This window comes from Lissotriton vulgaris, chromosome 3_1 (assembly GCF_964263255.1).
Source record: "Lissotriton vulgaris chromosome 3_1, aLisVul1.2, whole genome shotgun sequence".
NCBI classification, from domain to species: Eukaryota; Metazoa; Chordata; class Amphibia; order Caudata; family Salamandridae; genus Lissotriton; species Lissotriton vulgaris.
This window is the reverse complement of record NC_141689.1, coordinates 1,836,776,766-1,836,848,854: the sequence shown is the minus strand read 5'-3', so window position 1 is coordinate 1,836,848,854 and position 72,089 is coordinate 1,836,776,766.

The window sequence follows — 72,089 nt, the reverse complement described above, 5'->3', positions numbered from 1 at the left end:
TTTCAGAAAGTCGTTTTCTATAATTTGAAGCTCATCTGCAGACACATAGCCCCAGACTCCAGCCCCGTATGTAGCCACGCTCATGCATTTAGCTTGGTAGATCTTCAAAATCACAGTAGGGGCAGGCTTGCCCAGTTTCCTAGAGAATGAAGTCAATGCTGATGTTGTGCGTTGAAACTGCAATTTTTTGCTGGATATGGCAGGTTTCCAGGACAGATGTTTATCAATAAGAATACCTAGGTAAGGGTAGGTGTTGGCAGTTTCTAACCTGGTCTTCTCGATAAAGAGAGATTTACATGTTTGGGCTCTCTTGACAATATTCATAACGAAAGTCTTGGACTTATTAACTTTGAGACCAAGAGAAAGCATGAATTGGCAGTATTTATCTAGTTGAGTCTGAAGTTGATTAGGTGTCCTTGCTAGAATGACTGAATCGTCTGCATACAGTAATGCAGGGATTGGGCGGGAGCTTATGCAGGGGAGATCTTTGCTATCAGCTAGCATCGCTTGCTCCAGTCCATTAGTATAGATGTTAAATAGGAATGGAGCAAGGACGCATCCCTGCCTTACGCCTTTTTCGATGTTAAAGGATTCAGTAAGCTCCCCTTTAGTGCCGTATCTCACACAAGCTTTTGCGTCCGAGTATAGCTCTCGGAGGAAATTCAGCAGTGCAAGATCTATGCCCAAATTTTTCAAGATCGCCCATAACTTGGAATGAATTACGCAATCAAATGCGGAACTCAAGTCCACATAGACTAGATGAAGATTACCGCCTTTGGCCCCAGCGTATTTGCCCATAAGTAAAGTCAGGTTTAAGGCCTGTTCCACAGTGCCCAGGCCCTCCTGGAACCCAAACTGTAAGTCGGTTAAGATCTTATTCTCTGTGGCCCAGTCCCTTAATCGCTCCAGGATTAGTCTGCCGGCGACCTTGCCTAGGGAATCCAAGAGGGAGATGGGCCTGTAGCAGGCTGGGTTGTCCCGATCTCCCTTTTTAAAAATGGGCAGGAGCACAGAGGTGGACCAAGAATCAATAAGGCCGATCTGGGTAACTGCAGACATGACCTGTGTGACAATTGGAGACCAAAGATCTATGTTGCTCACAAATATGTCTAAGGGGACCCCATCAGGACCGGGCGCTTTACCGGTCTTTGAGGAGGTCAGTGCTGTGGTTACCTCCACTAGATCGAAGTGGAGGTCAATAGGGTAGATGTTGTTGCTAGTGGCAGCTTCCGCATCTGGTCTGGGAGCCTCGGTTGTCAAGGGGTTGTCCCCGAAGATCTGCGAGTAGTGTGCTACCCATTTATCAGCGGGTACTGCCACATCAAGATGCTGTATAGCGGTTTCATCAGCTAGGAAAGGGGCCTTAACTGTTCTCCAAAACATGGTGGAGTCCTTGGTTAGAGTGCTCTGATGTAATTGGGCCCAGAGATTATTTTTTATTTCCCGTTTACGGGATTGTTGTGCCGTCATATAGTTTTTTCTTAAGGAGGCGATTTGGGGCTGGTCCCTGGCCTGATTGTGTAGAGCATTTTTCAATGCACGCTGAGCTTTACGGCAACGGGAGTCAAACCACCCTCTGGAATCCTTATCATTGTCGTGAGTCTTATGTTGACGAGTAAGCTCTTGTCTGATGACTTCTAATATTTTGACAAAGCTGGAGAGGATCAACTGGGGGGAAGATGACGTCTCCAGACAGTGGTGAATTAAAGGAAGGGTTTTTTGGATGATCTTACTGGTGATCTCTGTGGGGTTGATCATCGACCACTTGACAGTATATCCGTTAATTTTACTCATCTCCAGAGAGTGCTGCGCTAAGAGACTTGTTTTTAGGCAGGCTGAGGATGGAGTATTTAATAATATGGTAATGCTATTAGAGTAGTGGTCACTTGAGGGGTCGGTGCCAGTTATAAATTGCTTCAGTCGGTTGTTTAGGGATTGGGAGCATAAGATAAAATCGATGATTGTGGTAGCTCCTCTACCGTGGAAAGTCGTCTTGAACTCTACAGCAGGACTCGCTAAAATGTTCGCGAATTCAAGTTCTAGTGCAAAAATACAAGTGTTTAATGCATGACCAACTGTACTGTGGGCGAAGTGGGCCAGAGGGACATCGCGCTCGTCTAAAAGCCCGCAAATACCTTTGTTATAATTGTTACACAAATAAACATTGAAATCCCCACCCCACACAACGTGACAATGTAACTGTTGATTCATAGCTTTTTGATCTTGTAAATATAAAGTAATTTCCGACAGAGATTTTACACAGTCGCTGGGTGAAGAGTTGTTGTACATATTGATGAGATAATAACAAGAGTTATTGTCTGGAACTATTTTGAGGATTTGGGAAATTGACGAAACTAACGGAACTTCCATGATCGTAAAAGGAATTAAGTTGGAAACATAGATGGCTAAGCCGCCCTTGGATCTACCATGAGTGGACGGTAGGGCAGGAAGATGAAATGTTTTGAAGCCCTGGATGTGAATAGGGTCGATTGCCCAAGTTTCTTCTAGGCAAATTAGCTTATATTTATTGGTCACTTCTATCCAGGACTGGAGATGGATTTTCGATCTTAAGCCAGCTACGTTCCAGTATAAAATTGGAAGGTCCTGGGTTGATGAGAAAGTAGAGTTTGGAAGCTGAGGTTCAGCTGAGGAGTGTGGGGGTTGGGACGGGAACTGGGTGGTTATGGCAGAAAGAGAAAGGATAGGTTTAGGCTCACTGAGTTGAGGAATAGTAGATTGTTGGTTCGGAGACGGGTCTGCAGGGGTAGCTGACAAAGTGTGGCACGCAACCTGGTGGGGAGAAGATGACAGCTGTTGGGTCAGGGGTTGCTGGGGAGGGCAAGACTCGGGCTGAGTACCATACAGAGATGGCGAGAAGGAGCCAGCCGTCCGAATGCTCTTACTGGGATCTTTTGGGTTGGGCGAAACGCTGTTGTAGCTGCTGTCTGTTATGGATAGAGTTGGTAGTCAGTCCACCATATCCAGGCAGTCATATCTATTGGAAAGTGATGGACCTCTCCAATTGCTAAAGTGGCCTGGTGGTGGATTGCTAAAACCGTACCCCGACCACTGATCTCGGTCTCTGATTCCGCCCCAGTTTCCTACCCTCGTCCAGGACCACGGAGGACCAGCGTTACGTCGTGTATTTGGGGGATAGAAATATGACAGATTGTGGGTAGCTATCCCTTCAGTAGAGGTTTGATCACCCCAGGAGCAAATATGCTCAACTGTATTGGGATCTTCAAAATTTACTATAATACAGTCGCCCTGGGTGTTTTTTGGTAGGTTACCTAACCAAGGCACTCTGCGCACTGTAGTAACTCTGTTGTCCATAAAGATTGGAAGCGGTCTATTGTTGGACAACCAGTATATTACTTTATTTTTTAGAGACCAAACCGGTTCATCTTGGTTTGGGGGGAGTTCCGGAACCCCAGTCATTATTACTACATATGGAGAGGCCTCGGGTGGGAGATGGATAGGGGGAGTCCTTCTCTTACGGTTATTAGGAATGGCGTTGAATCCAGTAGCGTTATTGGATTGGGTGGGAGCAGGAGTGGGGGCTGTAGAGGTGGGAAGGGAAGAAGGAGGGTTTGATAGGGAGGGTGCTGTTGGTTTAGGATTGGTTACGGGGCGGGGTGGTAAAGGGTTAGAGGATTTTGGAGGTGGTTGCGGCTTGTTTGTGGATGCTAGGGAATGATTTTGAATAGGCTTCTCAGAGACTTTTTGTTTGTTGGGATTGGGGTTCTGCGCAGAGGTTACAGGTTTTAACGCTTTAGCGTTTGGAGTGTTTGAAGTAGTGGACCTGCCTTTCGCCAAATTGGAATCCTTCTTGTTTCCTTTACTTTGGGTTAGTGCAAGGGACAGTTGGGTTAGTTGAGACTGAACCATTAATGAGAGCGTTTTGTATCTCTGGTCTGTAGGGATGTGTGCACTTCCAATTCAACCTAGATTGAAATACATCAGCAGTTTTTAAGGTACTGATGCCTGAATATGTATTCTTGAACAGCACAAAATTGTGAAGGATTTATGGTTGCCACTCCTGAAACCCTCAGGTGTTGTTTAATGATGCACAGCAGTGCCACGCACTACAAATTGTTCTAAAACGCCAACTAAATTTGCACTAGCATGTACAAGAAATGAACACCAGCGAGTGAGACAGTTTTTATTAATATATTAGTCACGTGCTATGGGTTGCAATTGGCGTGTTTATTTGGAAGCAGTCACTTATTGGCATTCATTTTCATGCCATGTTCTACATTTACTTTCAGGTACTATACAGTTTGGAAGTATTAGCACTGTCTGTGCATGCCTTGAATGTAATTGTATATTTAATTATAACAAGGGAACCCAAACAGTGGCTGAGGACCGTGGGAAAGTATGCTCTGAAAAACAAGGGCCCTTAGCTTATCAGAATCAACAACAGCAATATAATATAGGTCATAATAGAAGACTATATTTGTCCTCTGTCCAGCCGGACAGGGTATTTATTTGAGCAAAATGAACAAACACGATAAATGATCAAGAGGCACAGTCCTGTACCTTACTCAAGAAAGACAAACAACATACAAGGAAAAGCATTTCACAGGCAAAAAACAAGCAATATTGGCCACTTGTGACGCAGTGTTTGGGTTTAAAGTATTGCCAAAAAAATGCTAGACACAACTAAATAAAACACAATGGTTAGGTTGTGAAAACACTATCTAAAGTCGACGTTTCGATCCCTTTTGCTCTAGTTAATTGGGACCATCATCAGGACTAAAATTGACAACATTTGCCTGCCTGTAATACTGATACATCCGCCCAGGTAGGGCTTGATGCGAGGAACGTGTTGCCTTGCCACCTATGTGAAAGATGGCAGAGAATTAGGTGTATGACCTCTAGGCATCGCTTCCACGCCCCCAGAATCACAATCCTATGGAGTCTTAGGTCTCCCTGAGAATAAACTCGGCGAATCCATCTGGACCCTTATCCGGACATCGTTCCCCCGCTCCCAGAATCCCAACCAAACAGAGTGCCAGCACTCCCCGAGAACGAACTCGGAGAACCAATCCGCACCCTGCAGCTCAACGAGACTGCCCGGACTCCCAAACTGCCAGGATCCCTAGAGGTCATACACCTTTTTTGCCTGTGAAACGCTTTTCCTCGTATGTTATTTGTCTTTCTTGAGTAAGGTACAGGACTGTGCCTCTTGATCATTTATCGTGTTTGTTCATTTTGCCCAAATAAATACCCTGTCCGGCTGGACAGAGGACAAATATAGTCTCCTATTACGGCCTATATTATATTGCTGTTATTGATTCTGATAAGCTAAGGCCCCTTTTTTTAATGTAATTGTATGCCACACACAAAAACAAGTGTTGTATACTTTTTGTGGGGGTGATAGAAGAAAGCCCAGGACCATTGAGGCCATTAGTCTAGGGCTGAAACATGTTCATCATATCCTTGCTATCCCTATTATAGCTTTTTTAACCTTTCCTATCTACCTCAATAATAAAGTGATACCTATGAGTGAATGAGGAATTTTTAAAGTTACTGAGGACTTTTTTGATCAGCTTCTCTGGGACTTTGGCCAGGTAAGGTAGCAGGGAGATGGAGCAATAGTTGACTAGCATCATCAGGTACGCAGAGGGTTTCTTAAAGAGGAGGAGCACAATTGTGTGCTTCCAGGTGTCTGGATAGGTAGCTGTAGAAGTAAGATGGATTGGAGCAGAGGTGCTGTGAGCAGGTTATACTGGTGGAGCTGGCTGCTGGTGAGATGACGTTTTTGGCATTGTTGGTGCTAGTCTTGATACGGTCCGCCAGCACGGTTTTGGTGGCGCAGATCAGCTGGTTGTAACTTCTGAGGGTGGATTTGAAGGTGTTCCTAACCACGTTGTCTTGGATCATTCTTCATCTCGCACAAGTTGTTTACAGTGACATTTGGTCATCCTAAGCTCCTCCAAGTATCAGCTAGCTTGTGGTCTGGTCTGGTTCTTAAGGTTTTGTTGGATTTGAGGGGTATCAAGATATCAGCACAGGTGGTAATTCAGTAGTTAGAGTCAGGGGATGATGTTGCTTTGAGAGGGCCAGTGATGCAAGAATTTGGTAGTCTATGGTTCTTCTGAGAACTTGTTCCAGTCTTGGGAAGTGGATTTGACGGTGATGGGTCTGTGTAGTTCTCAAGTTTAACTGTTAAACTTGGAAACTTTTTTGGGCATCATTTATGCAGCGCTTTAAGCCTGAAAGGGCATTGTTTTGACTTATGAGTGTACCCTTGTAACTAGTCAAAACTAGACAAACTATGCTTCTTTGACCAAAACATGTGGGTCAGGAGGTGCTTTTCTTCATTCCAGGTTGGCTTGGCTTGTATTTTACGTATCTAATGTTGTAATACTGTGCCTGGAATGGTAAAAGACTTTTGCAATTTTTCAGCTTGTGGTGGATAATATTAATTGATACTGTGCTGGATAAATAGCAGAAGGCTTTGTTGCTCTTCTAGCTTGGCCTGGATGGCAGTGTGCTAATCCTAGGCTTAAAAATCTGATAAAAGACAGGCATTTAAGGTGAGCAGGCTGAGAGTCTCAGTGGTGTTGTAGAATGCTCCACATGAAGGAGATGCTCTCCACCTAAAACATGTGCACTATGCTTGATTTGCTACTTCTTTTTTTTTGCAAATATGCAAACATACATGTAGTCTTAGGATACATAATCCATTTACATAATTTGTATCTAAATACTCCATTTTCATATAATAACACTATGTTTTAAACAGCTGTGATAACATCTTATATTACATAATCTACTTCCACCATTTTTATCTACGTACTCAATTTTCATATAAATAACACTTGATATTTTTAGACGTATGATAGCACGTTTTACCCTCGTTGGTTCATGTGATTATACAATCCGGTCAATGTCAGTAATATTGCTGTCCTATCCCAGACTACCTGAGTGAGCTTGGCACTTTATTTATTGGAACATATTACAGTAAGAAATCCAAACCACTTGTTTTCGCAGCTAACTCAAAGAGTTCCCTCTTAGTGGGCAAGTGACAGACAGCTGATGGGTTGATTACCTCTTCAAATAAACAAACTGCACACAAGTAGCAGGAATAACAAACAGGATTGAACTGCACAGTACTTAACAGCGGGAGATGCTTTATACTTTTAGAGGAACTCTTTCTCTGTGTAATGCACCAGGATGATTTACGGTTTAATGTTACAATTGTTTGTAAAATCTCACTACTAACGGACACTGGGAGAGTGCTCTTCTCCTAAAACTTGTTTGACAAGTTTTTCAAAGTAACGAGACATACATATACATCTAAACCACACTGCAAACCTATACAATATGTACAATTTCTGATACATACTGCAACCTCCAGATTCCTCACCTTTTGAATCCTCCCAGGCAGCAGACTGGATCCAGAAACTCCTCCATTTGCACCTCCCAGGTTGTAAGGGTGTCCCTCATGAATCTCTCCCACCCAGGATGTGACAACACGGGGCTGCTGTGTCAGTGCACTAATGCATCCACTCCAGAATTCCGTATTTGACTTCATGGCCACAGGTTCAAATCTCCAAATCTCCACAGCTCAATTTAGCCTTTCATCCTCCTGAGGTTGATAAAATGAGTATCATTGAATTGGGTAGCAATAAAAATAAACATCTGTTATTCAGCACTGAAATGTCCCAAGTGGTGAATGGTGCTCTACAATTAAACGTGTTATGTTGCAAAGCAAATGGTTTCTATTCTAAATAATATTAGCAAAAGCTCTTATTTTTGAGGTATCGCACATTTGCTGCAACTGGCAGAGATATTCTCACCCGTGCAGAAGTGTAGAAAAGCAGACACAGTCAGTCAATCTTCCCGAGTTTCAACTAGGCTATGTCCGCATAATCAGTCCTATTTCCACTTCAGTCTTGTAGCACAAACACACACACACACACACACGCACGCACGCACACACGCATACACACACATTAACCAATCAGAGTTAGGATGCATGTTTACATTTTTTTAATACATCTTTATTAATTTTTTATAACAAGTAAAACAAACACCTCAAAGGGTCGCAGTAGCAGGCAACATAGAGAGGCGTACCCAAGAGCTATGCGTGCAGAAGAGTCCTATTATTCACACATTACATAAGTGCGAACAGTTAAACATTCACAAAACATAGCGCCTGGGGACAGCCTTCGTGTTGCAATCATTCAATGCATTTCCTCATCCCAAAGCAAAGTGCCATTAACTAATTAAATCACGCTGATACCAGGTCCTCCGGGTACATTAATATCGCCTTTTTAGTTCCACATTCAGGTCATCTCTGCTGCTTGCCATTTTATGGAATACTTAGGGGGGTTATATGTGTTATATGAAAAATAGTAAAATGTATTAGTCAGAAACTGGCACTGCAGAACATCTGTCGCACTAGATGCAATACAACCCTCTGCTTTTAATACGACAGTTCCCCCCACACTTTTTCAGGTGTGTGTATTCTACAGGCAAGTCTCTATTGTGGACGTCACTTCTGATGGCCCTAGACAGCAATCCTAAAGCCCCCGTACCCTCATCTACTAATGCTCCTAAAACCACAGAAGGTGTTGGGGAGGACCACACGTTGCCTGCTACCACTCGTTTTCTGATCTATTGCAAGAATTCAAAAGTCAACCATCTAAGCATGTTGTCCACAGACTCTGCCGTCTCCTTAAGTATAAGAGCTTATCATCAGCATAGGAAGACACCACATGCACACCTGTACCAACTCTAATGCTGCCCGCCTCATATCCCTGATGAGCTCTGCCGCTATGAAAACCACAGCTGAGGCGGTTGCATCTCTGCCTCACGTCTCTTTCCAATTTACACTCATCTGAAATCGCTGCCTTTGTTTTCATCCTTGACAACGGCTCGGTCGATCTCACAAGCTCAAGACAAACCGCATTGCCTCCAGAATCAATAATCGATACTCCCATATCACCGAATCTGACACCTTCTCGGAAGGTGCCATGTTCTCATCCCTGTCCTTACCTCCTCCATCACACGTGTCACTCTCCTCGTGGTTTCCCACAGGCTTGTGGCCTGGCATAGACCCAAATTGGTCCTTAAACACTAGTATTGTCTCACCCGTTGTCAATCTGTTCAATCAATCAGGGAATTGTAAGCGCGCTACTCACCCGCGAGGGTCTCAAAGCGCTGAGGGGGAGGGGGGCATGCAGATCCATTCAGCCAAAGAGCCAGGGCTTGAGGGTCCCCCTGAAGGTGTTCAGGTTGGGGGTGAGTCGGATTTCTGCTAGTAGCTCGTTCCAGCTTTTGGCTGTGATGTGGGAGAATGATCTTCCGCCTCCTCCGGCTCTGTGGATGCGAGGGGTTTCGGCCAGTGCGAGGTTGGTAGACCGGTGGTTTTTTTTGGGTATGTGGAATTTACTCTGTCTTTGAGGTATTTGAGTCTGTTGTTGGGCAGGCATTTTTAGGCGTGGGTGAGGATCTTGAAGTTGATTTGTTTCTCCACGGGCAGCAAGTGGAGTCTCCGCTGGTGTTGGCTGATGTGTTCGTTGCGGGGGATGTTGAGGGCGAGTCTGGCTGCGGTATTCTGTATGGTCTGAAGTTTGCGGAAAAGGGACTTGTTGATACTGGCGTAGAGTGCATTTCCATAGTCCAGTCTGCTTGTGAGGAGTGCAGTGGTGACTGTCTTCCTTGACTCTGGGGGGATCCACTTGAAGGTTTTGCGGAGGATGCAGAGGGTGTTGAAGTAGCTGAAGGTGACAGCGTTGACTTGTCTGTTCATGGTGAGCGATGCATCGAGTATGATGCCAAGGTTTTTGGCGTGGTCCGAGGGGGTCAGTGGGCTCCCAAGGGCGGTAGGCCACCAGGTGTCGTCCCATGCTGAAGGGGTGGTAACGAGGACTTCTGTTTTAACGGCGTTGAGTTTTATGCAGCTGTTGGTCATCCAGACTGCAACGTCTTGCATTTCTTTCTGGAAGTTCAGTTTTGCAGTGGTGGGGTCTCTGGCGAGGGAGAGGATGAGCTGTGTGTCGTCGGCATAGGATAAGATGTTGAGGTCGTGTTGTTGGACAATGGCTGCGAGGGAGGCTATGTAGATGTTGAAGAGGGTCAGGTTCAGCGATGACCCCTGGGGGACTCCGCAGGTGATCACCGTGGGGGCGGAGAGGAACGGTGGTAGTCTGATCCTTTGGCTTCTTCCGGTGAGGAACGATCGGATCCAGTCCAGGGCGGTCCCTCGTATGCCGGCTTCGTGTAGCCTGGTTACTAGTGTGCGGTGAGAGATGGTGTCGAGAGCTGCGGACAGGTCGAGGAGGATGAGGGCTGCTGAATGGCCTTGGTCCAGGAGGGTGTGTGTATCGTCTGTGGTGGTGGGAATGGCGGTTTAAGTGCTGTAGTTGCTCTAGAATATGGATTGGGATGAGTCGAGAATGGCATTTTCTTCGATGAATCGTGAAAGTTCCCTGTTGACAGCTTTCTCTGCTACTTTGGCTGTGAAGGGTTGGAGCGAGAGGGCCGGTAGTTCTTGAGGTTGGTGGGGTCAGCCTTGGGCTTCTTGAGGTAGGCGGGGGGAAGTTTTGGTGCTTTGGGTGTGTGAGGGAGAGGATGAGCTGGGTGTCGTCGGCATAGGATAAGATGTTGAGGCCGTGTTGTTGGACGATGGCTGCGAGGGAGGCCATGTAAATGTTGAAGAGGGTCAGGTTCAGTGATGACCCCTGGGGGACTCCGCAGGTGATCTCCATGGGGGCGGAGAGGAAGGGTGGTAGTCTGATCCTTTGGCTTCTTCCGGTGAGGAACGATCGGATCCAGTCAGGGCGGTCCCTCGTATGCCGGCTTCGTGTAGCCTGGTTACTAGAGTGCGGTGAGAGACGGTGTCGAAAGCTGTGGACAGGTCGATGAGGGCTGCTAAATGGCCTTGGTCCAGGAGGGTGCGTGTATCGTCTGTGGTGGCGAGAAGGGCGGTTTAAGTGCTGTAGTTGCTCCAGAATCTGGATTGGGATGAGTCGAGAATGGCGTTTTCTTTGATGAATCGTGACAGTTCCCTGTTGACAGCTTTCTCTGCTACTTTGGCTGTGAAGGGGTGGAGCGAGAGGGCCGGTAGTTCTTGAGGTTGGTGGGGTCAGCCGTGGGCTTCTTGAGGTAGGCGGGGGGAAGTTTTGGTGCTTTGGGTGTGTGAGAGAGAGGATGAGCTGGGTGTCGTCGGCATAGGATAAGATGTTGAGGCCGTGTTGTTGGACGATGGCTGTGAGGGGGGCCATGTAGATGTTGAAGAGGGTCAGGCTCAGCGATGACCCCTTGGGGATTCTGCAGGTGATCTCCATGGGGGAGGAGAGGAAGGGTGGTAGTCTGATCCTTTGGCTTCTTCCGGTGAGGAACGATCGGATCCAGTCCAGGGTGGTCCCTCGTATGCCGGCTTCGTGTAGCCTGGTTACTAGAGTGCGGTAAGAGGCGGTGTCGAAAGCTGCAGACAGGTCGAGGAGGATGAGGGCTGCGGAGTGGCCTTGGTCCAGGAGGGTGCGTGTATCGGCTGTGGTGGCGAGAAGGGCGGTTTAAGTGCTATAGTTGCTCCAGAATCTGGATTGGGATGGGTCGAGAATGGGATTTTCTTCTATGAATCGTGACAGTTCCCTGTTGACAGCTTTCTCTGCTACTTTGGCTGTGAAGGGGTTGAGCGAGACGGCCGGTATTTCTTGAGGTTGGTGGGGTCAGCCTTGGGCTTCTTGAGCAGGGGCCTGACTGCCCTGCGCTTGTCTGTTGCATTCCAGTCGCAATGGTGTCAGTGACTCTGTGGTAGATGTGTGTGGGGCATGGGTCGGTGGGGGCTCCCGAGTGGATGCTTTTCATGGTGGTGGTGGTGTCCTCGATTGTGATTGGAGTCCAGTCGGTGATGGTTGGTTAGGCGGTGTCTCTGGGCGGTGGGGGGCTGGCAGTGGCGTCTTGCGGGTGGCCACCGAAGTTGTCGTAGAGTTTTCTGATCTTGAGGTGGAAGTAGCTCCCAAGCTTGTCGCAAAGGTCTTGGGGTGGGGTGATGTTTGTGGCTTTGCTGTGAGGGTTGGTGAATTCCTGGATCACGGTGAAGAGTTCCTTGTTGTTGGTGGCATTGATGAAGATTTTGCTGTGGATGAAGTTCCTTATGGTTGATCTGATTAGGTTGTGGTAGTCAGTTATGGCATTCTTGTAGGTGGAGTAGCTATTGGTTGTCTTGGTGTTCCTCCAAGTCTTCTCCAGGGGTCTGCAGGTGGCTCTTGCTTCTTCAAGATCTGTGGTGAACCAGGCCGCTTTCCTGGGGCGTTGTTTGCCGTGGTACCATAGCGGGGTGAGTTTGTCCGCACAGTTGGAGTTCCAGGTGTGGAGTTCTATGGTTGCAGCATTTGCGTCGGGTGCCCAGGCGGGCGTGGGTGGAGCATAGTTGCTTGTCGGTGACTTTGCTCCAGTTCCTTCGAGGTAGGCGGGGGAAGTTTTGGTGCTTTGGGTGTGTCGATGTTGAAGTGGACGCAGTGGTGGTCAGTCCAAGGAGGCTGCGTTGTGTGGCTGAAACGGACACTGTTGCCTGCGGTGAAGATGGGATCGAGGGTGTGTCCTGCTCTGTGTGTGGGCATGGTGACGAGTTGGTTGGGTCTGATGTTGGCGAGGTTGTTGCGGAGGGTGGTGGAGTTGGGGTCGCTGGGGTTGTCTTGGTGGAAGCTGAGGTCTCCGACGAGTATGTAGGTCATTGATGCGATGGCTTGAGGTGCAATGAAGTCAGTGTTGGTGGTGGTGGTGAAGGGTGTCTTGGGGGGCCGGGGGACCTGTAGATGAGGGTTCCTCGGAGTGTGGTGTTGGGGCTGGTCTGGATCTGGAAGTGCAGTTGTTATGCGGCGGGGAAGGTATCGATGGAGGTTGTGAGTCGGAGGGTATTCTTGTGGACAATGGTGAGTCCTCCTCCTGGGTGGTTCGGACGGTCCTTCCTCCGGATCTTGTATCCGTTTGGGATGGCGGTGTTGATGTCGGGGGCGGAGGTGGCAAAGAAGGCTATGCCAGGCGAGAGAGAATCGAGTAGGTTCCAGATTTCCATGGCGTGTTTGTGTACGGACCGCACGTTGAGGAGGATTCACCTTAGCGTGTCGATGGCTGCGGCGTCCATTCAGTGCTCCCCACATCTATTTTAGAAGTAAACCCTGTTCTTTAGATGGATTAAACACAGCAAGTAATTTTACTAATAGACTACCACTAAGTTTTCTAAACTTCTGCTGGAAAGCCACGCCCACCTGCTGTCTCAGATGCATTTAGCTCCTGGACCTCCAACATCAATTCCTCAAGTTCTATAGAGACCTTTTCCATGCCCCTTTGCGTATCTGTAAGCTTAGGAAAGACAACTCGTTTCTTACAATCCTGGTCACTCTGTACGTCCACTCTATCAAGGCGTTCGTATTAGCAACACAAGAACTTAAAGAAAACTGTATCCCTGATTGTGTGCAGAACATCTCCCTTTTTCATTCCTGAGCTTAAACAAACGAGAGATATGGGTTTCCCTTTTCAATAACCACAGGAGTAGCTTTCCCACCTCACCCCCTTACAAAGTATCCTCAATTTCTATATTCTATTTTGATGCATGTTAGGACAGAAATGTTCACTGCATGGTTTACGAGCAATTTTGCTTTCTCTGAGTGCCCAACTGCATGTGAATCTGATTTCCTGAATTTTATTTTGGCTCTGGTGTCAAGCTGATCCAGCTTGTGCACAGGGGCATTGATCTGATCCTGATAACATGAGGTCCTCTGTGTCTGAAGCAGGAGTGGAGTAAAAGACCCGTCTCTGGGAAGGTATTGAGGCCACTTCCTTCCTTTAAGTCCTCATAAGAGTCTGCTAACTTTGGGAGCAAGAACAAGGGAGATGGAGCCACTCCAATTCTTAATCAGGCAAATGTGAGTGGCATGAGGGAGTGGATTTCTGCTTTGACTTCTTATGGTTCTTATGCTTACCTGTGGACTTAGGAGTGTGACGAAGACCTACCTCTGGGACGGCTCAGTTCACTCTGGGAATGGGACCAGGAACCTTGGATGCGGAGCGCGACTTGGAACAATCCTGTCGCAGAGTATTCTTATGCTTGGTTGTTCAAAGTTTCCCCACGTGATAGCTTCTTATTAAGTGGTGATGCGTAAGGTGGCCGAAGTTCTTGACCTCCAGCTTCCCACTTTGGAGGTTAAAAATAATGTCTTGACAGAGGTCTTCCAACCGAGGCAAACAACTTCTGAGCCTCCACTTCCCATTGATGAGGCACTGACAGATACTTTCTTAGGTGCTTGGGCCAAACCTCCTCTGTCCTCCACATCAATAGACAAATTGCCAGGCACCATTGCCCTGCTCCTGGCGACTCTGCTTTTTTTTGCAGCACCCTCGCCAGAAAGCCTCGTGGTGCAGGCTTCTACCAGCCACTCTAATCCCAACACATTTCCCACCACTCCCCCCTAATAGGGAAGTTAAGTGAGTGGAAACATTCTGCAAATGGCCCTTCAATCTATTAATGCCTGGTGTTTGTTGAGACACTACTTGCACACCCTTTGGGATTCATGGCACAAGACCTCCCTGGTGTGCCCAAAGACTTTCGCCATGTACTCTCTTAGGTGATCCAAGATGTTTGTGATGCTGCAAAGATCATGATCATTTATTGCTAGATTACTGCTAATACGATCAGGTGCCATGGGCAGTAGCATTGCCATTCGCAGCCATGTGTGGCAGTGATTGACAGGATTCTCAGGTGATGTCCAGTCCTCCTTGATGAAGATGCCCTTTGATGGGACTCACCTGTTCAGGGAATAAAACTGATTCCACTCTTGAGCACTTTAAGGAGAGCAAGGTTACCGCTTGCTCTCTGGGCCATTCTGTCCTACCAATTGCAACAGTTCCACCATTCCTTTTGTGGCTTTTCCCAGGCGTCCATACCGCCAGACCATCCCACCCCCACAGGGAACCCAGCTGTTACTTGGTAGAGGCCGTGGTGCTCACTACCCCCGCAGCAAAGGTCAACGCCTCACCCAGCCTTCAGGCCACCCTGCCAAAACTCTAACCTCTTTAGCGTGCTTGTGAAACAACACAGCCATCCAGTAGGAGGCAGAGCTCACTGATTCTTACTAGACTGGCAAGCAATCATGTTAGACAGGTGGATCCAACAGATTGTTAGCGTGGGATATGCCGTACCCTTTTCTCTTCTCTGCTGCATCTTCCACAGTTTTTCTATTGTGCAGCAGGAATTGCAAGCCCTTTTTGGCCAATGAGGTTGTTGAGTGGGAGCCAGTGTTAGAAGTATGATGTGGTTGTTATTCCTGCTGCTTTCTGGTGCCCAAGACGGACAGGGATCTTAGGCCTATGCTAAATCTGTGCCCTCTCAGCACTTCCTCCAGAAGTAGAAATTAAGGGGCAGATTTACCACTTCTGGTACATCTCTGCTAATCAGCAGAGATGCGCCAGAAGACTTGCGATGCATCTGCCCACCCGTGCACCACCACTGATGCGCCGAATTTACAATGCGGCACACCATGGCGCTCGGATGGGCAGATGCGTGAGCATCCCCAGCGGAAATTCGGTGCAGTGCTGGAGTTGCGTCGCAAGCGCAACGCAGCTCCAGCAAGGCTCGGGGGGTGCCCTATCTGTAACATGCTGCATCAATCCTTATGCCTGCTTCAAGCTGGTGCAGGGTTTTGACGCAGCATGGCCCTAAAAGTGACTAGGTGAAATCTTGTATATTTCACTCAGCCACTTTTAGGAGGCGTTCCTGCACCAGCCCCCACCCCGCCCCAAAACACCTACATGTGGCGCAGGGCTTTACAACGTGACGCATCTCCCAGATGCGTCACATTGTAAATACCCCGCAGCATGGCGCTGGCTTTGCGCCGCTGCTGCGTCACAAAAGTGATGCAACGGTGGCGTAAAAGAGGTGCAAGGGGCTTTTAAATCTGCCCCTAAGAATTCTTACCCTGGCCCAGGTCTTGTCTGCCCTCAACCCTGGAGATTGGAAGGTAGGATGGGACCTACAGGATGCTTATTTCCATATTTCTGTCCTGTTTGCCTATCAGCGCCATCTGCAGTTTGCGGTGGCAATAGGGCCTTTTTGGTTTACTGGGCTCCTTCTTGATCTCACCAGCATCCCTCTGGTGTTAACAGAAGTAATGTTGATGGTGTCTGCACACCTTCTGAGGTTAACGGTGCCAGCGCTTCCCTACCTTGACGACTAGCTGTTGAATGTGGTCTCCCCCCAGGTCGTTGTTAACCACTTCCAAACTTCAGCAAACTTCATGTCATCCTTGAGGTTCACTATCAATGTGCAGAAGTCACACCTGGCTGCTTCTCAGATGCTCCCCTTCATTGGAGCTGTTCGGGACACAGTTCGGTTACGTGCCTTTCCACAGGTAAACAGAATTCAAGACATTCAGGCTATGATCTGATCTTTCAGCCTTGGTTGGATTTTAGTGAGATTCACTCTGAGGCTGCTGGGACTGATAGTCTCCTGCGTCATGCTCATCGAATACAGCAGGAGACATTTGCAGACCCTGCTGTGGGATCTGAAGTCCCAGTGGGCTTAACATCAAAGGGACATCTCCGATCACGTTCAGATTTTGGAGGAGACTGCAAAATGTCTGCAGAGGTGGCTATTGGACCATGATTGGGTCAGTGGCAACCACCTCTCCCTTAACCACCCAGAGCTGACAGTGGGGGCCCTATGCATCTCTTCTGGTTTATGGCAGCCACCTGGGAGAGTTGCAGATAACAGGCCTCTGGTCTGGAAGCTGATTTTTCATCTCTTCCCCCTGCACACAGACATGCTGACAGGGAAAGAGATGAAACTGTTGCTCTTGGATACAGAGAGCTGCATTTTCAGCAGCACCCTGTGTGCAAGAGCAATGCCGGTTCCACAGGAGGCAGGGTGATGGCTGGAACCGCAGGGGCCTTGAGGCTCTGCCCACAGTCCTATAGCACACTGGGTGCCCTGAGTGGGTTCCAGAGCACCCAGAAAGACATAGCTGGGCCCCGGGGGATAGGGTAACTGGGGCTGAAAGTGGCCTGCGTAGGAGGCGTGTGGTTCCCCTCCCCACTAAATTTCATCTGGGCCCCAGGGGGTTGGGGTTCACAGGGGTGATATTGGCCTAGGGAAGAGGGCCACACAGCACCCCTAAGGTCATAGCCAGACCTCTGGAGGTGGAGTCTTCAGGGGCGTTCAGGCCCTGATGCTCATTTCAAAGAAATTAAACCTCAACAGGAAGCACTTACAAATAAAAACAAAGCAGGTGCTCTAGCTGAAGCTCCCCATCTGTAAAGGACAAATGATTCTAACTCCTGGGTTGGTGAAGGCTAAGCAAGTGTGGTTGCTCGCTAATTCCATAGTAAAAGACTATCTGGAATGCTTTGTGGAGAAGAATGCAACGTTGAGTTATTGGAGGCAATCTGTAGTGTCAGTGATGAGTGGGTCCTTTCTAGTCCTTACCTGGTGAGAGCAGGGTCCATGGTTCTCCTTTTAAATTGCTACAAGTATTCAAATGTACAAATCACTTGGAAGCTTCACAGTTTGGCCCCGCCCACCTTAGTAGTATGCAAAGGTCTTCCTACCATTTGCCAGGATAATGGACAGCTTAACATGCAGTCCACCAGCGTGTTTCCCGCCGATTTTGTTGAGGTGTTCTTTATGCAGAGGAATATGAGGACATTGCCACCAACCAAAGAAGCACTTTCTTTTTATAGTTAAGATTAGAAGAAAGACCATTATTTGGTGGAGATTAACCTCTTTGGAGTCTCGTTGTCATCTCAAGAAGGAGATTTATTTTATCATATATTTCTGTATAAAGACGCACCAGGAACAATCACATCGCCAAAACGTACACAAGGTCACTGGTGACATTTCCTTGTGCTCCATTAGGCAGCTGTAGTGTAGAATATGTACTGGACATTTACCCAAGGAGGTAGCACTCAGTAATAACCCAGTAGAAAGTACTCCAATTGGGTAGACATTTTGTGCAAAACTGTGGAGTTTTGTTGGATTACGTCGCAGGTGTGGTTCCTTTGTGGCCCAGTCATTCACACAGCTGACTGATGCACCCACACAGATACTTAGACACCCACTAACACACTGAGGCACTCACACCCACTGACAGACCCACTCAGACACTGATACACTCACTCACAGACCTACTGAGTCTCACTCTCACACACACACACACACACACCCACACACGCCCACACACACACCTACCTTTCCCTCCCACTCAGAAATTCATGCACTCACAGACTGACTCACACTCTCATTGAGGCACTTGCAAACCCACTCAGACTCCCACTCACAGATGCTCTCAGATACTCAAGCACCCATTAACACATCCTGTACCCCTACAGTGTCTCAGTCCATTCTTGGACATTGTAAGTGCAGTAACGCCATAAAGAATAAATGTTATGGAAGGTCGTCAAGACGAACTCCACAGCACCATAATGGCCTTACTGAAAACTGGGTAGTTTGGTATCAAACCTCTCAGCGCATTAAACCCACTCTGATGCCAGTGTGGAATTTAATGAAAAATGCACTCAAAGGGTATCTTAGAGGTGCCCCCTGAAAAACAATGTAACTCTAATGTCCCAGCTGAGTGGCTGCTTGGCAGGGATGTGTGACGTTACAACGCATACTTTTACCACGCATACCATTACAACGCGGTGTTTACAACGCATACCGTTACAACGCATAGCGCTTAGAGGTGCTGGATAGTGGTAAGTATAATTTCATATTCCAACTCCAGTCCCCGTGGACACTAGGGAAGGTGTTGGATATAAAATTATACTTATTCCCTATCCTAGAGCGCCCCCCCAGCGCAATGCGTTGTAATGGTATGCGTGGTAATGCCTGCGTTGTAGTGGTAGTGCGTGGTAAAAACTTTGTTGTAAACGTTGTATACCGCTTGGCAGCTACCACCACCAGGCATGTTTCTGGACTCCTGGGTCGAGAGCCTGCCACTCCCGGGGTCCTGAAACAAAACACATCCTGGGTCGAGGTGCAAAGCCTCCTTCCCCAGGATGGGCAGGGTCCACCAAGGGGGAGCTTCAAAGGCTCGCCACCTTTCTTTGTGAGCTACCCCAGCCATTTTGTGAGCTACCCCAGCCATTTGCTGCTTTCAGCAACTGGCTCCCACCAGTTCTGACCCCCACTTTGGGTGGGAGAATCGGCAGGAAAACAAAGTGAGGAAGAGAGGTGTGCCCACCTTTGCCAACCCCACCGATCAGGTAGGGGAGGTAAGTGAAGCATAACTCTAAGTCCCCACCATCTTGCGGATGAGGGGATCCAACCAACCAGAGTAAGGTCTATGCCCCCTCCCACTGGAGGGTGGGATAATAGGGGTTGAATCCACCCAAGGAAGGGGCCCATTGCCCGACCTGCCCCACCATTAACACCCCTAAATTTAGTACTTCGGAGCAACCCAGAACCTGGCCTCTCAGACCAGAGCCGAAAAGTAGAAGCAAGAAAAAGGATGACCGAACAGCTATGCAGAGAGAAGATGACACAAAATGACTTGGCCCAAGCCCTACCGGCCTGTCCAGACCTCAGACTCCTCTAAAAGAACCTCAGTGTGTCCAGTAGCCAGCAGACTTAAAATAACCCAGAGAGCCTGCCCTGCCTTTGTGACTAAAAAGGACTGTGTCTCCTGTGAGCACCGGACTTGCTCAAAAGTAACCGACTCTGCCTCTGGCTGACTCCGTGAGTCTCCATCACTCCGCTCCTGGAGCCCCGAGCCCAAGTGAACCAACACTTTAAGGAGGTCCTGCCAACGATCCTAGTGACCCCTGGAACTCAAGGAGCTCCTAAGACCAACCTGCAGCCAACATCTGAAGATCCACCTCAACTATGACTGAAGGTGAACACCCCGACCGACTCCGTAACCAAAGTGGTCAAGACCAATCAACGTCAACCATCTGACCGACTGTCACTGAACGCTTGTGGTCACAAATCCATGACTCCCAAAGACACCCTTTGCCTCATCAGCCAAAGACTGACTTGGAGTGATCCTCGACCGGATCTGCAATTTCAGCCAAGACCTCATCCTACACCTGGCCGCCTCTGTGCTGCTGGCAGTGTAGTTCTTGTGTGGGCCATTCGGTCTCAGTGCTGACCTTTACCCAAGGAGTTCTTGTTGCCCAACCTGGTGACCTGCTTGCTGCAGTCCCCCACATCCAGGACTGTGCTAGCCCTTTGGCTACCGTACGGCTCCAGCACTCTACACCCGGCCGCCTTTGCGCCGCTGGTGGTGTGACTCAAGTGCGCCTTGAACCAAATTACACCCACGGATCAGTACAACCTGGTTCTGTACACCCAAAACTAAATGTGGCTCGTGAGTAAACTGTAAACCTGTGTTGAGTTTGAAAAATGCATTGACTCCTTTTTCCTTCCCTCAGGAAATGCACCCGCCTGGCATCTAGTGTGGCATCTAGTGATACCTGGCTGCATAAGAAAGGAAATTGCATAGTAATCTGGCTATTTGCAAATACCAATTAATTCTACTGTAAATTGATTCACTGCATTTGAACTGTGGTAAAACTGCATTTGTTTGCAAAGTATTGATACATTCATTTACACCAGTCCTGGCTTGGTTGTAGAAAATAAAATATAACTAAATAATATTTTTATACAAAACCAATTGGTAAGAGTTCAGCCCTTGCGTGTGTGAAATCATTCCTTGCCTGAGTGTGTTCAATGAATGCTTAGCAGTTCCCTCTGATTAGGCCTTACTGCTCAGCCACACTACCACAAATAGAGAGTAAGGTACTATCTACTTTAACCTCTGCTACCTTTGGGTACCCACTGAACTCTGTGCACGCTATACCTTACTTTGGTATTGTTCATACAGAGCCAACTTCCGACAGGGATCTATAGTTAGTAAATAACATTATAAAAATAGAAATTCACTGAGAAAACAAAGGTCACAGGGATGGTATAGTTGAGAAATAGAATAAAAAAAACCTTTTGAAGTTCACTGAAAAAAAAACAAAGGCTACAGGGACGTTCTAGTGAGGCTCACATTTCAGTCGTAAAAAACCATAGAAAATCGCAGTTATAGTTACCTGAGCTAACTATAACTTACACACCTGAAATGCACTACTTATGACCTCACATATTACATAACTCATGACATGGTCAGTGTCATCACTGATGACATCATCCAGTGATGAGTGTGAGTGTTTTCTAAGAGTTTATGAATGTTAAAGATATATACTAGCTTACTACAAAAGTTAGATTAGTATCCTAGGTGCAACTGGGTTTGGCTGTGGTGCCTGCCCTTACTCAGGCAGACTTACTGACCTTGTAAAAGAGCCATAACACCAACATATAAAAAGTGAGCTTATTGTCTTTATCAAGGGTTGATATCTCAATATAGATAAAGTAGACCTATCCTCTTTCTAAAAAAATCACCAATCAAATGTACATTTTAGTAATTCACACAGTGCAATGTTTGATAACAGTGATCATTATATTTATATATATATATATATATATATATATATATATATATATATATATATATATATATATATATACGAAAGTTTGTCTGTTTGTCCTTTATGCATTACTACACCATTCATCCGATCGCCATGAAAGTTTGGGAAGTTGTTGAGTACACCCCCGCGAAGGTTTCTGGCAACAAAAAAAATAAAAAATTGGTTAAATATCGGCCCCCAGGGCCCTCATAATCTTTCCAATACTGAACGTTTACAGTTTTCGGTGCGACTCGCTTTTGCAATGACCATCAACAAAGCACAAGGACAATCGCTGCAAGTGTGTGGACTAGATTTGGAGAATCCGTGCTTCTCACATGGACAACTGTATGTGGCCAGCTCATGCATCGGAAAACCTTCTGATTTATTCGTGTACACACCAGATGGAAAAACAAAAAATACTGTGTATCCACAAGCACTCTAATAAATAAACAGAATTAAAACAGCACTTTAAAATGTTTTCCATATTAAAATGAATAAGTTTCAATAAAAATGACACAATGTAAATTGAAGGTTATCAAGTTTCCTTAAATTTCCTTTCTTCTGAGATCTCAGCAACGCGCGACGGGTAAGCTAGTATTTAATAAAGTTTCAATACAAAAATAAACATGACTGTGAGTCTTTCTTTTAACACAGTTTATATTATTACATTTTATGGGCTGAAAAATGTTAGAAGAAAAACTCAGATGTTTTTTTAAAATACCTGCTTGAGGCTTTCTTTTAACATTTTTCAACCCATAAAATGTAAAAATGTAAACTACAAGAGGAACTTGCACTCCAGCTATGAGTGTTTAAAAAATATGATAAGCTCTCCATTAGTAATAGAGAGCTTATCCATTTGTAATGGATTTAATGACCCAGAAAACGTACTTTTATCTTAATGTTTTTGGGGGGCTCCTGCAGCCCCCCACATAATTAAAAATGTTTAAAAAAAAAGTATTGGTGGCCCCCCTCACTATTATAGGGGCACCACCAAGCTCAAACAAATATAAGCAAAAAAAAGCCCTTGCAGGGCATTATCAGATGCTTCTTCAAGAAGTAGTTAATAATAAAGAGCAGCTCATATATTATTCATTCTTGTGTCTTGGTGCCCAACCGGGACACCATTTTTTAATAATTATTGGAGTGGGGTGAGGATACGACCCCATTCCCCGAGCCCTTACAAGCCCTGGGATCCCATCTCCCGGGGATGCATTATTTTGAAAGGGGAGAAGAATGTATACCCTCCATCCAAGAGCCACTACCGGTCCCGGGCACGTCATTCCCTGAGGCTTTTTTTTAATTTTAAATGGAGGGATGTGTCCCGCCTCTCTCCAAGTCTTTACAGTCCTTCCCTTGGGGCCTTTCCTTTTTTGAAGGGGAGGTGGCCATGCAGCCCCCTTTCCTGAGTCAATAGTGTCCTAGGGACCTAGGCTCTTAGGTGGGTGTTCCATTGCCCACCAGGGGCACCCACAAAAGACTATGTTGGGGGCCATTGGGGGACCCCCCATGGACCCTCACATGTGCGGGGAATGAGATTTTTATATCAATTTATGATCAATTTAATAACTTATCTCATTCGTCAATTTTGGACCGTTGGTATCTGTCATTGAGTAAAAGACAAACGCCGCATAGGTTAGATAAACCCCATAAACTGACGCCACTCTGAAGAACCACTTACAACTGATAAAGTTTGAAAGTTTTATATAAAAGTCAAATTTAAATGCAAATACAATCCTCTCAGGATAAACCTCAAAGTATACAAAAGAATACAAAATCAATTCCAGAATCAGCAATTTAAAGCATCGATGTGAAGTGGTTCCTTTGCGTCATCTACAGAAAGAGAGAAGTATCAAGTTAAATCTGTCCCTACTCTATACTATGTGACATCCCTACTTCGCAAGTTCCTAACCTAAAAAGGTGTCAGCAGTTTGACTCCCAAAGAAGTTCAAACTCTCTTAGCCTCTAAAGGTAACTTAAGTTTAAGAAGCAGTACCCTCTCTGCCTACCCATCCGCTCTCTAAGGGTCCTCGGCCTACTGCTCTCTTGCGCTCTGATCTCTCTCAGCGCATCTGCTCAAGTCATCTACCCTTCGCCCTTCTCTCTGAGCTCCCTCTGAGCAATTCGCTTCGCTGTTCCCTTCGCTAATTGCCAATTGCCATCTTCACTCCGGGGTGCTGTCCCTAAAATACACAATCACAGTGTGGGTGAAACGCCCCTTGACGCCCACCACGGACTTTCCCCGATGATGTCAGCTTCTGGCTTCTTCCATTGCTTCATCTCTTTCGCCGTCCGTTAAGTTGACCTTTCTTCTTTAGATGTCATCTTCGTCTTCTTGTTGGCAACTTCAACTGACACTTTCAGATCAAAAGTCATATGAACTTAAACAAGACTTTAACTTACAACTGCGATTCTTGACCCTTCTAGGTCCTGTGAATGGTCATTCAAAAACAAGTCTCAAATTCTAAGCGCTTCTTATCACGTTCAGGCCATAAACCTTGTCCAGCGTTGTCACCTTAAATCTAACAAGTGCTAGACTTCTTGGCTCTCACGTCCACATCAAGCTATTCACGACTCCTGTGAGTCCACTAAATTACACACATTGGACTGTGCTCCTGCGAACCATTGGTCAGTCAGGTTAAAATCACAAATGACCTAAACCTTTCTAACATTCTTACAAAAAGCCTTCTATACAGTATAACCTTTAACATGTATATATTCGTACTTAGCAAAAGTCCGTTACGTATATGTGAATACATTGTACATAGAATATAGACTACGTAAAGCATAACTTTATATTCTCATTTGCTATATCGTTTTATACATGTTCTACACATTTCTTCACGTTTCATTTCTCGCCGCTTCTCCGTTTAAGATTACACACGTACATGAATTCTACTTTGCACGTTCTACATTTCGTAAGCATTTCTACACCATTTCTACATCAGCCCACTACATATACGGGCCTTCTAAATCTAATACATGTCCTAAAGTGAATACAGTTACATTTCCTATATTACTTTGGATTACATCGGTTATCTATATGCTATAAGTGTCAACTTCACATTACGATATACATTTCATTCCTACGTTATACGATGTGCTTGTAAATATGGCCTATACATAATTTTTATTCATATTTGCGCTCTCTCAGTCCCCCCTTTGATGACTTCTAGGAGTCATCACTAAATGCAATTTGAATAACATCTCTAAACAGGACTAGTTACTATATTCCCTCTTTTCATCGTTTCGAGTGCTCTTAAGCTTTTGTACTGTTGATCTTGTAAAGCAGCTAATCTCCTTTCTTGCTCTCTCATTGTTCGTTGTAACCGGTTCGACCTATACCATTTATACAATTTTACTAAACCTAACAATGTGATTATACAAATTAATACTATCAATACAGGTTTTAATATGTACCATACTATGCTTTTACCAAGGTTGGCAAACCAACTCCCAACCTTTCCTACTCCATGACCGACTTTTTCCCAAACGTTTATTTTTGATAAATCTTTGATCTCTTGATGAATCTGTGTAATGTTCTGTATGACTTTCTCAAGTGGTTTTGAATTATCTGGAATATAAGTACAACATTCCTGGACCTTCAAAGCCTTACAAACTCCGCCTTCTTTTGCTAGCAGTACATCTAAAGCAAGTCGGTTCTGAAGAACCATTGCTCTAATCGACTGCATCTCGCCTTCTACCAACATTAATGACCTTGCAGTACTTGCAGATAATCTATCCACAACTGTAGCCAGTCTCCTGATCTTAACATCGTTAAGTATTAAACCTAACATAGGAAACATTGCTCCAAATACATCTCCTACTACTTCTGCATCTCCTACTTCCCTTTTCGCTCTCCTCGAAGCCTTTCCTTCTATTATCGCTACATCCTTTGCATGATATATTTTGGGGAAGACAATTGCCAAGTAACACGAACCATACCAATTGTCAGGTAGTTTTACATAGGCATTTCTTCCACATACAAAATACACATTCGGAATAACTTGCATTTCTTTCATAAAATCTTTCGTATAGTACTCTAATCTAAAAGCATGTTCACAATTTACTTCACCTACAAATACACTCTCATAATATGTTTTGCTTCGAGTTAAACATAACTTTCCTTTCTGCGTTCTATCCAAAGCTATTGGACCATTGCTACCTTTCTTTTTATGTGCCTTCTCTTCTTCTGTCCAATCCGTTTTCCATTGTCCTGACATTTTTAGAATCTTCTGCCTTCTGTATCTATCATCTACTTGTCCTATGAACTTTTTCTCAACCTCTGACACTTTGCAAGTCAGGTTATTTCTGCGTGCATATGAAGTATCTAGTGTATCCCAAGGAAGAAAGAATTTGGCTAGTCTATCCTCCTTTTTGTAATAGTCCCACTTATTCATTTGTTTATAATTCGGAACTTCAGGCAGTACCGAATCATAATTTGAAAAGTAGTACTCAAATCCTTCTCTACCATAAAATATACTGAGCAGTAAACTACATGTTATCCCATAAGTCAATGGGAGATGATGATATCTAATGCCTTCGTCTACAGAAGCCGGCAATTGCATACAGACATAGCAATCTTTGGCCTCCATGGCATCGATATATTCATATAACAATTTGGCATATGCGTTTGACCTAAAGTTTCCCTGTGACTCGTCTACATGTAATCTACGAGCTTCATCTGCCAATAACGCCTTTTCACGTATAACATTGCTCTCCTCCTTTTTCCCCACAAGAGCAGGTCTCAAAGTCGTTACAGGCTGTACATTTGCTGTTTCTTTATCACTTTCATGTCCTATTATGTATGATATTGTCACTACTGTAATTATGAGAAATATTACTACTGCTATTAGTGTACCTACTATACATCTAGCTTTTCGGTTTGGGTTGCCGTTCTCCATGTTATCAAAACAGCGTAGCTCCTTCTTTTGCGAAAAAGTTTTCCTTCCCAGTCTTGGTTTGCTTTATTTGCTTTCTCAGTCTGTAAAGTGCTTTTCGTCAACAAAGTCTCTTTTTCGCAACAATGTCTTTTCTCTTTTAACAACAGACAACCCTAACCCTTCTCCGTCCTCTAAATGTAATCCCTAATTTTATTCTTCTTTCCACTCGGCGCTAGGTTATCTTCTTCTTTATAGCTTATATACAAAAGTCTTTTATGCATCAACAATTATTCTCGCACCTGCAGCTTTCACAACAATTTCTAATAATTCAAAACGAATGACTTTTTCTTCTTCTTCTGGAATTTGCTGACCGAAAGTTGGAAATTGTAATCTATTTAGCACTAGATCTTGAATTTGACTCAAATATGGGGGTATGGGAAGTGTGAAAGTCAGTAATCCCTCAGTCTCGAGTCCAGGCGTCAACATCCATATCTCCACTGCCACAAATGGATCGTGATCGATTACTTTCACTTTCTTCACTCTCCCAGATTTCTGTCCCCAAGACATCTGCTAGATAAGTCCACTCTGGGGTGGCGTACCTTCTGCAGGGCACACGTACCCTTCTCGATCTCCTTGGACTTTCAGTTCCTGAGTCTGTAGTTTCCTCCTCCTGGTCTGATTCTTCAGCGATCGGGACAAGAGTTCTTTCTTGATCTGCTTTCAAGCTTGGCCTTCTCCTTCTCTCCGGCCAACTAGCTTCGTCACTCCTTGTCCTCCCGCTCCTTGTTCTTGGACTTGTCTCTTGTTCACTCTCTACTTGTTCATTATCTGATTCGATCTCCCAATTACTCTCTTCTCCTGAGGCGACTTCAGTCCCACTGGTGTCCTGACCTTCGTCGACCTGTTCCGTCTCAATCTCAGCTTCTTCGATCACCTCCACAGCTTGGCTTTCCCCCTCTATGGCTTCTCCGCTTTCCGCTGGATTCTCATCCGAGAGAGGAGCTGTTTCTTCTAGAGGTGTTGGCACTCTTCGGGTGTGTGAGGCATGTATCCAGTTTGGCAGGCCTCTACACTTTACTGCAGTATTCGTCACAAGTATGACTTGAAACGGTCCTCTCCAGCGCACGTCTAAGCAGTTCTTTCTGACATGCTTCTTCACCAGGACCCAGTCCCCCGGACTCAGGTCATGGCACAAATCTTGTGCTGATGGAACCTCTGCAGCCTGGACCTGGAGGGACACAGAATTAACGGCATCAGATAGTCCCTTACAGTAGTCCAAGATCAAATCGTCTGTGATGTTCACTAGAGCTGCAGTCGGAACCGATGGCAATCTCATAGCTCTCCCCATTAGCACTTCATGTGGAGAGAGACCTGTCTTTCTATCCGGTGTGCTACGTATGCTCATAAGAACCACTGGAAGTGCGTCTGGCCAACTCAGGGATGTTGCTGAACAAACTTTGGCAAGTCTGGACTTTATCGTGCTGTTGATTTGCTCTACAATCCCTGAAGCTTCTGGTCGATAGCTGCAATGAAGTTTCTGATCGATACCCAAAGCTGAACATAGCATCTTCACTATTTCGCTGTTAAAATGAGTTCCTCTGTCCGATTCCAAAGAGGATGGCACCCCAAACCTCAGTATCAACTCTCTAAGTAACAATTTTGCTACTGTAAGTGTATTGCACCTACGTGTAGGGTAAGCCTCAACCCATCTAGAAAATATGCAAACAATCACTAAGACGTATCTGAGTCTATTGCATTTAGGCATTTCTATGAAGTCAAGCTGCATTCTATTGAAAGGCCCCCCAGACCTCCCAATGTGACTCAATGTAACTGGTGTTCTCTTTCCCACGTTTAGTTGCTGGCAGATCGCACATCGCTGACACACTGCTTCTGCCGCTACTCTAAACTTGGGATTAAACCACGTTTGTCTGAATACTCTCACCATAGCATCTCTACCTATGTGTGCTGATCCATGCAATTTCCTTGCCATTGGACTAACAAGTTCATTTGGTAAAACTGCTCTCCCATCGGCAGAGATCCAGAAATTCATCTCACTTCTGGAACAACCCGCTGTTTCCCAACTCTTTTTCTCATCATCTGGTGCATTTTCCTGAACACTTCTTAATTCATCCCACGTATCTACAGTATCCAACAACATTGTCAATTCAGTTCTTTCCTGGATTCCCCCCACTTTTACATCAGTGTGAGAATATCCCTGTTCCGCGCAGTAACGCGCTACTTCATCCGCGTAGCGGTTACCTAGTGATACAAAATCGACATTTTTTGTATGCGCTGCACATTTGACCACTGCAATAGCTGTTGGGCCTTGCAATGCCTCTAACAAAAGTCTCACGAATTCTCCATTCCTAATGGGAGAACCCGAGGAGGTCATGTAACCTCTTTGAGACCATAACTGCCCGTAATCATGAACTACCCCGAAACCATACTGGCTATCGGTGTATATGGTGACTCGAAGTTTGTCGCCTGCTAAACAAGCACGCGTCAAAGCAACAATTTCAGCTACCTGAGCGGAGTGTACTCCTTCCAGGCAAGCGGCTTCTATTACTCTCGTAATTGTGCAAACTGCATAAGCTGCTCTCAGCTGACCGATATTGTCTCTTACACATGAACCATCAACAAAGAAAATTTCATCGGGGTCAGTCAATGGCTCATCTACAATATCGGGTCTCGGTTTGGTGCATAGTTCAGTCACATCAAGGCAGTCATGATCTGTACAAACTTCGTCATCGATCTCGTTTGGAAGTGGCATCAAAGTTGCAGGATTCAAGACGGAGCATCTTTTTAGGGTCACATTCTCGGCAGCCAGTATGACTTGCTCGTAGCGTGTGAGCCTGCTATTTGTCAGATGCTGAGTCTTAGTCCTGGTCATTAACAATTCTACAGAATGCGGTACGTACACCACTAACTGATGACCCATTACTACGCTTTCAGAACGTTCAATGCTGACACCCGTTGCAGCTACGGATTTGAGACATCCGGGCAACGCTGCGGCTACTGGATCTAATGTAGCCGAGAAATACGCCACTGGCCTGCGCGCATCCCCGTGGATCTGAGCTAAAACCGCTAAAGCGCATCCCTCTCTTTCGCAGCAGTAAAGCAAAAATGGTTTTGTATAATCAGGCATTCCTAAAGCCGGGGTACGACATAAGTCCTCCCTCAGCTGCAAAAACGCCATCAAACAATCTTTGTCCCATGGTACCGGATCACTTACTCCCTTGTGCGTCAGTTGTAATAAAGGTTTTGCCTTCAGTGAGAAGTTGGCTATCCACTGTCGACAGTAACCGACCATACCTAGAAACATCCTGACTTCTCTTTGTGTTGTAGGCGCATTCATTTTCATGATCGCCTCTATTCGGTCTGGAGACACCTTCCGCTTTCCCTTTTCAATCCTATGGCCCAAGTATTGCACTTCAGTCTTACAATACTGCAATTTACTTGGAGACACCTTGTGTCCGTTCTCGGCCAAGTGATTTAACAAGGTTATGGTGTCTTCTCTGCAAGCTTCCTCAGTTTCTGACGCAACTAGGAGGTCGTCTATGTACTGGACTAGAACCGAATTCTTGGGCAGTACTAGACTTTCAAGATTTCTTTTTAATAACTGGTTAAAGATCGATGGGCTTTCTGTATACCCCTGAGGGATACGACACCATGTTAAGACGCGATCTTTCAGCTTAAAAGCGAAAAGATACTGGCTCTCTTCATCTAAAGGAATCGAAAAGAAAGCCTGGCACAAATCTATCACTGTAAACCATTCAGCTTGGAACGGTATCTGAAATAATATCACTGATGGATTCGGTACCACTGGACAACATGAGACAACAATGTTATTAATCTTCCGAAGATCCTGCACTATTCTGTATTTTCCACTAGGCTTCTGCAAACCCATAATCGGGGAGTTACATGGACTTCCCACGATCTCCTTCAGTATTCCCTGTTTAATCATGTATTCGATCACAGGCTTTATTCCTGCAATCGTCTCTGGAGTCAACTTGTATTGTGGAGTTCTTGGATACTCAGCATTGGGTCTTACCAAGATTTTTACTGGTTCTACTCCTTTGATCAGTCCTATTTCTTCTCCAGTAAAATCCCACACCTCAGCTGACACTTTCTCCCTCAAATCCTGTGGAAGTTCTTCCACTGTTAAGGTAGGATATAGTTCCACGCACTCTTGCGAGTTTACAACCTTAAAATCGGCATCCTCATCATTGGTCTGTACTTCTACTCCTTCAGGTGTACAATGTATTGTGCAATTCAGTTTACACAACAGATCTCTTCCTAGCAAACACACAGGGCTAGAATCACAGATCACAAACTGATGTTCGTCACTGTAATTCCCTATCTTTACTGACACTGGTTCGGTCAGAGGATTAGTCATCCTCTTGTTTGCGACTCCTACCACCTGAATCGTCTCTCCCGATATTGGCAAACCTGGGACTACCGCTGATCTCAACGTGGATCGAGTGGCCCCTGTATCCACCAAAAAGGTTGTAGGACATCCAGCTACTTCAGCCTCTACGTATGGTCCTCTCTGATCTACTTCCAGGGCTGCTCCTAGAATACAGTCTTCCTCCCTATTTACTCGTTGCCCTGTAAGAGGATCAACGTAGTAGCATTCTTCTCCTCCTACAAACAATGGCATTTGTCTATAGGTTTTCCCTCCATTTGTAATGCGAGGTGGTTGAGGAAACGGGGCTCGAGGAGTCTGAGTCCCCCCTTTGATAAACTTTCCCTTCGGGGCTGCGGCTCCCTTAACCACGTTATTCTGTACCTCTTCCTCCTCTTGTTCTAATTCCCCTGTCTCAACATTGTAAGGACACTCGCGTCTCCAATGTCCCACTTCGTTACACTGATGACACCTCGTTGTCTTTTTCAGTGTCGCGATATCCATTCTCGGTCTTGGTCTTTCTTCCTCATCTCTGCTCTGATTATTCTGTTTCTTTGCTTGCGTTCCTGTTCCCTGTTGCTGCTGTCCACCCTTTCCAGCTGCTTGCATTTGTACCAGCATTAATTTTTCCTTGAGTTTCTTTGCCTTTGAATCTATCTCATCGCTACAGTACCTTGCATACCTCAAAATTTCGTCTAAAGGTTTGTTCTGCCAACAGATCAGATGCTGTTGTATCATCAGGCTTATGTCTGGTCTTAATCCTAAAACAAACTTCGACACAAACTGTCCTATGTCCTTAGGATCCATTACGTCTAACCCACTGTATTGTTTAAATGCTTTCAATAGCCTTTCATAGAACTCGTGAACTGTCTCTTTAGGCTCCTGAGTTGTTCGATCTATCTTAACCCAGTCTATGTCCTGCACTGGCACTTTCTCTTTCAGCCATGTAATTACTCTTTCGTATTTTTCCATGACTCTGTCTGATGGACCATTTGTCCGGTTATCTCTCGGAGGCTCACAAGTAGGCCATTCAACATTAAGTTTGCATGCCGTCCACAAATCTCCGGGTACTACGATATCGAACAATGTGTTCAAATCGATCCACAGCACCTTAGAGATCTTCACGAACCTCTCTACCTGCTTGTACCACTCAACGGGATTTTCTCTAAGCTTTGGGAAGGAATTGGTAAATGCCGCCAAATCCCCCCTACTCCAGGGTACGTGAACGTAGTTTCCGTTCGCGATTTCTCGCAACGGGAAAGCTTCCATTCGCATTAGGTCTGTGTCCGGGGACCTTGTAAGTGAACTCCTTCTGACGGATCCCTTCTTAGACCATCTTTCCTCCCATTTATCCAAATTCCTCCACAATCTAATACTCTGAATCAGTTCCCTTATGTGTACCTTCAGCGCGATCGTTCTACGCTCATCCAGATCCTGATCCGAGCAAGTTAGCCTATGGTTACCCTGTAAAGCTTTAGTTCGTGACAGGTCTATCATATATCTATTTGCCAAATTTGATAAATTTTCATGAGCTGACCTCGCTCTCCGAGTAACATCCTTGGATAAAAACAATATTTCATCTGGTGCGTACAATTCTAATCTCTCTATTGCCACTGTGCCATCAATTATTTCATCTAAGTCGGACTTCAAACTCATCACATCGAGCCGTTTTGCTTTTATCTCGGCTCTCAGTATGTCCGTCCTAGGTGGTTCGCTCATACCTCTCTCACCTCCACTATGCGCCCTACGCCTAAACACAGGTGAGTTATGAGGAGTTTTCTTTCCATCCCTTTGTTCCCACCTCTCTAGATCCCAAGCCTTTCCATCTTCCCGTGGGGTGTGGTGGAACATTGCTCCATCCCCCATCCCTACATTGCGCCTTCTCGGCTCGGTTTCTCCAGATTCGAGATAGGATCCACCGTTCTGTTCTAAATCACTGTAACTCGCTTGCTGTCTGGTGTCGCTCAATAAAATGAAAGGTCCTCGCCGGTCTTCCATGTTCCCGTGATCTCGTTCTTGATCACCAGAAGTATGGCGGGACGTTTCGCGACTCCCTATATTCTCATGACTTCGCCCATGATCACCGGATGCATGGCGAGACCCTTCACGACTCTCCATGTTCCCGTGATTCCAATGTTGCACCGTTTCACCCGGGGTATGGTGAGTGCATCTGAAAGTATTACGGTACTCCTGTGTCCTTCGTTCCCCCTCACTAAAGGTGACGCGAGGCACTTCGCCACACCCTGTACTCCTGTCGTCGCACATTTGCCTATTGCCGCTGATAGTAGGACAATTAATTCCTCTGCTTTCCTGACTCCCTCTCTCCCACTCCGGGCTGCTTTCGCCAGCTCCACAATGAGAGAGGATCCTGTTATCCTGGTCTCTCCACTCTGCTCCTGTTTCTAAACTTTTACTCCGAATCTCTTCGGCAGTATCCCATTCTTTCAGGTATTCTCTTAATTCCTTATGGGTTTTCGGTTTTGGTCCCCTTAAGTCCATTGGCCCTCTTTGACGCCCTTGTTCTACCCAGGGACCTGTTGCGGCATCTAATGGGGTACTCCGACTCATCGGTGCTAGTATCTGTCTCTGAGGATTCATCATGGTATTCCTATTCTCCATCTCTGCCCTTTCCCTGTCCCATCGTGCCTGTTCCTCCTGCTGGACCCCTTCTGGGTTATAGATTGACACAATAGGGCCTATGGTAACCGGTACTTGTAGAGCATCCGGCATTTGGTAGGACCTTGCATGTTGCGTTTCTGGCATTTTCTGGACCACGAATCTTCCCACTACTCTCTGTTCGGAACTAGATTGAGGTACTTCCTCCTCTTTCTTGGCATCCCACTCGGTTACTGGGATCGATTTATATTCCCCCCATCTAGCTCCGTCCTCTTGTGGTAATATGGGACTTGCGGCCCCTCCGCTGTACGGAGGTGGTCTATCTGTTAATAGCCTCTCTATCAGATCCTCTTCTGTCTCGCTTTCTTCATCTTCCTCTAGAGGTTTCCTTTTTCCTGTAACTTCTAGCATCGGGTACAGTTTGTCTGCTTCTATCTTCTGCACCCTCCATTTCTTAGCTTCCTCATCCCATTTGGCATCCTGTACTGCCTTTACTGATAGTCTCACTCTTTCTAGGCGCCTCTTTACGCTCTTTTCGTGTGCTGTTCTAAACCATACACTAAGTGCTTCGAACTGTGTTGGCCTCGGTAGAGGTCTTGTTGCAAGCATTACCGCTTTTAGTTCGTTCAACACATCTAGCTTAAACGTTCCGAATCTCGGAAACGTCAGTTCCTTACTCCCTTCCGTTAGCTTGTTCCACTCGGAGATCCATAGTATCGAGTGCAAGCCTACATTCACTGCCATATGGTAAGCTGGTGTGCCTTCTGGTGGAGCTTCCTCTCCGGCATATAAGTTTCTTCCATTCCTCCTAAAGAGTGTTCTTAATCCCTTAAAACACTTCATTTTCGATAATCTACAATTTTCCCCTTACTCTTCCTTGTTTACGTCCCGATGACAACCACCAACCAATCCCTACGCGGCTCTCGCTAATCGGCCTATCTAGCTGACCGACCAATCTCAGCGCGACTCTTCGCTGACGTCTGACAAACTAACCAATCTCAGCGCGGTTCTATGCTGACGTCACTCGTTCCCTCTTGCAGCAATTCTCCTTCTTTCTCAATTCGTCTCACGATTCCGCATGCGTTTTCATTCATACACCGAAAAATGACTACTTCCGTCCAAGCGATCACTTTTCTCTGACTGTACGGCCACAGTCTAACTGTAATTGCTACCTTAACTGACGAAACGTCTTCCCTCTTACGGTCAGACGATCGCCTCAACTGATAGGTTACTTACACACAGTAAACGTACGACCAGCGTCCGTTACTCATTCACTTACTCTTACGCTCCCCCTATCATCGGTCTTTCGGGAAATCAATGGTACCTCATGACCCCCTTTCAATGGTAGACAAATTACTCTGGGTGTTCGATACACCCGAACCACTTAAGTCCTTCCCTGGAGCTTAAGATTTCATCCGGTTGCGCGCGCTCACAACCTTCCCTCAATCACTCTACAGGCATTCAACTCCGCTTGACATTACAACACAGGAACAACATAAAACACCGCAATCTTACAACGCATGACCCTTATACTCACTCTCGACCGACTCTGCTGCTTTTCTCTCGTCGCACCGTCAGCACCCTCTTCGGCTGCAATTCTTCTTCTGGTCGTCGATGACTAGGGACCTTGGGGTAAACTAAACCTGGCCTAGGTCGTCTTCCTCAAGAAGATAACCATCATTACTCTGCTACCAACTGCGGGGAATGAGATTTTTATATCAATTTATGATCAATTTAATAACTTATCTCATTCGTCAATTTTGGACCGTTGGTATCTGTCATTGAGTAAAAGACAAACCCCGCATAGGTTAGATAAACCCCATAAACTGACGCCACTCTGAAGAACCACTTACAACTGATAAAGTTTGAAAGTTTTATATAAAAGTCAAATTTAAATGCAAATACAATCCTCTCAGGATGAACCTCAAAGTATACAAAAGAATACAAAATCAATTCCAGAATCAGCAATTTAAAGCATCGATGTGAAGTGGTTCCTTTGCGTCATCTACAGAAAGAGAGAAGTATCAAGTTAAATCTGTCCCTACTCTATACTATGTGACATCCCTACTTCGCAAGTTCCTAACCTAAAAAGGTGTCAGCAGTTTGACTCCCAAAGAAGTTCAAACTCTCTTAGCCTCTAAAGGTAACTTAAGTTTAAGAAGCAGTACCCTCTCTGCCTACCCATCCGCTCTCTAAGGGTCCTCGGCCTACTGCTCTCTTGCGCTCTGATTTCTCTCAGCGCATCTGCTCAAGTCATCTACCCTTCGCCCTTCTCTCTGAGCTCCCTCTGAGCAATTCGCTTCGCTGTTCCCTTCGCTAATTGCCAATTGCCATCTTCACCCCGGGGTGCTGTCCCTAAAATACACAATCACAGTGTGGGTGAAACGCCCCTTGACGCCCACCACGGACTTTCCCCGATGATGTCAGCTTCTGGCTTCTTCCATTGCTTCATCTCTTTCGCCGTCCGTTAAGTTGACCTTTCTTCTTTAGATGTCATCTTCGTCTTCTTGTTGGCAACTTCAACTGACACTTTCAGATCAAAAGTCATATGAACTTAAACAAGACTTTAACTTACAACTGCGATTCTTGACCCTTCTAGGTCCTGTGAATGGTCATTCAAAAACAAGTCTCAAATTCTAAGCGCTTCTTATCACGTTCAGGCCATAAACCTTGTCCAGCGTTGTCACCTTAAATCTAACAAGTGCTAGACTTCTTGGCTCTCACGTCCACATCAAGCTATTCACGACTCCTGTGAGTCCACTAAATTACACACATTGGACTGTGCTCCTGCGAACCCTTGGTCAGTCAGGTTAAAATCACAAATGACCTAAACCTTTCTAACATTCTTACAAAAAGCCTTCTATACAGTATAACCTTTAACATGTATATATTCGTACTTAGCAAAAGTCCGTTACGTATATGTGAATACATTGTACATAGAATATAGACTACGTAAAGCATAACTTTATATTCTCATTCGCTATATCGTTTTATACATGTTCTACACATTTCTTCACGTTTCATTTCTCGCCGCTTCTCCGTTTAAGATTACACACGTACATGAATTCTACTTTGCACGTTCTACATTTCGTAAGCATTTCTACACCATTTCTACATCAGCCCACTACATATACGGGCCTTCTAAATCTAATACATGTCCTAAAGTGAATACAGTTACATTTCCTATATTACTTTGGATTACATCGGTTATCTATATGCTATAAGTGTCAACTTCACATTACGATATACATTTCATTCCTACGTTATACGATGTGCTTGTAAATATGGCCTATACATAATTTTTATTCAAATTTGCGCTCTCTCACATGCACCCATCCTGAGTCCATCAGAAGCTGGTATGCAGGAGCCAATATTTTTAACTGCTTTCGCTTGGGTGGAAGCAATCTGAGTTTCCCTGCCTGCAACAGCATGGGTAGGGAAGCAAATGTCTGCTCCTATATAAGGGGAGCATTTTTAAAGCTCCATCTGAGTGGGAGCAGACAAGTGTTGTCTGCCTGTGCTCCAGCGGGCAGGGAAACAGTGTCCCAGGAGTGGGACACTAAAATAGCGAATTTCAGTGCTTTTTTTTAGTATAAAACATTATGTTGTCACTGAAATTTTCACCTAACGATATCACTTTTATCTTTGGTTTTTCTGGGAATTTCTATTTTTTTTTTAACGTACAGTAATATTTTGTTACCATACAGAAAGCCAACGCCCTCCCTGTGGCCAACCTCTTGCATGCAAGCAACCCCATGCTACACAAACCCTTTGGTCATGCGCATCATGAGGTTGGCTGTAGGGCTTGACCTATGGCCTGGACCTGCTTCCAACCCCCCGTGATCAGGCAACACCCACTGGGGCGTAGAGCATCCTTCCCCAGCCGGTGAACTTCATTGCACTGGGCCATGTTATTTTATTAAGGGGAGGGGATGTGCAGCCCTCTCTCCGAGCCTCTATGGGCCCATGGGACCACATCCCCAAGGCCAAAATTCTTAATCTTAGTGGAGGAGGGCACATAGCCCCTCCCCAACCCTCTATAGGCCATCAGGACCCAATTTCCTGGGGTTTTTCTTTTCAAACAGAGGAGTGACACAGATCCTCTCCCCAATCCTCAAAAGGCCCTCTACCCTGGGGCTTTCTATTTTTGTTTTTAAAAGGAGGGGGGGGGGTCAGGTTTCCCCACCTCCCCAAGTCACTATTGTCCCCAGAGACCCCAATCCACTAGGGCAAGAAATATATTAAGAGAGGAGGGCATACCCCCCCCCCCCAGCCAGTAGATGCCCAGGGGACCCCATCCTCTGGGGCTATAGATTAATTATAGGGGTGGGGTAATCAGTACACAGTTAAAGAGCTAGCACCAGAGGATATACCATATAAGTCTCTGAGAGGGGGGCCACGCACCCCCTTCCCTCTACTTATGTTTTAGCCCCAGTGATGTAGTCTGTGGGCCACACGCCTGCCTCCCCCTATTTGTAAAAACAGAGTTGCCCCGGGGTAATGGAATTTCCCTTTCCCCCCACAAGGGTTTGGGGAGTAGGATATCCCTACCCCATATGTTTTTTCTTATGAAAAAATGCAGGACAGGGGACTAAGTCCTTGAGTCCTGTAATGGCTGCTAGCAACATTTTTAGGTCTCGGCTGTTGAAAGCAGTGCATGCGCTGCTATTGTCATATGAGGGCTTCTTGGAATCAATACAGATTCCAAATCTCTCGGAGGCGGAGTTGAAGCCAGGCACATCTTCCTCATTCGCTGGCGTCATCATCCATGCAAAACGCTGGCTTCTGATTGTAAAGGAGGCTTCTTAGTCCCTACTTGTTGCCGCCTTCTCTACTTTTGGCCCCGCCCACCGGGATTTGATCTTTTACTGGCGGCATGATACTGTGGCATTTAATTACTGGGTAAGCACTATTTGTTTCCCCTTCCCTCTGTCACCTGCTCGACCACACTACCACAAATAGAGAGGCAGGAGGATACATTACATAAATCCCCTCTCGAAAAGATTGATTGATAGTAGTTGCCAGCTAAATAGGGTAAGCATTATGGTAACTGTTTACTATCAAGGAGTTAGCTATTACTTAAAAAGGTCATTATCAGATGGTATTTAGCTATAAATGACCATTAAAAATGATGTTTGAGAGGACCTTGAGGGATTTTCAAAGTAAGGGTAGACGCCCAGTCCCCTCAGTTTGTGTTGCCTCACCCAGATGTGTAAGGTTTATTTTTATCAAAAATAAATGTGTGCAAACTCCGAACCGTACTAGGGTTTTACCACTTTTATATAACGACAGTTGATACTAAAGATTTTAATAAAATTAGTGTAAACTGTGAGGATGATCAATGAGAATATTGACAAAAGGGATGGTCTGAATGTACTATTGACCATAGATAAATACAAAAATATAGTTGTATATATTGAATAGGGGAGTATAAGATAAAACTGTGAATCTAGCACAAGTATGATAAATGATTAATTGTATGTATTTATTTTTAGATTTGTTGGCTGGTACAGTCAAGAATATTCGTTTTTTAATGTATTTGTCCTGAGGAAGGTGTTTTCAAATAACCGGACACACCGAAACGCGTCGACATAAGGATATCAACACATGTTGTATTGTATTGTTTTTAAATTAGTGATGTATAAATTTGTGTATAAATTGTGTACAATTAAGTGGCTTTTCAAGACTGTATAAAAAAATCCCTTAATAGAAAAATAAACTTTCGGGATTGAAATTTATCCCAAAGCTTTGAATTGATTTGTAAGAACTCACATTGATCTGTAATAATTTGCAATTATGCGGTTTTAATTGTTATAATTTTATATAAAGATGTATATGCTTTTAACATTATTGCCACCAAATGAATAATAAATGAGTATTATCAATCTACTTGTTGCTAGACTCTCTAATAGACTCCCTATGGTTCAGTATAAATATGAGGACAGTTGTCACGTTTAGATAGAAAAACATCGAAAGGAAAATCATTTTTGTTACTGCATTGGAGTTTACCCAGTTGCTGTATACCATTAACTACGTTTAAGTGATGCCTTGCATTTAAGTACTTGAGAATTAGAGCTAGGGCGTTAATGCATTACAGAATGTCTTTTAACGCACACAAACTTTACTGCACTACCTTACTAGAGTAATGTGTCAATAATTATTTTGTGCCTTCAGCTATTCAGAGGGCGACTAACCTGCATGGCCAGTTTTAGGTGTTGTTCCGTGGTCGCTGCAAACTGCTGCAGAATAAAAGGCAAATGCTTGGTAAAAATAAAACAGTAATGAAGGGGTTTCTAGCTGAAAGTGAATGACGTTTTCAGTATACTGCAATAGCCATTCATAGCTACAGCGCCACCTGTAGCTTGTTGCTCGACCCATTCACCATCCCTCACAAGCTACTCCAGTCACATAGCATTGTTATATATTATATAACATTCTGTGATCCCACTTTCTCTTGACGATATTCATGGTCTGAGTGGGCCTGGGGGTATGTTATTCGATTGGAGGGCATTCCCACAGGGAAACAAGCGTTCCGATGTGATAAATGATGCTCTCTGTGTCCCCTACTCACTGGTAGTGAAATTTCCAAATGACATTTTAGACCATGTAATTAATATCCCAATGACCTAAGCATACTTTTTGGGCAGTGGACCCATCCGTACACCTCTGCCCTTCCAGGGCACCTCGTGCTTTCGACATAGGTTGCATAATCACTTTTTGGTCTTTGTAGTAGGCGTTGAAAAAGTTTCCCCTTGTAGATCAGCCCGGTTTCACAGATTTCTTGCGGGCCGTTGAACTAGGGTTTGGGGTGAAGGACAGTAGTGAATTTATAAATGGACTGGAGCGTCATGGCCTCGGAGCCCCGTGTTTTCGTAGCTGCTTGTACTACATGTGTACAGCTGCCCTGAAAACGGAACCAGTTTGGCATTTCTTCTGGAATACTGTGTGAATTCACGTAAACTGAATACACACTGAAGGGCATATTAGCAAGAACCTTGTTAAAATTATCGCCGTTTAGCGGGCAGGAAACTGCCGATAAAACAGCGATAATGGGCTTGCTAATATGCGTTATAGAATTCCAATAGAAGCCCGGGTTAGATGTCCTGCGATCATTTTAACGAGGTTTTTGCTATTATGCCCCCTGAGTATTTCTTCCACATTCCAAAAAAGACCCAGACCCATGGAATTCACTGACAGCCAAAACTCTGATTAATTGGAAAGCGTGCCAGGGTTCCACAGCAGTGTAATATTTATTGACCCCCTCCCCAGGATTATGCATTAGCAAGAAGTCACCCATTAGCGGCGCATGTAAGAAATCCTCGAGGCCTCTGATGGGGATGCGCCCCTCTCAATTCAGCCAAATGCTGACACCCCCACTCATCAGAAAATACCACAAATCTTGTTGAAAATAGGAGGGCACGTGAGCGTAATATTGCATTGAGTAACTCTGAAGCATAGCAGGCCCACTTGTTTGCCCCACACAGTTGGTGTACCCACCACCAGTCATCTGCTTGCAGAAATACGCCCGCAGCACATAAAACCACTAACGACGGACTGATCTAAGTCCCACCCTGCAACATACTCCTAGTATAAACATGCCCGCCTTCAGTACTGACCTTCTGCGCAGGCCCAGACCACTGTATCAGATCAACTACCAAACTGAATGTAGGTCTTTCTCCCCTATATTTCTCTCCAGCAGTGAGCACATTTCCTACCTTCATTTACTTTCTACAATTTCCACCTGGGCACCATCTTCTGCAGGAACAACCTGGCTGCTCTTCGTCCCTATCACCATCACCTACTCCTTGTTTCATACTCCTGATACGCGTAATACTCTTTTCAGATGAGATGGGTAGTATGCTACATCGTGCGGAAGTGCCTAGTTGGAAAGATATTGTATTTACAGCGTGCCCTATGTGGGATCATTGCGGTGTCCTGCCTTGGGTCACTGTGCTTAAAGTGTGGTGGCGGAAAAGTAGTATAAAATGGAACGCATAGGGTTTATGTTAGTCAGCTGCCAAGAGGTACTTTGCAGGTCTGCACTGAGGTTATTTTTACATATATATTTTTTTGAATGTAACTATCAGCCATCAACCCATATTCTCATTGCAGAAGTCAAAGGTAGCCGTTCTGTATATACGTGAAAGGGACTAAAGACAGCAAGCATTGGAAAAGCCAATTGATCTCACATAAGAGACCAATTTGCTTTGCAAATTATTTTTAGCCATTATAGGACAGTGTCCATTAATCATCTGCTTTGTTGTTGCCCTGAATTCTTACCTATGCAGTGCACTTTATGGAAGCTGTTGTTTTCAAAGCATGGTATTATCCCAAAATAAAATGATGGACATAATGTTGAAACTTTTCAAACACTCACCCCAGTCACAGATCTGGGTTTAATCGATCATTATTTTGCTCGCCATGTCCCCCAGTTTGGACCCAGCCATATTCAAATCAGTCTTGACCTTGTGCCCCATGGGAACAGTCCAGCCTGATCGGGAAAAAAGCATCCTGGGGCCGGTTTCTGTGTAATATTCTTCATCAGCCAGGCTAGCTTGAATCCAGTGGTGCAACAAGGAAGTCGCCCCTGTCTGGGCATGGCCTTAGCCAATTAGCGCACACATAGCAACATCACAAAATAAATTGGGGTGGCATGGTGAGCAAAAGAATAATGGATTTAACCCAGATCTCTTGACTAGTTGTGAATGTTTGATTTATTCAGCATTCCATCCATTATTTGTTGCGGCAGCATTTTTCGCCCGAGGTGCGCCAGGTATGCCCAGATGTAGGTGCCGTACTCTCCATGCCACTGGATTCAAGCTAGCCTGGCTGATAAGGGGCTATACCCTGAAACCGGTCCCAGGATGCTTATTTCCGGTCCAGGGAAGACGTGGCCCGGCAGTTTGGGCTCGACTGTTCCCATAAGGAGCGGAGTCATGACTGATTTGCATATGGTTGGGTCTAAACTGGAGTGGCTTGGTGAGCAAAAAAACAATGAATTTAACCCAGATCTCTTGACTGGGGTGAATGTTTGATTTGTTCCGCATTCCTTTCATAATTTCTGTGTCTTTTGTTTAAAGCATGGTGTTACAACCTGCAGGAATGCCTTGGATTTCTGCTTAATACCCAGAACCCTTACGAACTTGGCTTGTTATGGGAAGTTTATTGATTTGATATTTTCTACTCTTAAACCGCAAACAAAAGTACCAAACGTCTCTTGAGCATGGAATAATCAGTTCCCTCTGTACATAAACTACTTGTTTAAATGTTTAATCACTTTTAGTGACTGTCTTGCCTGTTTCATTGTAACTTTTGTATGGACATATCATACTTGGAACACCTATTAAATTGACTTTTATTGCTTCTTTGGATGCACAAGGTCTTGCACCTTACATAGTACAGGAATTGTGATTGAATGCTATGTCTATGTTTTAGTACTTTATGTATTTTGTACCAATGTTAGTTAATTGACACAATATAATTTCACTCATTCACTGATTTTCAGCTACGATGTAAAGCACCACGACTGCTGTGGAGCATGGATTAAAAAAATAGAAAATGCCATATAACGTAGCTGCGAATTAATTTTGAAGGTGCATGCATGAAGCATGTTTTTTCTTTTTATTTACCAATCTAAGATAGTATAATAAATAAAAAAAAGTAGTAAAGGCACTTTTGAAATTTCTTACACAAAAGCCCTTTTAAAACAAGCATTGAAAATGCAATAGGTCTCGCCTTTGATTAAGTTAAAGCCATTTGCTTTGCTAATGGTATTGTATAGCAAAGCAAATGGCTTTAACTGAATGAAAGGCGAGACCTATTGCATTTTTAATGCTTGTTCTTCATGTTGCTGGACGCTATTCAGAGCTCTCGCTCCCACAGGAGTGTGCCTCTCGTTGAAGCAAATTAGCCCAAGGAAATAAAGCTCTCTGAGCCAATCAGAATGCTCTATTTTTTATTGGGTTTGAGTGACAAATATATATATATTTATATATAAATATCCACAAGCACCTCCTTTGCGAGAAAAGAGTGGAAGCCACAGCGGGGGAACATCAAGGAGGCCACTTTATTTCAATAAAATACACATGGCAGGCAAAGGCATTTCGGCTGTTGAGCCTTCTTCAGTGCCTGGTAAGTATAGCAGGAGGCGTGCCCAATCCCCAAAAAAGTATGTCCCGCTCTTTGCTGATTGGCTGGAACCATATCACACCCCCTCCAAGTGGAGACACCGCCCTTACTGCTGACCATTGAGTAGTAACGGACTGCAAGTCCCAGAATGCACTATTCTGGTGCTGGGCGATGCTGGGGCAGGCGAGTCAAGGAGATGGACACGGCCACTATCCTGATGTGTCCAACTGAGCAAAAGTACCCCCTCGAGTCCCTTCACAGCACCAACCTACGGTCCAAGAGTCAATTAGGCGAGGGCCCCAATGTCAGTGCATCAGGCCCAGTGTGAGGCAGAATGGCCTCAGCATCACTTCTCTTCTCCCGGAATGTGAAGGTGGGCTCTGGACAATCCGATACCTCAGAGAACACCACAGGAGCAGCCGCAGCCGCCCACACAAATGAACACCAGAGCCAACTTGCGATGCAGGGGCTTCCAAAAGTGTGTCACTGGCCAACACGCTGAAGATATCTATGAGCACCTCCTTTGTGAGAAAAGAGTGGAATCCACAGCGGGGGAACATCAAGGAGGCCACTTTATTTCAATAAAATACACATGGCAGGCAAATGCATTTCGGCTGTTGAGCCTTCTTCAGTGCCTGGTAAGTATAGCAGGAGGCGTGCCCAATCTCCAAAGAAGTATGTCCCGCTCTTTGCTGATTGGCTGGAACCATATCACACCCCTTCCAAGTATACATATACTGTGTGTAACCTGGAAGGAGAAAAAAACGAGCCGGCCCCCCGCAGCTACGATTGAACTGCAGGTGAATCCTGACGTCTTCCCGTGAGGCTACGGTACTCTAGAGGAGTCGGAGGACACTAACAGGCCAGCCGGGCCCAAAGGCGGTAAGCCGGGATTTAAGCGAAAGTGTGGCAGAAGCGGGTAATAGGGATTGTGCGTTTATGCAAAAAGTTCTGACAACGCAACACGTGGCAGTATTTAAAAGTGCATTTGATCTGCATTGCAATAAATATGACTGTCAGCCGACACGTTATGGGACCGGAAGGCCGTGGCGGACGCATTATTCAAATACTTACTGGAAATTTATGATGCACCGGCGGCAAATAACAATTTAAGGGCGACTAACGATGTGAAAGGACTATTGAAAAACGTAGAAAAACTTCTCCGAAATGAATTAATAAAATGGCGGGGAAAAAAATCCCTGGAGAAATACAAAGAGGTTGGCCGAGTACCACGGGGGTTGAGGGTTCTCATTGCTCCATCGTTCGAGAATCCCAACCCGCTAATGTTAAAAGAAAGGGCCACAAATAATTTGGAGGCGTCAATGAATATGATATCTATTTTAATCAAATACGCTGAACTAAGCTCCACAGAAAGGGCACAGCTGGGAATTCAATACTCCATGCACAAAGCACCCACCGCAACATCTGATAAAAAGTATTCAATACAGAGAGTTTTTGCACATAAAAAGAATTTACAGCTCAGAGAAGGACCTTATTCAATGCCAAACTGACTCCCTACAAAGATTTTTGGCACAAGGATACAAGAATAGTGACTTAAAAGCAGCACTGACAAAGGCCAATAGCTTTAATCGTGAGGACTACTTAGGTACAGTATCTAAAACTACTAAGAGATCCACTAATGTTCCCCAAAACACAGAAACTATAAGATTAATAACCACTTTTAGCTACCAGGACAAAGAGATGAAAAATCATTTTTAAGAACTGGCCGATCGTTAAGACTGATCTAACCATGTCTCAAATGGTGCCTGATCTCCCCCAAATAACATTCAGGAGGGCACCCTCAATGAGGGATGCCCTAGTCAAAAATAGTCCTGAGGTAATAGATTCAGGAACATGGTTATCAAAAGCATAATGAGTTTTTCAAATGCAGCTTGTGCAGAGCCTGTAAATTTGGTACAAACACATCAGAGTTTTACAATGCATTTGAAACCACTCCCACCAAAATAAAATGGTTGTTCACATGCAAGACAGACCATGCAGTATATATACTGGAATGGTCTTGCAAATTAAAGTATGTAGGAAGCACCAAATTGCAAGTATTCACGCGCATACTCCAGCATTTGTGTGCTATTGTAAACTCTGACTCCAATTACCCAGTAGCTCGTCATTTTAAACTAGTACATCATAATAACTTAAATGATTTGAGGTACTTTGTAATTGACTCAACACCAAAATTGTCTAGAGATGGTAATAGAGAAAAAAGACTACAACAATTGGAGTCTCACTACATACTGCTACTAGATACACTGATGCCCAATGGCTTGAACACAGGGGAAGATTTACACAATTTCTTATTAATGCCATCTATTTTAATAATATATAGTCTGACTTTTTACTTGATTGGGTAGTGTTGCCATTTTAGCCGTATCTTAGCCAGTAGTCTTGATCTCAGACCTGGTCTTACTTTTGGTTTTACTGGGTTTGGTCCATCGTTTTTATGCTGGTTTTATGGCGGGTTTTAGGGTTTGCACTTTTATTCAAGTAAACTTTTTGTTTGTGTTCTAATCTCAATGAATTTTTCCCCCCTGGGCCCTCAGAGCAAGTTGATGAATTTGGTTAGCTATTTTCTATAGTTTATCTATAGTCTGCATATAAGCTGATTACCCATGATACATATTAAATTCACATATATATTTTAAAATCCCTGTAAAAGATCTGCTCCTAATCTATATTTATCTGTGCACTTGCACTATATTGCAAATAGCATGTGTGATTTTCTGGTGCTAAAATTGTATGCACTATTGCACTGGCACTTTATGGTACAATGTTTACCTGCGTGATTTTCTGCTGCTAAAACGTTATGCACGTTTGCACTTGCACTTTATTGTATAATGTTTACATAGGACTTAACTAACATGTTCGTTCATACATACGTACATGTAATGAAGACTTATTATCCTCTTTATTGTTGTATTAGATAGGCAAACAGAGAATGGAGAGATCATTTTATATATATATAGGCAATTTGTGCACTAGCAGTTTATTATATAAAATATAAATATATGAATATCCAATGAGTTTATACATCCAACAAACTCAACAGCAGATTTTACTGACATCCACAGTGCAGGATTAATAATACTATCCATATGTGTATCACTGTGAAAATTGAAATCTGAAAGTTCAAAATGTTAAAAATTGTCTGTCATGACCTCCCAGGTGAAATCACATTGTTTTAAAATTTCCATATCTAATTATAGCTTTAATAAGCGGATATAGGAAGGCGTATGAGCCAATTCTATCAACCACATGAACACGTAACTGATGTTTACTTGCACGTCAGTTTGTCTAGGTAACAATTGTTATGTTTATTTCTGTGTAGTCAGACATTGATCCCGATTTCAGGCAGTATTTATGAGAGAATAATTTCATTATTATTAATGAAATTTAAAATCCTCAAGTATTTTCTTTGGAACCTGTTGGTATTCGAGAAAATATAAAGATTTAGCTTTATGTTTATTTAAATATTTAAATGAAATCCATGGAAGCGGGACTACAAGTGTATGTACTGCTCTGCCTACAAACAGTTAAACTGATTTTACCTCATGACATCATAGGAAAAACTGATTGGTCTATGGTTTACTCACGTCACTACAAATTGTATTGTCATGTGCCCTACCGTGTCATGTGATCAAGGCCGTAAAGACGCGGCCGAAACGCGTCATGCTGACTGCAATGCAATAAAGCACGATATTTGAACAAGTACATGGTGGTCCGTACCTGTTTTCTTTCCAAGGACTTGGATTTCAGGACTGTGGTTTGCCATATATACATATATGCACACATAGATATTCAATTCAAATATCTTTATTTGGTTAAAATAGTAATAACCATAAAAGCATATTACAATATGTTAGACCTGGCACCTTGGCGTGAGTCTCCCTTCCACTTTTTGCTGATGTGCCTCCGATGTTTTGCTGGTTTTCCGATACTCAGGGCACTGCGCCACGGCTGATCCGTGCCGCAGTGCAAGTGCTCCCTACTGTAAAATTGTACATTCGATTGGTATCCATGATTGGTTCTTTGGATTTACTGTTAGTCCCTAGTAAAGTGCACGAGAGAGTGCCGGGGCTTGTAGATGCCAATACTGCTGGTGGGCCTGCAGCGCTGGTTGCGCCACCCACCGAAGCAGCCGTAAAGATGTGTCTGGGAACTGCGACCGCAGAACCCGCGTGCGGTCCCGTACTGTCACGCTAGCTGGGCAAGTGTCCCCACTTGCCAGCACCGACCCTTCCCTTGACTACATATTAGTCACCCCTATGGTAGGCCTGCGGGCAGGGTGCGTTGTAGGTGCAAGGTAGGACAAGCCCTGAGATGCGTGGCCTGTCCTAGTAGTGACGTACACCCAAGACCGTATTTCACTATTGAAGGCTACCTGCTCCATTAGGCCAGACTGAGCTGCGAGGATTATTACACCCTATAATCCCCGCAGGCTCAAGGATCATGGTAGCGAGTCATGTTTAGTATGCCTGAACTCAGGATGATAAGATATTTCTTGTAGTCAAGTTTATTTTAATATCCTGGGTTTGCAAATGCTACTTTTAGAAAGTTAGCATTTGCTTGCTTAACCATTTCAGCCGCCTCTGCTGGTATGTGTATCTGACTGTCTGGGATGTGTGAGTGACAGGGCTGGAGGGATGACAGGTGGTGAGTGCGCAGATTACACCTTAGTGGGAGGTAGGAGTGCCTCTTGACTCGAACTGTCACGGTGCTCGGCCACCACAATGCTGGCTCCACCCTCCTGGGGAGCGGCGGATGACTCTGCCGGCACCTGGCCCAGGAAGGGCGAAGCCCCCATCAACAAGGTACTCTGGCCACCCCTGTCCGGACAATGCTGGCTCCACCTCCTGTGGGGCGTCTGATGCGCCTGCCCCTCACACTGAAAGCAGAAGCTGGAGTACACCCGCCGGGGTACTCCAGAACTGAGAGTGGCTATGCAAACGCCCCCCTGGCCTGCGAGAACAAAAGAATTGGCCTATAAAAGAAGGAGCCCTGCTCCTTGAAAATTAGATCCGGTTTGGGCCACAGAAGGACTCTGCCCTACGAGAAGGACCGTGAGAGACAAGGAAGGGTGCTGACTCTTGCCTGTGTCTGGTGCCTTGCTGCTGAAGGAGAGGAAGAAGAAAAGACTACGAAAATACTTTTGCTTTACTTGTGCCAAACTCTGCTTAAGAGATCTCCAAGGGCTTGCAACTGAACTTGCCCCCTGACCAGCGTCCCAGGACCAGTGGACGCTACCCCCCTTGGAAGAAAGCGACTGCGGGTGCTGACCATCGCCGCAGCACCGACGGAGGAATTCCCTCCAAGGCAACGACATCCACCTGACCACCGTGACCGGGGCCCACAGCAACAGCGGGAGCAAAGTAAGGACCAGCCGCCGCTGGCCCGAACACCGTGACCGCAACTGCACCGGGAGCCCGAGAGCAAAGGGAAGGAGGACCCGTCCAGTCCGAGCTCTCGAGGTGACTGCATAGCGAGCAGTCACTCACCTGCAAAGACGGACAGTTGCCCTACGAGAATCCGCAAAGTCGGTAGCCTGCCCGACAGCCCAGCTGTGAGCCCACAGCTGCACCGACATTTGGCTGGGTACGTCCTGCACTTGAGGGCCGTACTGCCACTTGTCACCGCCGCACAGCCGCCGCCTCCAGGGTCGGAGCAGACGACGAGGAGAGGACCCTGCCGCCACAGAACACCGCTGCCCCGGATGACCAGTGACCTGCTCGGCTGAAGAGCTGCAACGATCAGCGACCCCGGGAAGGCAACGCGACGTGGGACAGATCCCCTGGAAGCCGCCGGCTCCACAAGAACTTTGATTAACACCGGCCTACGGGCCTCACGAGAACTGCATAAGAACTGTGGTAACCCGAATTAAGTAATCTGCAACCGTTTTCATAAAGTACATTGACTGTATTCACAAGCCTGCTTAAAATCTATATAAAGATATCTATTTTTACAGAATACAGTCTGGTCTCGTTGTGTGGTGGGTTGGTTGTAAAGGTGTACTGTTGCAAGTGTTTAACCCTATGTGCCCCAAAGATTAGCCTATGACTGCTTAAGCCACACTACCTAGAGGGTAAGCAGAGGTTGTCTGGAAGGTAACCCTCAGCCCTGACGAGGAAGAGAGAGTCCCTGCTTGTCTCTAGTGTTGCACTGCACCAACTAGAGCCTCCCCCTTCCTACATTGGACGCAGCGGTGAGGATTTCGAATTTACACTTGCGATATCTATACCTGAGCTTCTGACCACTACACAAGGATTACGGTCCAGTTACTTAGCCACAGACTTTGCTTTTTGAACTTTGCCGAAAGAAGATTCCGAGTGCAGAAACCATGCCGGGCACAAAGAGCCTGGATGGAGCGGAGTCCACGACCTCCGAGGTGTTGGAGGTGGAGTGGGACCCCACCAAAGTGGATAAATATTCCAGGGACGAACTGAAGTTCTTTTGCAAGAAACTCAAGGTCCCGCACGCTGGCTGCAAAAACAAGACCCAGCTCTCCAAGGCCCTGAAAGCCTGGATCGAGTCCCGGAAAACCCCGGAGGAGCAAGATGTCCTCGCCGAGCAGAATGCGACGGAGGAGCAGAATGCACTTGGGGATCTGATCGATCTCGAGAGGCAAGACAGCGAGCACAGCTTTGGTAAAGGCCTGTCGCCAGAGGAGCTGGCGGACAGGAAGGAAACCCGGAATCACGAAAGAAAGTTGGCAGAATTGAAAATCCAGCTGGAGCTTGAAACCAAAAGAATGGCGCTGGAAGAGCAAAAGCACCAGATGGATTATGAAGTAAAAATGAGGGAGATAAGTCTCAAGGAGAGAGACTTGGATCGTCCTCCCTCTGGTGGCAGCACATCGCCAGTGCAGGTAGAGTCAAGAGTGCACATCCCGAAGGACGTAGTTAAAGAGTTCTTTAAGGGGGATGACATAGGACAGTGGTTTAGGGCATACGAGGTAGCCATGTCCTCCCACCGGGTCCCTGACAAGGATTGGGGAGTGGGGTTGTGGGGAAGGTTCCTTAGCGAAGGGAGAGATACCTTGCTAGATTTGCCCGTTGAGAATCAGAGATCCTATGCCCACATGAAAGAAGCTTTATTGAACAGGTACGGGCTTACCCCTGAAATGTATAGACAGAAGTTTAGGGGATGTACTAAGCGGCCTGGGAATACGAATGTGGAGTATGTGACTTACTTTTGCAGAGCACTGGATGGTTGGGTGAAAGGTAACAACGTTAAGGATTTTCAAGGTCTCTTTGATTTAATTGCATGGGAGCACTTGTCTGATCACTGTTTTCCTGAGTTACGCCAACACCTGATCGATAGCAAGCTGTCCAACCCGAGGAAGCTTGCTGAGGAGGCGGACCGCTGGCTCAGCACCAGGGTCCACAAGGGTCCCGTGGGAGATTCCGCCAAGAGTGGGCAGGGTCCCCAGCAGAAGAGTGGGGGGGGACAAGGGGGGAAAACATAAAGGGTTCCAAAAAGGCCCCCAAAGTAGTTCCCAAGGGAATCCGCAGCAGGGTTCTCAGCCTCCCCCACCCCCGAAGCAGAATGGGGCCCCGACAGGTAAACCTGTTCCAAAGGGGCCCTTCAATTGTTTCAAATGTGGCGAGCCTGGGCACATATCCAGTGACCCCAAGTGTCGCCTATTTGGAAAACCCGCACCCACTGGTGCTCCGCCCCGACAAGTGACTAGCGTTCACCTGGGAGAAGAAATGATGGTCCCGGGGGGTGGAGATCCCGTTCACATGACCCTGGTCTCGTTAGGAGACAGCGAGATGATCCCTACGAATTACCTGCCCTCTAACACTAAAAAATATGGGCAGGTGGTGATCATCAATGGTAAGGAAGCCGAGGCTCTTAGAGACACAGGAGCCAGTGTGACTGCAGTGAGGCAGCACCTGGTGTCTCAGGAGCAGGTTGTACCCCATGCCTACTGTAGGGTTATCAACGCTGATAATTCTGAGAGTCAGTGTCCGATGGCTCAAGTTCCCTTCGAGTGGGGGGGGGGTCTCTGGTACTCTGCAGGTCTGTGTGAGAAAAACCATGCCTGTTGACTGTTTGCTAGGGAACGACTTGGAGCACTCCCCTTGGGAAAAGGTGGAGAAAACGACTCACCTGCGGATGGTGGGTCTGCCTGACTGGGCGTGCGTGACCACCCGGTCGATGGCAGCCAGTAGGGGTGATCGAGAGGTCCTGGGGCCTGAAGGAGAGGCCCAGGAACCGGCCTTAGGGAGAAGGCGCAGGGGGCGCGGGAAGCCGGCCCCTGAAGTTCCTACGGTCCAGGAGGAGGCAGACCTTGAGGGGGATGCCCTGGAGCCTACAGGGGAACAGATCGCCGAACTGGGGGACCTGCCTGAGCTGACCCATTGGCAGCAAGAAGGAGGACCCTCCAGGGAGGAATTCTGCAGGGAGCAGAAAGAATGCCCTTCTCTCGTGGGTATGCGGCAGCAGGCTGCAGACCAGGCCAATGGTGTTCAGGCCAAAACACATTACGTGTACTGGGAGAACGACCTCCTGTATTCGGAGCCTAAGGCTGCTGAACCTGGGTCAGCCCGTGTGCTGGTGGTACCCCAGAAGTTCAGAGCCTTCCTACTGGGTCTGGCTCATGATGTGCCTTTAGCAGGACATTTGGGGATGGACAAGACCTATGACAGGCTTGTCACCCACTTTTACTGGCCCCAAATGCATAAGAGCTCAGACGCTTATTGCAGAACCTGTCCGACTTGCCAGGCGAGTGGGAAGACGGGAGGGAAGAACAAGGCTCCCCTCCAACCCTTCCCTGTGGTCGGTACGCCATTCCAGCGAGTGGGTATTGACATCGTTGGGCCTCTGGACCCCAAGACAGCCATGGGCAACAGGTTCATCCTGGTCTTGGTGGACCATGCCACCCGGTACCCTGAAGCCATCCCTCTGAGGACAGTGACGGCTCCCGTGGTGGGGCGTGCACTGATGGGAATTTTCTCACGAGTAGGATTCCCTCTAGAGGTGGTGAGCGACAGGGGGACCAATTTCATATCGAAATATATGAAGTCCCTTTGGCAGGAGTGTGGCGTAACGTACAAGTTCACCACACCCTACCATCCCCAAGGTAACGGGTTGGTTGAAAGATTCAACCGAACCCTCAAAGGCATGATCATGGGCCTGGAAGGTCCGATGAGGCGTAAGTGGGACGTCCTCTTGCCATGCCTGCTTTTTGCATATCGCGAGGTACCACAGAAGTCCCTAGGGTTCAGCCCCTTTGAACTGCTGTACGGCCACCCCGTGAGAGGACCACTGAGTTTGGTAAAGGAAGGCTGGGAGCAATCTCCCAGGAAACCTCCCCAGAATGTATATAGCTACATGCTGGCCTTCAGAAACCAAACCAGACGCTTCAGACAACTTGCCGAGGCAAATCTGGAAGCGAGCCAGGAGGAAATGAAGCGGTGGTACGATCAGAATGCCACTCTGGTCGAGCTTCAGCCTGGACAGGAGGTGTATGTCTTGGCCCCAGTGGAGCCCTGTGCCCTTCAGGATAAGTGGACAGGACCATTTGAGGTTGTGGAGCGCAAGAGCCCCGTGACATACTTGGTGGACATGAAGACGCCCAGGAACCCTTTGCGGGTCCTACATGTCAACCGCCTCAAGCCCCACTTGCGAAGGTCCGAAGTGGGCATGTTGTTGGCAACCGATGACGGAATGGAGGAGGAGTCGGAGCCTCTTCCTGACCTCTTGGTGGCCTGTGAGAAGGATGGGTCAGTGGATGGAGTTAACCTCTCACCCTCCCTGACCGCCGAACAACAGGAGGACTGCCGCCAGTTGCTGGGGCAGTTTCCAGACCTGTTCTCCCTGGTTCCGAGTGTCACAGATTGGTGCGTCCATGATGTGGACACTGGAGACAGCTTACCGGTGAAGCATAAGGCTTACAGGGTAACTGACAGGGTACGGGCCTGCATCAAGGAGGAGGTCTCCAAGATGCTTGCCCTCGGGGTGGTTGAGTCTTCCAGCAGTCCTTGGTCCAGCCCCGTGGTCTTGGTTCCGAAGGCTGCTGCGCCGGGAGCCACACCCGAACTCCGGTTCTGTGTGGACTACAGAGGACTCAATTCAGTCACGAAGACTGACGCGCACCCCATCCCCAGAGCTGACGAGCTCATTGATCGGCTAGGGGCTGCCCGGTTTCTCAGCACGTTTGATTTGACGTCTGGGTACTGGCAGATCGCCTTGACTGATGGGGCAAAGGAGAGGTCGGCATTCTCAACACCAGATGGGCATTTCCAGTTCCGGGTTATGCCATTTGGGATGAAGAATGCCCCTGCCACCTTTCAGAGATTGGTCAACCAGGTGTTGGCTGGACTGGACGAGTTCAGTGCCGCCTACCTGGATGACATCGCGGTGTTCAGCGGCACCTGGCCCGAACACCTGCGACACCTCTGGGAAGTGTTGATGGCCCTGCGCAGAGCAGGCCTCACAATCAAGGCAAGCAAGTGCCAGATTGGGCAGGGTTCAGTGGTGTACTTAGGACACCAAGTTGGGAGTGGCAAGGTAGCCCCCTTGCAGCCCAAGATCGAAACCATCCTGGCTTGGGAACCCCCCAAGACCCAGACTGCAGTGAGAGCCTTCCTGGGGCTCACTGGGTATTACAGGAGGTTTGTCAAGGGCTATGGCACGATCGTGACCCCCTTGACAGAGCTGACTTCGAAGAAGCAGCCCAGGAATGTGATTTGGACTGACACCTGTCAGAAGGCTTTCGACACCCTGAAGACTGCCATGTGCACGGCGCCCGTGCTCCTGGCCCCCGATTTCTCCAAGGAGTTCATTGTGCAAACAGACGCTTCAGAGCATGGTGTAGGGGCTGTTCTTTCACAGATGACTGAGGAGGGCTTTGACCAACCCGTAGCCTTCATAAGTCGGAGGTTACTTCCATGGGAAAGTAGGTGGAGTGCAATAGAGCGTGAAGCATTTGCTGTGGTTTGAGCGCTGCAGAAGCTAAGACCCTACTTGTTTGGGTCTCACTTCCGAGTTCAGACGGACCACAGGCCCCTCAGATGGTTGATGCAAATGAGGGGTGAGAACCCGAAACTGTTGAGGTGGTCCATTTCTCTACAGAGTATGGACTTTACGGTGGAACACCGCCCTGGCACCGATCACGCCAACGCTGACGGTCTGTCCAGATTTTTCCGCCTTAGTGATGTGGAACTCCCTGGGGAAGGGTAGTTCCCCCCACATTTCAGCTGGAGGGGACACATGTTAGACCTGGCACCTTGGCGTGAGTCTCCCTTCCACTTTTTGCTGATGTGCCTCCGATGTTTTGCTGGTTTTCCGATACTCAGGGCACTGCGCCACGGCTGATCCGTGCCGCAGTGCAAGTGCTCCCTACTGTAAAATTGTACATTCGATTGGTATCCATGATTGGTTCTTTGGATTTACTGTTAGTCCCTAGTAAAGTGCACGAGAGAGTGCCGGGGCTTGTAGATGGCAATACTGCTGGTGGGCCTGCAGCGCTGGTTGCGCCACCCACCGAAGCAGCCGTAAAGATGTGTCTGGGAACTGCGACCGCAGAACCCGCGTGCGGTCCCGTACTGTCACGCTAGCTGGGCAAGTGTCCCCACTTGCCAGCACCGACCCTTCCCTTGACTACATATTAGTCACCCCTATGGTAGGCCTGCGGGCAGGGTGCGTTGTAGGTGCAAGGTAGGACAAGCCCTGAGATGCGTGGCCTGTCCTAGTAGTGACTTACACCCAAGACCGTATTTCACTATTGAAGGCTACCTGCTCCATTAGGCCAGACTGAGCTGCAAGGATTATTACACCCTATAATCCCCGCAGGCTCAAGGATCATGGTAGCGAGTCATGTTTAGTATGCCTGAACTCAGGATGATAAGATATTTCTTGTAGTCAAGTTTATTTTAATATCCTGGGTTTGCAAATGCTACTTTTAGAAAGTTAGCATTTGCTTGCTTAACCATTTCAGCCGCCTCTGCTGGTATGTGTATCTGACTGTCTGGGATGTGTGAGTGACAGGGCTGGAGGGATGACAGGTGGTGAGTGCGCAGATTACACCTTAGTGGGAGGTAGGAGTGCCTCTTGACTCGAACTGTCACGGTGCTCGGCCACCACAATGCTGGCTCCACCCTCCTGGGGAGCGGCGGATGACTCTGCCGGCACCTGGCCCAGGAAGGGCGAAGCCCCCATCAACAAGGTACTCTGGCCACCCCTGTCCGGACAATGCTGGCTCCACCTCCTGTGGGGCGTCTGATGCGCCTGCCCCTCACACTGAAAGCAGAAGCCGGAGTACACCCGCCGGGGTACTCCAGAACTGAGAGTGGCTATGCAAAGGCCCCCCTGGGCTGCGAGAACAAAAGAATTGGCCTATAAAAGAAGGAGCCCTGCTCCTTGAAAATTAGATCCGGTTTGGGCCACAGAAGGACTCTGCCCTACGAGAAGGACCGTGAGAGACAAGGAAGGGTGCTGACTCTTGCCTGTGTCTGGTGCCTTGCTGCTGAAGGAGAGGAAGAAGAAAAGACTACGAAAAGACTTTTGCTTTACTTGTGCCAAACTCTGCTTAAGAGATCTCCAAGGGCTTGCAACTGAACTTGCCCCCTGACCAGCGTCCCAGGACCAGTGGACGCTACCCCCCTTGGAAGAAAGCGACTGCGGGTGCTGACCATCGCCGCAGCACCGACGGAGGAATTCCCTCCAAGGCAACGACATCCACCTGACCACCGTGACCGGGGCCCACAGCAACAGCGGGAGCAAAGTAAGGACCAGCCGCCGCTGGCCCGAACACCGTGACCGCAACTGCACCGGGAGCCCGAGAGCAAAGGGAAGGAGGACCCGTCCGGTCCGAGCTCTCGAGGTGACTGCATAGCGAGCAGTCACTCACCTGCAAAGACGGACAGTTACCCTACGAGAATCTGCAAAGTCGGTAGCCTGCCCGACAGCCCAGCTGTGAGCCCACAGCTGCACCGACATTTGGCTGGGTACGTCCTGCACTTGGGGACCGTACTGCCACTTGTCACCGCCGCACAGCCGCCGCCTCCAGGGTCGGAGCGGACGACGAGGAGAGGACCCTGCCGCCACAGAACACCGCTGCCCCGGATGACCAGTGACCTGCTCGGCTGAAGAGCCGCAACGATCAGCGACCCCGGGAAGGCAACGCGACGTGGGACAGATCCCCTGGAAGCCGCCGGCTCCACAAGAACTTTGATTAACACCGGCCTACGGGCCTCACGAGAACTGCATAAGAACTGTGGTAACCCGAATTAAGTAATCTGCAACCGTTTTCATAAAGTACATTGACTGTATTCACAAGCCTGCTTAAAATCTATATAAAGATATCTATTTTTACAGAATACAGTCTGGTCTCGTTGTGTGGTGGGTTGGTTGTAAAGGTGTACTGTTGCAAGTGTTTAACCCTATGTGCCCCAAAGATTAGCCTACGACTGCTTAAGCCACACTACCTAGAGGGTAAGCAGAGGTTGTCTGGAAGGTAACCCTCAGCCCTGACGAGGAAGAGAGAGTCCCTGCTTGTCGCTAGTGTTGCACTGCGCCAACTAGAGCCTCCCCCTTCCTACACAATATATCAGTAAAAATAATTACTAGGCCAATGTGGGCGTGGGAGTAGGGACGACCGTGACACCAAGTTGAGGGGTTACCGATGGCTTTATTTTTATAACCCTAGTAGGTTTAGACATTAACGTCTTTCTATTCCTAAGAGTCAGTCTTTCACGGGCAAACACGCTGGGGTCCATGGCGATGGTCTCTTTGCTCCTTTCCTTGGTCGTGGAAGAGGTTGGGGTGGTTCTGCCTCCTCAGGGTCTCCGGAAGATGGACGACACTCCGCTGCCTCAGGCTCCGGGGCATGCAAGGAAACCAACAGAAAGGGAGCTGTTAGGGTTCAATCCTCAATGAGGTCGCACCAGGGGGGTTCCGGGGGATGTGAGGGAAACCCAGTGTACAGTGCCTCTTATCTCTACAGTGCTCTGTGTGCTCGTGATGGGGAGGGGAAAAGTAGGTAGAAGTAGGGGTGGGTAGGGGAGAGCGGAAGGGGAGGGAACACAACACAGGGTAGGTACGAACAGGGGCTGTACACGATCTACACGCTCTCACTTCGCCTCCCCAGCCAAGCCGCCCAACGCCGCCGTACCTGTGACAGCCACACTCCTCCCTCGGGAGCGTGGCACGGCGGTCCGCAGGGTCGTTGGCCTCCTGGCTTCTCTCCGTCTTTTCCGCGTTGGTCGTCCGGGTTGGTCGTCTTCATGCTCTTCTCCTTGCTCTTCTCCTCGCTGCCTCCGTTCTCCGTTCCACTCGCTTCCGCCTTGCTCTCCTCCTCCTCCGGGGTGCTTGCACACCCGACAAACAGGACTTCCCGGTTTTTCTCCAATCCCGCCGCTCTCACGTCACTCGGGGGCGGGTCTTCCTTATCCTCTGAATACGCCCAATTAAAGGAGCCGCTGATGTTGTCTTCTTCTTTCGGATCGCTCCGTCCTTCGTTCCACTGACCTGGCTGAAAAGAAGGAGTCGGTGGGTGGTCAGCATTGTGAGGGTCCCACCACTCATGTAAGGTAGGCACCCCCACCTCGTTACAGTCCTCCCCCCCTGGATTCTCCCGTTTGGGGGGAATCGGCATCCGGGAAAGGAAGTCAGCGTTCCCATTGTCCCTTCCTTTCCTGTGAACCACTGTGAAAGAGAACGGTTGTAGGAACAGAAACCACCTTAGGATTCTTGCATTTTGCGACCTGTTCTTCTGCATCCATTGCAAGGGGGCATGATCTGAGAAGAGAACGAAGGCCTTGCCCTCCAAGTAGTATCGCAGTTTGTCAACTGCCCAGCGAATGGCCAGGCACTCCTTCTCCACCGTGGGATATTTACGTTCCCTGGGGTGTAGTTTCCGACTCACAAACAGTATGGGGTGTTCCACACCATCCTCCCCTTCTTGGGACAACACCGCACCAATACCGCTGTCTGATGCATCAGTGGCAAGGGTAAATGTTTTTTCGAAGTTCGGGGGTATGAGGACAGGACTTGTAGTCATGGCAGTCTTTAGAGCCTGAAAGGCGGTTTGGGCCTTCTCGGTGGGAGGCATCGGTAGGGAGTTTTTGACGTTTTTCTGGAGTAGGTCGGTCAGGGGACTGGACAGGGCAGCAAAGTCCTTAACGAAGCGTCTATAATACCCTATTAGGCCTAGAAACGCTCTTAGTTCCCTTTTTGTAGACGGAAAGGGTGTTTGTGTGATAGCTTTGATCTTCTCCTCTTGTGGGGCTATCACACCTTCCCCAAGCATGAACCCCAGGTATTTCACTTTGGGGAACGCCGCTCTTGATTTTCTTGCGTTCACGTGCAACCCTGCGTCCTGTAGAGCCTTCAGAACATTGGCCAGGTGTCCTAGGTGTTCCTCCCAAGTATTACTAAAAATGACGATGTCATCCAGATATACGGAACTATATCGGACATGGGGAGCTAACACCTTGTTCATGAGCCTTTGAAAGGTGGCAGGGGCACCGTGCAGTCCAAAAGGGAGTACATTAAATTCAAATAGTCCATCCTCTGTGGCGAAGGCGGTTTTGTGCCGGTCCTCCTCCCTCAATGGGACTTGCCAATAACCCTTGGTAAGGTCAAGGGTAGTGATGAAACGGGCCTCCCCTATACGTTCTATCAATTCGTCCACCCGGGGTATGTGGAACGCATCGAAGGACGAGATAGCATTCAAAGCACGGAAGTCCATACAAAAACGGGTGGACCCGTCAGGTTTCGGGACCATGACTATGGGAGAAGCCCAGTTGCTCCTGGAAGGTCTTATCACCCCCAGGTTCAGCATGTCCTGTACCTCCCTCCTCACTTCTGCCCTTTTTGCAGCCGGTATGTGGTATGCCCTCTGTTTTACTACCTGTCCTTCCTTGGTTTTGATCCGGTGCTCTGCTAAATGTGTACATCCCGGGGTGTCCGAGAAAATAGCAGAAAAAGGGTTCAGTGTTTTGAACAGTTCCTTTCTTTCTGTCTCCTTCAGCTCGGTGTTTACCGGGAGATCCCCCAAGGTGGTGGTTGGGACACTGGATGGTAACACCAGATGTGCGGTTCGAGGAGGTGGACCTAGCCACCGTTTGAGGTGATTGATGTGGAAAGTTTGCCTCCGAGTGGGAGACATTTGTAACTGGTAGGTCGTTTTCCCATAAGTGTCTAGGACTTTGTAGGGACCCTTCCATTCACTTTTAAACTTTTGTGTTGAAGAAGGAAGGAGTACAAGGGCCCAGTCCCCTACTGCTAGGGTTCTCCACTTCTTGCCCTTGTCGTAATATTGCTTCTGGACACGTTGGGCCTTTTCTAGGTTCGAATACGCTAAGTCTCTGAGCTTCCCCAGTCTAGACCTCAGTTGTTGAGTGTACTCCAGTAGACTCCTTTGTTCCGCCGCCTCCTCCCTCTCCCAGGCTTCTCTTGTGATTTCAAGGAGGGATCTTGGTTGCCGTCCATAGAGGAGCTCGAAAGGCGAAAACCCTAGACTGCTCTGTACTTGGGCTCTCACCACATACAGGGCTAGGGGCAGCATTCTATCCCAATCCTTGTTTTCTGCGCTCAACAATTTTTTTAGAGTGGTTTTTAACGTCCTATTGTACCTCTCAACGAGGCCGTCCGTTTGGGGATGGTAGGCGGACGTTCTGATGTGGTGGAGGTCCAGCAACTTGCACACCTCCCCCATCATCCGAGAAACAAATGGGGTTCCCTGGTCCGTAAGGATCTCTCGTGAAAACCCCACCCGGGAAAAAAGCTCTACGAGTTTTTCCGCTACGTTCTTTGTGGTCGGTGCGCTGAGAGCAAAGGCCTCAGGGAACCGTGTATTGTAATCCACCACCACTAGAGCGTAGGTATGCCCTCTGGTGGTCCGGGGTAATGGACCTATGAGATCCATCCCTACTCTATCCCATGGGTTGCCGATAATCGGCAGAGGTTGTAGGGGTACTGCTGGGGGTCGTGTCAAGTTCTTTTTCTGACATACTTCGCATTGCCTGCAGTACGTCTCCGCCTCCTTGTAGATCCCAGGCCAGAAGAACAAGCGTACGATGTTCTGGGTTGTTTTCTCTGCCCCACTGTGTCCGGCCGTAAGGTGAGTGTGGCCGTAAAAAAGGATCTGTTCCCTGAATTCTTTTGGTACGACTAGCTGGGATGGATCACCCGCTTTCCCTTCTCGGTATAATAAGTCATTCATTATCCTGAACCTGGGGAACCCCTGTGTAGGTGTGCTTTGTGCGACATGAGCCGCTTCCCACGCATTCAGTAGAGTAGGGTCGTTGGATTGAGCGAACTTAAAACCCCTATCTAAAACCCACGGTTCAACCGACAGATATGCTTCTGCTGGGTGGTCTTTAAGTTCCCGTTTGAAAAGGGACAGGATATCAGGGTTATCCACTCCTAATATGAGTTCTTCGGGCAAGGTCTCCACCACCCCCACCTTCACCAAACAGGGCTCTCTACCGATCGGGTGTATGGTTATGCGGGCTAGAGGATATGACTTGACGTCACCGTGTACGCATCTAATATGCACGGTGTCATTCCTGCCTATCTGGTCGGGAAGTAGCAGTTTCCCCTGTATTACTGATTGCCTACACCCAGAATCTAGGAGGGCCTTTACTGGTTTGTGATTTATCCGTACCTGTACATAAAATGAAGGACCCATTTCGGCTGAGTACATCACGGCTTTAGGTATGTAGCCGACCTCCATAGGTTCCTCGGTGTTTCTTCGATGGGAGCACATGCGGGCTATATGTCCCCACTCTCCACACTCATAGCATTGGGGTCCTCGCATTGGGGAAGGGCCTTCTGGTCGATATTGCCGGAGCTTAGGAGGTTCGGGGACAGGTTTCTTTTTCTCCGATTTGGAAGAATTCGGGATCGGCTTGCCACTTTTGTCCATATCCCATGTAAAAGACCTGGGAGCTGCCCTATTGTAATTGGAGGCCATCTCAATGGCTTGTGCGGCCTTTAGTCCTGGATGCTGTCTAAGCCATCTTTGTGTGCCATATGGCAGTACCTCCATGAACTGTTCGAGGATAACACATTATCTCTTCCTTAGTATGGATGTCAGGTCTCAGCCATTTCTCTGCCGCCATCTTCACCCTCAGGTACATGGTTTTTGGGTTCTCGCCAGTGATTCCTTTCTCCTTTCGGAAACGGAGTCTGTATGCCTCCGCATCCATGCCTAGATGATCTAAAATCACTGCCTTGGTATCGACATATGAGGAGGTACCGGAATGGTTGGCCACTTGATATGCGGCCTGGGCTTCTCCTGTCAACAAGGGAGCCAGGAAGAACAGCCATTTATCCTCAGGCCACCCACATGCTCTCGCCGCCCTCTCGAAGTTTAGTAGAAATGCGTCCGGATCTTCCCCTGTCACATATTTCTGCAGGGCCACTCCTGAAGGGTGTTGTCCTCCTAGTCGGGGTACCGCTGCACTTGGGGCCTGTACAACTTTATGGAGATTGTCCATCTGTTGTGTCATGGACGTTCTGAACAACTCTGTCGGCATCCGCCGTGTTGATTTTCTGGCCTATCGCCCATTCCAGCTTTTGTTGCCCGTCTATGAGGGTCTGGATCACTTGTTCCATTGCCATGGTCGGTTCTGTGGAGGTAGATCCCACTTCTGACACCAGTGTGGGCGTGGGAGTAGGGACGACCGTGACACCAAGTTGAGGGGTTAACGATGGCTTTATTTTTATAACCCTAGTAGGTTTAGACATTAACGTCTTTCTATTCCTAAGAGTCAGTCTTTCACGGGCAAACACGCTGGGGTCCGTGGCGATGGTCTGTTTGCTCCTTTCCTTGGTCGTGGAAGAGGTTGGGGTGGTTCTGCCTCCTCAGGGTCTCCGGAAGATGGACGACACTCCGCTGCCTCAGGCTCCGGGGCATGCAAGGAAACCAACAGAAAGGGAGCCGTTAGGGTTCAATCCTCAATGAGGTCGCACCAGGGGGGTTCCGGGGGATGTGAGGGAAACCCAGTGTACAGTGCCTCTTATCTCTACAGTGCTCTGTGTGCTCGTGATGGGGAGGGGAAAAGTAGGTAGAAGTAGGGGTGGGTAGGGGAGAGCGGAAGGGGAGGGAACACAACACAGGGTAGGTACGAACAGGGGCTGTACACGATCTACACGCTCTCACTTCGCCTCCCCAGCCAAGCCGCCCAACGCCGCCGTACCTGTGACAGCCACACTCCTCCCTCGGGAGCGTGGCACGGCGGTCCGCAGGGTCGTTGGCCTCCTGGCTTCTCTCCGTCTTTTCCGCGTTGGTCGTCCGGGTTGGTCGTCTTCACGCTCTTCTCCTTGCTCTTCTCCTCGCTGCCTCCGTTCTCCGTTCCACTCGCTTCCGCCTTGCTCTCCTCCTCCTCCGGGGTGCTTGCACACCCGACAAACAGGACTTCCCGGTTTTTCTCCAATCCCGCCGCTCTCACGTCACTCGGGGGCGGGTCTTCCTTATCCTCTGAATACACCCAATTAAAGGAGCCGCTGATGTTGTCTTCTTCTTTCGGATCGCTCCGTCCTTCGTTCCACTGACCTGGCTGAAAAGAAGGAGTCGGTGGGTGGTCAGCATTGTGAGGGTCCCACCAAATTACAAGTCATATTATCATTGATTTCTGGAACTTAAAAACATTTTTAAGAAACGCAATAACAGATGCAATAACAAATTCATTATCTAAAAATTGCACAGCTAAAAAGGCGAGTCAGCAATGTCTCAGGCCAAACTTCTTTAAAACAGGGATAATCCATCTCTTTCTTGGTGTATCGTAGAATTTGCAGAAAAACATAATATGAAAGGTTGATTGTACGGAGACATCGTCACATGGGCACTTACACAAATCTCTCGACCAATCTTTAACAACAGGAAAACTTAGGGATCTAAATATAATATCCAATCTAAAACGTTACATCAGAAATGGATCAAAGTCTCCCTCTAATAATATTATATATGGCTGGATTGTTGGCGTCAGCAAAATTGAATGATGGGTCCGTACCATAGGCTTTCTCATTTCATTGGTGGCTCTAATTTCTCCTAGTAGACCCATTCAACTGATTTTAAGGGCTTTTCTAGGTACACTGCACATAGAAATAGGCTCTGTGAAATATTCCGGATGACCCAATTTTGTAAGCAACTTTTTCACATATTCCAGCCACCTAATATGTTAGGCGCCATCAGACCCCAGCGCATCTGCCAGTATATAAGGATTAAAACCGGTTGCATCTGATGTCCAGATTCTATGTCAAAGAAGGACTGGCTGAATCTTGATCGTGTCCTCCAGGTATGGCATATCCAGTTCCAGGTGACAGATGTAGTTTGAAGTACTTTCTGGTAGGGCAAGGAGGAACTTAAGAAAAATGTTTTCAGCAGTCTGCAGGGTTTTCATGTCTGGTAGCCCCATATTCCCACTCCATAGGTAGCTATAGCCACACATTTAGCCCTATAAATGTGTAGGAGTTCCCCCGGTGCCTTCCTAGTTTGCGGCTGAAATTTGATAGGGCCATTTACGCCATAGCAAACAGCAGGTGTCTAGTTGTAACTGCCTCAGACCAAAATCCTATCCTATCAAATAATATCCCTTAATATGAAAATGTTTTTGTGCACTCTGTGTAATGTTTTAATCCTTTTGTTTGATCCGACCCCGCTATTCATTGTGAATGTTTTGGAACAGTTTATAGTGAGTCCCAAATTCAACATAAAATTAGAAAATAATGCTACAACACGTTGGAGGCGTAGTGTTGTGAGGGTCATTAAAACTGCATCATCAGCATACAGGAGTGCAGGGATAGGGCGCTTTGCCGCCTTTGGTAAATCCCTGCACTCCTTAATTAGAATGGATTCTAAGTGATTTATATATAGAGTGAAAAGAAATGGGGCAAGGACACAGCCTTGCCTCACTCCTCTCCCAATTCTAAAGTGACTGGTGCATTCTCCACCCAACCCCGTATCTGACCTTAGCCTTTGCCCCTGTATGAAGTTCCCTTAAATATGAGATTATTAAAACATCCACGCCCAGACCGTCTAAAATTGACCACAGTTTTTCATGGGTGACACAGTCAAAAGCTGCTTTTAAATCAACAAAAAGTCATAAATAATCTTCCCTTTTTAGCCCTTGTGTACATGTCCAATAAAATGTGCAAATTAAGACCCTGCTCAACTGTACCTAAGCACTTATGAAACCCATATCGCAGGTCGCTTAAAACATCTTGTTCCTCTGCCCACACCTGCAACCTTTCTAATAAAACCCGCCCGATTATCTTTACAGTTAAATCCAGCAGAGAGATCGGGCGGTAGCAAGCAGGGTACATCCTATCTCCCTTTTTAAAAATGGGCAGAATAATAGATTTGAACCAAGTTGCTAAAAATCCGCTTTCGCTACATGCATTAAGAACCTGAGTTAAAAGCGGACCTCATAGAGCTATTTTTGTTTTAAAAAGGTCCACAGGGATACCATCAGGCCCAGTGGCCTTGCCACCCAGGCTTGAGGTAATTGCCGCAGTGACCTCATTAACGGTAAAAAACAATCTTAAATCTTGTGTTGTGACAACCATATTCTGCTTAGTTCCCTATATGTCTCTTCCCTGATTATTATACAAATTCATGTAGTGTTGTATCCACTCTGGTTCAGAAATGGTGATCTCCATGGATGCCATTTCTTTGTCTGCTAAAAAAAAAAGGCGCGTTCACCGCTTTCCAGAAGGTGACTATTGGAAGAATCACGTAAGGCATGCCAGGCTTAATTTTTTATAGTAGTCTGCCTAGCTTTAAGTGCAGTTTTATAATTTCTTCTTGCCTCCCTGATATGATCGGTATTTTTCACACTGGCATGAACACAATGTTTAAGTTTAGAATATGCCTTTGTGCAATCTGTGTCAAACCACCCTTGTTTATTAGTCGGTTTCTTCCTAGATTCAACAAACAGAGATTTTTTAAATATATATTTTGAGATTACCATGAAATTTTCCATGATCTCTCGACTGGACGACCTTTTATTCAAGCATGACAAAAACATAATTTTACATTTTGAAATATATACACACACACATTTATATTTTGGATGCTAATCAATTAATTATCTGACACTTGTCATACATTTTTATATTGTATCAATCCAAACTGAATTATGATTCACAAATTTGTAAAATTATTTATGTGTCATGCATTAAGGAGGGTCATTTTTCCAAGTACCTTTTACTTGTTTTCTAAATTGTGCTTGTTACTCACTCAACATGGCCGCTCACATTAGTCTGTTGTTTATTTTGCTTATTTCTTTTGACATGTGTCTATCGGAATCACTTGTGTGTATACCTATAAATTGGTAGAACATTTTGGGGCACGTTATGTGAACAAGCTCCCTAGAGGAGCGAAACGCGTTATGGATGACATTATGTCCATTACTTTTCGTTGTATGGAATAAAATGCACTCTGCTTTTTCACTCGAAGAAAAGTTTGGAGTTTTCCTTTGCTGCCTGATGCTGTGAGTGCTTTAAATGGTCATTGGAAAGAGGTCCATACCTGGTTTTGTCCTCGCCGTGGAGTGGAGAGCAGGAACATTATTGAATTTGTCGACCTGGAAAAGCTGCCTCCGGTTTTTTGGACCCTCCCGCTTTCTGAGGCACAACGTTGGCGCAGCTGACTGCGTTCTACGCATCCTACTTGGACCGGGATCAGTCATCCTTTGTTGTGCCCCCCGCAGAGGTTGGACATTTGAAACGCCACTTCAGGAGGTCGAACGGCATGGTAGCCGTGTGGCCGGTCGGTCGGCTGACGGACACGGAGCCCAGGACCGATTCCGGTAAGACGCTCCTGTGGGCGTATATCTTTTCATCTCACTTAAGCGGGTTGAGGGATCGTGACTGCACCAGCTAATAAGGCAACATTTCTTAAGCAGAGCTAAAGCTAAAAGTATCGTATTCTAAATTAAATCCATACAATGATTTCCAGCGACGCGCTCCGAAATAGAGAAAGTAAGGCGGAGGCGCGCTTTGAAAACCTTCCTACTGTTGCTGACGAGCAACCTACCACTTCATCTACGGATGCAAATAAAGACACTAAAACCCTCATAAAGACTTTGGAGAGGCTATTACGCAGTGAGCTTTCTAAATGGTGGGAAAAAAAGTCACTGGAGAAATATCGAGATGCAAATCGTGTGGCACGCGGCTTACCTGTCCTCATTGTTCCGACTTATGAAAATCCAAACCCACATATGCTGCAGGAATGGGCAACAAACAATTTATAAAGCTCAATGAATATGATCCATATCCTAATTAAATATGCGCAAATAGACTGCGAAGCACTTCTTGTGGAAATTGAGAAGACAAATGCACTTTTGGAAGCGACTGGCGAAACTGATTTCATTCAGAAAAGCAAAGTGGAAATTGATGCACGTATAAAATAATTGGAGGAAACGGCCATTGAGAGGAAAATATTCAAATTTACTAGAGACAAAAACGATTATGCCACAGGTAAAATATTCACCTTTGCCTGTAAATATGATAACTATAAATGAAAGGCATTAATTGGCACCAACAATCCAACTACTAGTGAAGTATCAGGACAAGGTGCAACATCCTCCACTCAAGAAGATTACTGCATCTTTAAATTCCCTAACATCTAACGAATCTGAAAATGGTTCAACAACGCCATCAGGATTGGCCAGTCTTGCTAACTTCTCTTTAATAGACAAACTAAATTTTGTCAACGAGGACCGGCGCTATTCCTTGCGCTCCCGCAAGATTCTAATTGGATTAGTGTGTTTCCTGCGTAATCTCTGTTGGGCTAGTGACTTTGAACCCTGAAAAACTAGTTGTTATACTTGGACTCAGGAACCCGCGGCAGAGGTAAAAGGACTGTACTGAATGTTGAGTGAACTGTGTGTCCGTTAGAGGAATGGATTTAACTTTTCTTTAAGTAACTGAAATTCATAATCTTGTAGCGAAGTTTGAAATGGTCTCTTATGGGGATTGCCACTTGACCACTGGAATATTAATGAAGAGTATGGTGCTTTAATGAACCGTTGAGAATGTAATGCCTGGTAATTTTTGTATCCAGGGATTCCTATGTGTGTCTTGTTTGCGTCACTATCTCCAGTATATTATTAAAATACTTTCTCAGCAACAGTTGAGCTCACTAGCTATGGGGCGATGATTGAAGACAAGATGTTGTATATAAAGTTCTTAACATTGAACTGTATATGTTTATCTAACCTAATGAAATTTGCACAAAATGTGTTTGATTGTTTGAACTCTATGAAAAGTACTAGGTTTTAAACATGTACCTATTATATATCAATTGAAAAATTGGAAATTATTGAACACTTCATGAGGTTGTTGATTCTAAAATTAGTTTTTGTTTACAACAGATTGGCCACGGGTGTGTTACAAATGTGCTGTGTTTTCCCCACTCCCTCGGCGTGAGAGCCCTAATGAAAGTGCGCCCGTAGATCTGGGCCCTGCACCGAAACGCGCGTTGGCGTGACGTTTTTGGGGTCCTGCCACATCGATCTGGACTCTCTGGCATTTTGCTAAGAAGACTCCGCAGGATCCTATTCATGTGTCACTCTGGGGATTATGTTGAGGAATTTGTATATAGTATCTGATGTTGAAGTGGATGTTTGTGTGTGACTGGATGAGAAGATGGAAGATGTATGATGAGAGGTTGATGTGGGGTTTTTATATAATATGTATTTATTGATCTATGTATTATGAATTGATGAATTTATGTATTACATTATCAATCATCTTGGATAAAATGTGTGCAAAGAAAATATGAAAAAGAAAATAAAGATTTTGTACATTTAATACTTGAAGTTTAATCTACCCTGTGGCCTGTTTGTCGCCTATTGGTGAGCTCTATGTTGTGCATTTAAATCAGTGGACTCTTTGTGGGCCATTTTTTGATTCGTTTGGGTGGACTCGTTCTTTTGCAGTAGATTTTCTCCTTCCTGAGTACCCCCTGTCGCGCTTGCAGGTGGTGCAGAATTCGGCGGCGCTGACAATTTTTGGCCTCGGCCGGAGATCTCACGCCACGGGACTTCTGAAATCTCTCCACTGGCTGCTGATACGGAAACGCATCGCGTTTAAGGCGCTTACAATCGCGTTTAAGGCCCTTCACCGCACCGGCGCCCGTTATCTTAGAAATAGGATTGGCTTCCACTATCCGACCAGAGCCTTACGCTCAGCATCATTGTCACTGGCCACGATCACGGCAATTAGGTGTGCCCGGATCGGAGGTCGCTCCTTTAAACATCTTGGGCCCGAGCCTGGAATGCACTGCCATTGTCTTTGAGGAAGATGGAGAATCTGCTGTCATTTAGAAAAGAGCTCAAGACGTGGCTGTTCTGCCAATTATTGTCAGATACTCCCTTTCCGTGCCTTGCTGGGTCTGATAGCGCCGGGACACTCTGCTTGAATAGCTGAGCGCTCTACAAAACACCAGTTAACATAACAAGTAACAAAAAGATCTCTGTGACAAAAGTAGTAACTAGGGTAACAAGCTTTCCAGAACCACAAACTGGGATGGAGTAGAAATTGGACTAAATGTTCACCACCAGCACCACCACCACCGCCACCACCACCACCTCCCACCCAAGTTTAGGTGGTAAGCAGCTCCATTATAAAGCACTCTCAACACCAGCGAGACTCTAATTTTGCTCACCTCAAATGTCTCCTTTTCTATCAAAGTCTTTAAGGGTGGGATTAGCATAGCCTCATCCATGCTGAGATAGAAAGGGACAATGTTTTTTGCCATTTCTACAGCAAAGTCTTGAAGTATAGGATTAGCGCAGTGCTATCCATGCCGAGCTGTAAAATGGGCAAAGCTATATATATATTGATTCCTGCTGGCAGTCTCCAGTGGGTTGTTCTAGTTAGGACATAGTCTCCAGAGGAAAAGCATTTTGTGTGTTGCTAATACCTTTGGCACGGTTTGATGAATCTTCACCAAATTTTCAAAACTGGTGTGCCAGCCACTTTAGCTGCTGTCTGGAAAGTGTCTGGAGATTAGTCAAACAGGAGCCGATAAAAAGGGGATCCCAAAACTCGTTTTTCCCAATACAATTTCAGATAGGCGTTTTAGACACGACTACAGCCCAAACTGCTATGCAGATTTACACCTAATTTGATGGAAAGCTAGATCTTTGGTTGATAAAGACTACTTTTTGTAAATTGGTGTAAATCTGTTCAGTAGTTTTCAAGTTATTAAAGAAAATAGACATATGTATATCTAGAGCCACAGATCCACCATCCAACAGCAATGCTGTGTTCGGCTGCATGCAACTAGAGAGAAAAGCTGCAGCAGGCATTTTGTCAATCGGGACACAGTTCCGGGGGGGAGGAAATAAAGTGAAAATAGATCATAAGGGGCCAAGATGGAGGTAACTTGACTCCATGGGACAGATGGAAGGGTCTGTGAGGGACCCCTCATCCAAAAACATTTTTTTTGGGGAGCGCACAATTCACAGTGGCACTCTACATGTGAAACTGCCACAGATCCAGATCCCAATTAACTAAAATGACACCCATCCACGCACCCACTTATCCAGCCACTCACACACTGATACAGCCACTCACACAACTACTCAGAAACCCAGAACACCACTAACACACCCACTTAGAGACCCAGAAAACCACTCATACACCCACTCACAGACCCACACAGGCCATCCAAACTCGCACACCTGTACAGCCACTGGCATACACACTCAGAGACCCACAATACCATTCACAGACCCACATAGCCAGTTATATGCACTCACACACCCACTCACAGACCCAGAAAACCACTCACACACTCATACAGTCACTCACACACTCATACAGTTACTCACACACTCACTTACAGAGGCAATCAAACACCCACTCACACACTCATGTACACACCCATACAGCCACTAACAGATGCACACAGCCATTCACACACACACTGACACTCCCACCACACACTCACTCACACACCCAGGTTACAGGGATGTTTTTGTTAGGAAATTGCATTAAAAACATAGAAATTCACTGAAAACCCCAAAGGTTGCAGGGATGCTATAGTTAGCAAATAGAATTTTTTTTAAACTTCAAAATGTACTAAAAAAATCAAAGGTTACAGGGACGTTATAGTTAGGTTCAAATTTCACACACACAAAACCATATAAATTCAGCAGTTATAATTATAGTTATTTCAAATAAGTATAACTTGTGCCCTAAAGGAACTATACATAGAGCCCTTGCCTTGCACTGCTAATTACCCCACACATTACATCACTCATAAGCTTTTCTCTAATATCACTGATAAGATCACTGTAACATTTGCAGTGAAATTACTGATCAGAAAAGTGTGCATGGTGGGAGCAGAATTTCCAGTTTCCTCAGGGCATGAGTTAAAGCCATCAGGAATCGATGGAAGACCACGGAGGGACCCTCTAGCAGCAGGCACAGGAGGTCACAGTGAGGCCTCAGCAGCACAAATAAGATGGATTCCAATGTCTCAGGAGATACAGTAAGGATGTCACTGTTACAGCAGGGTAATGCATGAGGCTGAGGCTTCTTGGAGCTTAAAGACCTTAGGACTGGGGAGTCAACAAACCTTGGCAATGGTAGACGCAGTGCATACAGGCCCATTTCCAGATGCTCAGCGAGGGATTGCAGTTTTTAAATTGCATAGAATACAGGCCAGACCTTGGTTGAACTACAAAACTACCACCTGTGTTGTAGAGCCTTGAAGAGTCTGAGGGACAGCAGGATTATTTTTTTTTTACACAAAACCATATAAATTCAGCAGCTATAATTATAGTTATTTCAAATAAGTATAACTTGTGCCCTAAAGTAATACTTTTTTTTAACATAATTTTTATTATTATACTGCAAACTCGCAAATTCAGCACAGTTAAGAGCCAATACAATATTGTACAAAAACATACCCCCGTTTTCTAAGTAAGCATTCAGGATAGCCCACGCAATTAAGTATTTTCCGTTGTCTGCGGCCTACTCAAGCTTCCAGTCCTGGCTCATTTCGTGTGTGGGTGCCGCTCTACTGTCCATATCCAACTAAACCTCGCCCCAACCCCAACATGAGTACCCCTAACCACACGCCTCCCAACCCCCCCAGACATGTCGCATTTCGAGCCTTCCCTACTGCTCCCGGAGGCTAATGCCATGAGTGTTTTGTGCAACGGGACCAACGAAAGTGCTACGGGGTTATGCATCCCACATAAGGGCCATATGCAACTCTGGGCAGATAAGGTAGAGTATGGTCAAACCAACTGCTTGTTAAGCTGTGGCTGCCTCAGGGCCATCCGCTGGGGCATGGTCAGCTGCTTCCTCAGGGGCCTTAAGTTCCAAGACTTGTCTCTCCCAGGCACTCGCCCTCTCCAACGCCGTCTCACTGCCCGTTCTACGTGCAATTTGCAATCGATAATTCCCTCACACTCAGCCCACTTTTGGAATTCTGCCTTCCACTTATCTAAACTAGGCCCCTTTTTAGGTCTCGCCTGGACATCGCATCCGAAGGATGCGTCCAGGCTGGAGACTTAAAGCTGTCTGACACGGGGGAATGAGGGACAAGAAACTGTGACGAGCTTATCCTGGCTGGATTGAGCTGCGTGCACGCGCGTCAACATTCA